Source organism: Impatiens glandulifera, chromosome 1, assembly GCF_907164915.1.
Source record: "Impatiens glandulifera chromosome 1, dImpGla2.1, whole genome shotgun sequence".
NCBI classification, from domain to species: Eukaryota; Viridiplantae; Streptophyta; class Magnoliopsida; order Ericales; family Balsaminaceae; genus Impatiens; species Impatiens glandulifera.
Genome location: NC_061862.1, coordinates 39,086,681 through 39,141,490, shown reverse-complemented (window position 1 = coordinate 39,141,490; position 54,810 = coordinate 39,086,681). Strand labels below are relative to the sequence as shown.

The window sequence follows — 54,810 nt, the reverse complement described above, 5'->3', positions numbered from 1 at the left end:
ATTTAGGGGAACAACACAAAAACAAAATATCTAAATATGAAGAAGACGAATGAGTAACAACATCTTCGCCTTAGTCTGTATTATCGTTGTCTAAAAATGAAACATAACAGATGTGCCATAGTTTGAAAATAGAGTTGAAAAAGTCATTTCAAAACAAAAGTAAATTTTTTGCACGCAATAGAACTTAGAAAAAATATATAATGTATATAGACTATAGAGTAATTTGTATATATTTTTAACACAAATTAACGGCTTATAACAATTTAAATGGTTTTAGGCATAGTTTTGAAACTCGTCTCGGCCCGCTAGTCAGACCGGTAAGCCTGATGAATCAGTCGTCAAACCGGGTTGAGTTGATGAAAAAATCGGAAATACAATAAACCTAGTTTAACCCGGCCAACCGCCGGTTGAACCGAATATCCGGCAAATCGGATTAACCCAATGGTTTTATCCTATTTTTTAAACTAAAATCACTTATTTTCTTTCTCACACTCTTAATTCCCCTCTCATGTTTTTTGGGTCCCATTGGATTTACCTATTTCTAGCTCAATGCGGGTAGATTACCAATTTCTAGTTTTAGACACTGAGAATGACAAACTCTTTCATTCACCTCAAGTTCCACATTTTACCTGAAGTAGTTGATTCTGCTTTTACCAGACTAAAAAACGATTTAATGTGGCATTATAAATCATAACTTAAACCTAATTTCTTTTCCAGATAAAAACATAGTTATCCAAAAATCAGAGGTTATAGTTTGATTTGAAGCTTTGTCCCTCACATAATTCAGTTCAGTCTTTTTTATTTCAATTTCTTTTAAGTTATTGTCATGATCACTTTCTTGTCAAAATTTGGCTTATTTTGAGTATCATACTTCATATAGTTGATGACAGTAATTTGATATTATTTTGAGGTTCATACTTCATATAGTGATTATTAGGTCTCTAAATTATATTTTTATGTGTAGTTTGATCATGAATTTTGTTGGAGAAACACCAACTACTTCAAGTGTACAATCTTAAATTTCTGTAAGAGAAAAAATCGATCTTACATGGGCTCATTATAGAGAAGACTCAGTAATTAACAAGAATGAAAAAAGACTCATCTATCTCTATTGCGGAAAATTAATAAAGGGTGGAGATATTAATCGGTTTAAACAACATATCGCGGGTGTCAAAGAGGAGATTCCAGCTTGTACTAAAGTTAGTGCACAAGTGAGATATGAAATGCAAAATTTTCTAGAAGTTAAAAAGAAAAGATTCATGCACGAAACAAGTGAGCACCAAAAACAAAATTGGAGAGATGAAGAGAATGAAATGTATATGCAAGTTGGAGTAGAAAAAATTGACAATATAACCTCTGAATCCAAAGATGATAGCCACCATGTTTATGCCAATAACTATTCCGGGAGCACAACTAACTTTCAAAAGTGTTGCAAAAGAAAATGTTGATTTAGCTATTTTGAATTGAATGATTGATGCATCAATTCCTTTTAATGCTATAAATTTTGCATATTATCAGTCGATGTTTGACGCAGCTGGCTCTTTTGGAGCTGGTTACAAAGCTCCTAAAGTTTATTACTTGCGCGGTTATTTGTTAAACAAAAATGTTAAGCAAGTTAAGAATTTTGTGGATAATTTTTGCGTCACTTGGAAAGAAACGGTCACTTGGAAAGAAACGGATGCACTATTATGGCAGATGGTTGGATAGATCGAGGACTCTTATCCATTTTAATCTCTACTTTGACTATCAGTATAAACAATTTAATGAATTTTTTTTATTTTTGTATTATTATATGAAATTCATTGACTGAATCAGTAACCTAGTCCTTTCACTGGGTTTCAAAACTATGGTTTTAGGTGCACTGCACATCCAAATAAAAATAAATATTAAAAAAATAATTTAAAACAAGATCAAGTAAGTAAAGATATTTTAATTTGTTAGTATGCAAACAAGAATTAGTTACTAGTACTATTAGAAAATCGGCTTGTGATTTTAGTTAGAAAACAAGATACTTTTAAACAAGCCTATTTTTATTTGAGACAAATTATTTTTATAAAATTAAATTATAATAAAATTTTAATTTGAAATTAATACGATTATATCCAACATTGATAAATAAGATCTCTATTTAATTTATGTAATGAAAGGCTACCCATGTAATGTGTGGAAGACTCCTAAAATGATTACCTAATTAAACTTTGTAAATAAATCAACAAAATGATAAAGAAGAAAACAAATATCAGTGAAAAATAAAATTGAAGAGAAAAATGTACAATATCAAGAAAAAAATGTCTCGAATCTACGTTAACAAAAATAAAGACAATTTCCAAAACCACAAAAGCAATATTTCATATATCATCGAGGAAGAAGAACATTCTATGAAAGCGTGCTCAGTTGTTCACGGCGAACAGTAACCACACCTTCAACAAAAAGCAGACAACAAAGTCACCCCTCTTTGTCGAGAATCCATTGCTTTTTGGTCTCAATATCCCAACAAACACCAACTCCATATCCAAATTCGTCAACATATGCCTACAACCACGTTTTGCACAGATGAACATAGGACATGCATCCTCATAGTGAAACAAACCTGTTTATTTTTTAAATGATCTGAAATTACTTTCACTAATCCACAATTTTGTGAATTCGTATATCAGCATTGAAAACAAGGTAATAAAAACATTACATCCCTATAAGTTAAAACAACATCAAAATGATCAACTAGCACTCAAAACTCTACAACAAAGTTGAGCTTACACTGCGCAGTGGTTACCTTGTTGGTCGAGCTTACACTGCGCAGTGGTTACCTTGTTGGTCGATCATGAAATTAGAAAACCTTGGTGTACTCTTCTCATGATCACATGACTTTAATAGCATGATACAACCTAAATAAAAATTATAAGGGTGATGAAAATAATGCATACATTATAGATGATCCAAAAGATACAACAATGTTGATAAATTCATGTCATCAGTATTTCAACTATATAAGTATATAACCAATCTAAAACAAGTTCATCAGAAATCAACAATTACCAGCATTATCTGCAAAATAAAGTCTAATTTGTCTTACTATTGCGGTGCTGCCCATTTGGAATATCCAGCATTGTTGTTCCCAACCGAAGGCAATGGAATCCTTGGTCTGGTGTATTCAGCAAAGATAACCCATTCATCCAAGAACTAATCATTCGACAAATATTGGATTATTATTATCAATTCAAAGCATTTTCATCTAAATCGCAATCTGAATAAAATATATGTATTAGTAAACGCTAATCTTGTTGGGAAATCGCAATGGGAATAGGGGGCTTAGAAAAAAATGAAAGTAACTAGAACTGTTTATTACATTTCTAATTTAGCAATGTATGTTTGAGAGTGTCAAACATTCTAATAGTCATTTAATTTGGATGAAGCATATATGACCAAACACATTAAAAAAAGTGACTGTCCCAATTAGGAGCAACCAATGGGCTGACAGGGCTTGGGCAGCACCGGCCCGTTATCCTTCCACTGCAAAGAGAGGGAGGTAATCGCTGCTCTGTGAAACCAGCCTGGCGCTGTGCCCTCCGCTCTAAAGAAACAAAGACCTGAGCCTTCGCCCAGATCTGCGGTCCTAACTCATCGATTGGAACGGGCGGGCCAGCAATTAGCAACCCAGAACCCCACCCAATTGATTGAACCCATTATCCAGACACATTATTGCCCCAACTTAGGTTACAGGCCCATGTTACTGAGCCCGGCGATTTAAAGTTTCATTCTAATCAATTATATTCAAAACATCACCTTTATAATCTAGCAATGTGGGAATAATGTCCTCCCTCCTTACCTTCTTCTACCTTTGCTAATTTACCATACATATCTATTATAAAGTATGAAATTCAAAGAGGTAAGGCATCCACTCCCCCATCTTCGTCCTTTATGTCCAGCATCCTTTGCCTTCTGGTCTCAATATATCAGCAAACACCAAATTCATATCAACATTCGCTAATCTTCAGAAAAATGAATAAAGTGAAAAGATATGTATTCTTAAACGCCAATCTTAGATGAAACTTGGTCATATATGCTTTTGACAATCAGAAAACATATATAGGCTATCAATTGAATCAACCAAAATTATCAAATCCAAATCCAAAATGAGAGACTGTAATAATAGATGGATAGCTACTAATGCATTGCTTCTTTGTTAATTAATTTGTTGGGATTGAAGGCAGATAAAAATGGTATCTCTGTACAGATTATTATTATTATTACACAAACAAACAAAAGGAAGCATTAATTAATGTTATAGACTGATAAATCTTTGCAAGACTATAGATGGAAATTATGATAGAGATATAACCATCTGGATTTATTCCATGAATGGAGAGTTGGAACTTATGAAGCACAGGTTTAAAATGGATCGATGTTAACCTGTCACAGTTTTGCCATAATCCAATAAAAGTAAGATGTACACAAAAAGAGGAAGAAAAAACAAAATACCATGAGTCGTAGTCTCCAAATACTCGAGAACACGGTACTCTAAACCCTAAGCAACCTCCTCAGTAACTAAGAATCTTCATTCAAGTTCACAGAATAATAACGAAACTTCCTTTATCTGTCGCATGATCGATCGATGGTGGAAACACCGTTGCTTCCCTCACCGTCATCGATGGGTTAGTTCCTAGAGGAGACAGGCTTGAAAGTCTTACTTAAGATAGATAGACTTTCATTCATTTTGAGCGGTTACATATGATTGCTCACATCTTACAAAATCTTTAATTTCATCAAATACATTTCAATATCTTTTTATTTTTTAAATTATTTAATCACTACCTTAAATCATAATATATAATATAGCAATTTCATAATAATAATAATAATAATAATAATTTAGACCTCATTTTTTTACCAAATTTTTACTAAATCAAATTTTCAATCAATCACTCATTTCATTAACCAAAATACAAAAATACCTTCTAATTTAAATTATTATTTTATATTTTATTTATATATATATCAATATTATTTAAGTCTTTTACTAAAAATAATTATTAACTACTCAAAATCATCCCCCATCATTTACTTTGTTTTTTTAAAAACTCATAACCATAAGACCTTAGTATTGTAACTAAAACATGATAGTTAAAAAAAAAAACAAACAAAACATAGGTGGGGGAGAAGATTAAGAAAGACAAATGATTGTGGTAGTGTTTCTCTGGTAAGTTTTATGAACATTGTTTGTCTCCACAGAAAAAAAATTCAGTGTTGGTGGTGAGTATTATAAATAGGGGCGTAACTGGTTCGGTTTGGTCGATTTTCATTGATAATTTCATCCCAACTGTTGGTGTCGGTTTTTTAAAATCTTCATTCGTCGGTTGGCGGTTAAAGGTTAATTCGATTATAAAATCGGTTCGATCGATTTATCAGTTTAATGGTTTGAAAAATTACAAATATAATGAATGAAAAAATTAGTTGAAATTTATAATATATAATATAATAAACTAAACTGAAGAAGAATAAAAAACTAATTAAGTTTTATAATAAAATTCTAATAAATTAAGTATTAAAATAATTATTCAACTTAAACGAAAATATTTTAGAATATTAATAATCATAGTTATGAATTAAAAGAGAATTAGTATGACACTTTACAATCATAACTCCGCTTAGTTTCAAAACGCGACTTTTTGGTCTAGTAAGCCAACTCTTATCACTTGACTACGATTTGTTATTAATTATATTCAACACTTTATGTATACAAGAGACAAATGTAATTTTCAACGATTATCATATGCATAAATCGCATTAGTGTACAATGGAAAAACATATATCTTTTCATATAAAAAAATTGTACTACAACTTCCTTCTCATCATCAAAATGGCAAAGGGTGGATTCGGGACCGAACTCATGTATGTTTTTAGAAACAATATAACACATTATTTGTCAATAGTTGTATTCAACACTTGCATATATGATGTTCGTTGCATTCTTTTTAATAAAAAGTTGACACTAAAGTATAATTCGACGGATGTATTGATTGAAAATAATCAATTTAATATGACTGAATTTAACATTTTTTAAAACCAACTCAATCCTACATTATGGTGTTACAAAAAGGATTATGCTCATGAGGGTTTCTCTATCTAACTCTAGACATTAAAGATAAATCATCAATTTTAAGAAAAAATGCAAATACAAACTCATGAACACCATAATTATTTTATTCTTCAAAGTTTTATTACTAACATCACTCTCACAATTCAAACCACAATTTCATCAATCCCTCAAATTCGCAGCCCTTCAAAGAATCATTATTAACATCATTCTTGATTCAAACCACAATTTACTTCAAGGACCATAATATCTTATCATTCAAAGATTTATTATTCACATCACCTCACAATTCAAACCACAATTTCATAAATTCCTCATATTCGCATCCCTTCAAAGATTCATTACTAACACCACTCTTGATTCAAACCATAATTTTCCTCAAATTCGCACCCAATTCTATCAATCATCATTGTTCATCCCTCTAATAGGGTAGACCCTAGGGTAAGCTCAACAAGACCTCGGGCTAGGCAGGCCCGACCAGAGGGTAATACAACCAATGCAATTGCATAGGGCCCCCCATTTTTTAGGGGTCCTAAATTTTAATTTTTTAATATATAATATTATTAATTATATATTATAAAATATATATTTTACTGTATAATATTATATTTATTAAGCTAACTTTTTCTCTCTTTATATAATATTATATTTATTTCTTTGACGGGCAGCAACAAATGCATGTGTACAAGGAAGACCGGAGACTTCAAATACCCTACAAGTGCAGTTCTTGTCCTTCAAATTGACTTTAAAATGTGCCTCATTATCATGCACATATAACTCGAATCGGTTAAGGGATGATACGGTATAGAATCTGGCCTTCTCAAAACCATCACATAATAACTTTTTATACGTTGGAGATAAAAATTCTTGGTGGTTGGACGCTTTTTCTCTTTTATTTCATTAAACCATACTTGTAATGTTGTTCTTAAAGACTCAGTCATTGCTGAAATTGGATACTTTCTGGATTCTCTGCACTGACTATTAAAACTCTCTGTATAATTGCTTGTGAGTTGATTGAATCGCTTACTAGGGAAATATGCTCTACTCCATCTTTGAAACCCAATTTCTTCCAAATAGGCAGCAATCCTATGATCTTTAACCCTGATCTTGTCAAAAAACCGATTAAAGTGGGGGATAGTGTACGCACGAGAAGCCATATCAAACTCCACATGACAATTATCAGTTTTGAATTTGGTCATAATATTCATCTTTATGTGATATGTGCACGCACCGTGGTGTGCTTCTGGAAAAACAGCACACAAGGCATTGGCGATGCTTGGGTGTCTATCGGATACGAAGACGAGATCATCAACTAATCCAATTGCTTCTCTAAGTTTTTGCATAAAATAAGTCCAGGAGTTATTATTCTCTGAATCAACAACGCCGAATGCAACAGGATACAGTTGCTCATTGGCATCCAATGCAACGACCACCAATAGTTGACCTCCCACATTGTGCTTGAAAAAACTGACATCAACACACAATACGGGACGACAAAAGGCTTTGAAACCCCTAATTGAGAAGCCTAGAGACATGAACATATACTTGAAGTGGCTGAGCTCGTCTGTCTGGATATCTGTTATGGTACCCGGATTATTCTTCTCCAACATGTATAAGTATGAAGATAATTTTCCATAGGAATCCTCTATCGTTCCTCGCACCGCCATTAAAGCCATTTCCCTTGCCCTCCAAGCCTTATTATAAGTCAAAAACATTCCATAAGCTGACTGCATGTCTTCAATTATTTTCTTAGGCAAGTGGTTATGGTGATGGTCCATGTACTTACCCTTCATGCACTGCCCAATAACCCATGCCAATGTTTGCATTTTTTCGAGACTTTTTCACTTTGAATTCAAAATGATAAGTCATCGCATATTTATATAGCGTCAGTTGAAGTTCTTTTTTAGTATCAAATAACGCACCGACTTCCAATACGGTTTCACTAGTCAATGCCAATGCAAATGAAGGGTCTGTCGGTGATACGTTTGTCGGTGATACGTATGTCGGGTCTGTCGATTGTGTACCCATTGATGGTCTTGCACTAGATGGTGTACCCATTGACGCTCTTGCACTAGATGGTGTACCCATTGACCCGCTTGCACTATATGGTGTACCCATTGACGCTCTTGCACTAGATGGTGTAGGTATTGATGATCGGTGCGGCGTGCGTGCAATTGCTGGTGCAGGACTAGTAGTAGCTTGAAAGTCACTAACCCGTTCATAATTAAAGTCAATAACCCGTTCATAATTAATCAGTTCATGATGAGCCCGTTCATCTTCTTCTCCTCCTCCTTCATTTTCACTTTCAAATAAAATCTGTTGAGAAATAACTCGAGAAACAACACCAGGTATAGTTTTTTTAGTAAGTAATGGTAGTGTACTATCTTGACTTGGGTACTTCTCTACTAATGAGACACAAAGTGGTGATGAATGTGACGAACTTCGACCCGAAATCAACCGTGATAAATAGATGCCCACATATTTATCTCCCTCAATAACAACAGGGGGAAGTTTTGCAGAAGGATCATACATGACTTCAATCACTAAATTGTAGACTTTTCCATGTTAATCGTCTCATAGATTATATCAACTAATTCAGCAATTGTAGTACATTGGAGTATATCCATAGTTTTGCATGATTTTGCAGAGAAAGACCTGGTACCATCGGCTGCAATTTTCCACTCTCCAATGTACACAACAAATACGTCAGCAAAAATACTTCAGCTGCAATTGAAAAAATGATACTATCAATCGAGAGACACCATAACAATGAAATGCAAGTAATAACTAAAAATGGTCTGAGGTGCGTTACACAGATGCGTAATGCAACTGCGTGACGCAACTGCATGACGCAACTGCATGACGCACCCGGATTCCGCCGCAACGGTGGCATTCACCTACTCAATCCCTAATCCCTAAACCTTAACAAACAATGCGTCGAAAGAGAGAAATAAAGGAAGGAGGAAGAATACTAGTAGCAACGGACATCTCCTTCGTTGGGATTCCCCCGTCTTCGTCGGGGGTGGTCTTTTTAGAGAGAAAGAGGAGAATGGGAAGTGAAGAAAGAGAACAAGAAAGAAAGAAATGAAAAGAAATGGGAAGAACTATAATTTTTTTAATTATATAGTAAGGGCATTTTGGACTTTTCACAATGCCCTCGGGTGCGTCACGCAACTGGAGGATGCGTGACGCAATAAGGGCATTTTCGTTAGAAAAAAAGGGGGATACCATCGATATTTAAATTATCCGCCATCACTTTCCGCATTTCACCCTGTTTTTAGGGTCATTTGCTCAAATTTCCCAACTTTTTCCTCTTTTCTTCATTGCCATTGCCAGAGAGTAATGCAACCAATGTAATTGTATAGGACCCCATTTTTTAGGGTCCTAAATTTTAATTTTTTAATATATAATATTATTAATTATATATTATAAAATATATATTTTATTATATAATATTATATTTATTTCATTATAATACGCTTAAATTTTTATATATATAATTTATATTCTAACTTTTTCTTATTTTCTTTCTCAATATTACTTATTTATCTCTATATTCTATATAATATATTAATTTTTTTTCTCTCCATATTATATCTAATATAATAATATATTAAAATAATTTATCTCTCCATAACTCTTTTATCTTTTATATTACTAAACCTAACTATATTGTAACGATTTTCCATCTTCAATATTTATTTTATTTTATCATAAATTCAACCATAACCTAATTTTAAAATATTTATCATTTTTTTTATTAAAGAAACATCATACATAATAATATATCACAAATATTATTAAAGTAGATTTCAAAATCACCAAAAACATATCAAATATTTATAAAACCACAATTATTATTTTTTTAATGAATGATATAGTTAATTATATATTTTATTTATATATTTAATATATTTTTGATAAAATATACAACTATTATATGAGAAATGATTAGGTGAGGGAATTTGAGTGTCCCAAAATTTATTTTAAATTTTGAGTGCCCAAAAATTTAAATTTGCATTAGGCCTCCCAACAGGACGGCCCTGAGGCTAGGGCAACCCACTCCCAATGCAGCTCATTTATTAAAAATAGTAAGATATTTTATTAAATTTGTTAAAATTTTAAAGATAAAGTGTTTAACTTAGTGGTTGAAGATAAGAATATAAAACTTTTATTTGGTCACGGGCTTAAATCTCACCAAAAGCTATTTTTTTATCAAAATTTTAAAATAGACCAAGAGTAACAACAAAAATATCGATATTTTTTCTACAGGAGGCTGGGGCAACTCAAAATTCGGGAAAACTCTCGCATATATCATTATATTTTATTCTTAAAGGATTCATCACCCTCAAATTCGCACCCACACATTAATTCCCTTCATTCACACTCAAATATACCACCATCATTGTCATTTTAATTTTTATAATATTTATTTTAAAATTTGTAAAATTATAATTTTCATAATATTGAAAAAAAATCATTAATAATTTTATTGATATATTAAAAATAAAATTTTGGTTTGAAATGAACTATTTTAATATATATATATATATATATATTTATAATTGTTACGCTTAATCCTATATTCTCGTATTGTCAATAAAAATATCAAAATACTTTTATCACACAACATAATTATTTGAAATACTTTCATCATCATTTCCTCTTCTTTATAACATTTAACTACATTATTTTCTAGACACTGAAAGGTTAAGCTATGAAAAATAAGTGAATAAACTATATTAGTACGATAGAGTAGGAATTTGAGAGAGAAAATAATAAAGAAAGAAAAAATAATAAAAGGTGAGTAGAGGAAAAAAATAAAAAATTTGTTAATTTTTGAGTGAATAAGATTATTATTATTAATTCATTATCAAATTCCATCTCTTAAATTCCATATTTCAAATAATTTATCTATTATTATTATTATTATTATTATTATTATTATTATTATCCAAAATAATAATTATCAACCCACGAAAGAAAATAAATACACTGTTGTTTATTTACCTTCAGACTCTATTCATCTATTCACATCTAAATTAATTTTTTACTATCACCTAATATATTGAAAAATTAAATATAATTTTCTTATACAATTTAAATATATTTATAATACGCTAATTATATATTCTTATAAATGTATTCATCAAAATTTATTATATTATTATTCTTTATTAAATATTTTTGAATAACACCATTATAGTGCATCTAATGGTGTTGAACAAAATACTATTTTTATTTTTCATTTAACTGTTAAATATTCTATTATAGGAAAATCATATAATAATTTGTATTATAATTTTTTTTCAGCTTATTTACGAAATTATCATTGCATATAGTTTTTCAATTAATTAATTAATTTATTTTTCATTTATTTTGTTATGACCGTTAGAATTTCTCAATCCCCAAAACCAACTATTATTTATTATATTATCAATAAAATTATAGTAATTAGCATGTAATCCGTGCATTACTCGATATAAAAAATTAAGTTAAAAATGTGACTTTATAATTTAACTCAATATTTTTTTTATCTAATTATTAAAAAATATGACAAAACTTACATTTCTCCACTCTTTTATCTAAAATTGTTTTGACTTTATAATTTAACTCAATATTTTTTTTAATCTAATTATTAAAAAAATATGACAAAACTTACATTTATCCACTCGTTTTATTTAAAATTATTTTGTTATTTTTTTTAAACCTACCCCAAATCATATAATTTGAAAACATTCATTAGGTGAAAATAAAAACAATTTCAATAAAACAAATCTTCAAACATTAAACATTGAATTTTGGATCAAATTATCATACTAGGTCTAATATTCCTTATTATTATATACTTATTTGAAAAAAATAAAATATTAAAAAAATCATCTAACCATGTCATTTAAGTTTTTATATTTTTTATATCTATAATGATTATAATTATTTAATAACCAAATTTGAGAGTGCATTCTTAAACATTCAATTACACCTTTAGATATAAACCCTTAGGTTTTTTATCACTAATGTTTGTGTTACTCAAGCCGATATTTCCTTAATGGAGGAACCCTTAGGTTTTCTCATCAATATTTGCGTTACTCAAGCCGACAAATCCTTAGGTTTTCTCAAGTCAACATTCTCGATTCCGCTTCATCTACTAATGTTTGCGCACTAACATATAATAATGCTACACCGCTTATAATTGTTGAAATAATTATATAATTTTTTGTATGTATATATATTTTGTAAATAGATTTTGAATAATTATATAAATTATCTATCGGGGTATAATATTACTTATTATATACTTATTCTCAATAATCTTCTTCTCTTCCTTTTCCTTATTCTCAACAATCTTTTCCTTCTCCTTCTCCTTCTCCTTCTCCTTCTCCTTCTCCTTCTCCTTCTCCTTCTCCTTCTCTTTAGTCTTCTTCTTCTCCACATTATTCTCCTTCTACTCCTCAATCTTCTCTTTTTCTTCCCCAGTCTTCTCCTTCTCCTCCTCAGTCTCCTTCTCCACCTCATCATTCTTCTCCTCCACCTCATCATTCTTCTCCTCTGGGCCATCAAAATTCAATTTGTGAGGGAGACAAAATGGAATTTAATCTTGAGGCGTGGGACACAAATCCTCTTCCTCTTCATTCTCCTCGTCCTGCACAATCAAAAAATTAGATTAATATACATTGTGGAGCATGGTGCGTTGGGCACAAATCTATCTCTTCTTCTTCATCCTCCTCCTCCTCCTCCTCGTCCTACATAATCAAAAATGAGATTAATATACATTTTGCGAGGTGTGGTGCGTGGGGCGTGGTAGGGTGCATGGGGCATGGTGTGGTGCGTGGTGGGGTGGGTGGGGCGTGGTGGGGTGCATGGGACATGGTGTGGTGCGTAAATATACATTGGCTGCCATCTCCGCCTTCCTCATCTTGGCCAACTTCTTCTTCTTGGCCAACTCAGTGGCCAACTCAGCCGCCTTCCTTCTCTTGGCCAACTCCATCAGCCTCTCCTTCCTCTCCTCCTTCTTTCTCTTCATCTCTTCATCCTCCTTCCTCTTCTTCATCTCATTCTTCTTCATATCCTCTTCTTCATCTCTGCATCTTCTTCATCTCCTCAACCTGCTTCCTCTTCTTCATCTCCTGCCTCTTTTTCTCCTTCTCCTTCTCAGTATCAAGTGCAGTACCTTTCCTTTTCTTCTCCTCCACCATTTTTTTGTTCCTTTATTTCCCACTAATAATGTGATTATAAGATGTTGATTCTCCTTGATGAGTTTGATTTCAGTTTTAATATCATTTACGTCCTTTGTCAGCTCATCAAGTTTGGTATCAGTCTGGACTTGAGAGACGCGATTGGGTGCACTAGATGTAGAATTGTCTTGATTAGTTTGAGGAGTCGTCGTAAAAGGGACTTGCTGAGAGCTGTCTTGGCTAGTTTCATCGTTAACTTCAGGGTTGGGGAGCTGGGGACTAATAAGTCTCCTCTTCTTGGCCGGCGGTTTGGGTGTCCTTTCATCTTTTTCATCTTCTTCACAACCTTCAATCTTTCTCTTCCTCCCATCCAATTCAAAGAATTCATTATAAATGTTGCCTCTAATATCTTCAAATTCATCCCCAAAGTACTTCCTCTTCTCCTTCTCAGACTCATCAATTTTGCTGAGAACATTGCACTTCTAGAGGGCAGTGAATACCTCCTATAGGGAATAATTTTTGTAGGATGTATAGAGCACTATTCTTGGGCTTGTAGGATCTTGCCGTGTCCTTTCATCAAATTTGGGGACACATGTATTGATAAGCTCATAGGTCAACACTTGGAAGGCTAGTGCGAACCCATGTAAAGCATAAACGACATCACATACGCTTTTCTTGTTTTAGGTTTTCTTCTTGGCGAGATTTAACCCCCAGAGATGTTTCATATCTTTGTCAATACCTTGCAATTGTCGCTCTGAAGGACACCTTTCCCCATGGAAATTGGAGGAACATCTCCATGTCCTCCACCATGCGAAAGATTCTGAAACTTACCTTCCTCCTATTATCTGCTGCGAACAGATACTGGTAAATGAGGAATATGAGCCCCATCTTCCATGAATCCTCCTTATTAGAGCATTCGACGAAAATGGATTCAACCTCTTTCAGTCTAACGTCCATTTTACCCTTAAAATATTTGCGGACAAGGGGTGAACATTCTTCTACCTCCATATTTTCCACCAAAGAAAATCTGTCAAAGTTGAGGCCTGTCACCAAAACATAATCTTTCATTCCCCAGCAGACCTCCTCACCATTGACCAAGAACCTTATCTCCTTCGAATTTGAGCTGATTTTCCTGATAAGCATCTAATGGAGTATGGTTCCTGAAAAAAAATAATGTCGGGGCTTTGAATAGATATTGTAATTGGGTCTGCAAAGCCCTATCCAAAAGATCATGGTGAGTAAACCTCTCCTTTATCTTTGCTAAGCTGGTGCCGGTGGATTTCCATGAAAAACGACCAGTAAAATCATTAATAATGGTTTTGGTTGGTGCCATCTACAAAAACAGTAAAAACATATACACAATGTTAGACGCAAACCAGGAAAATTGCATTTGCGTACGTACCATGCAATGCATTTGCGTACCACGCAATTGAGTTGAGTACCACACAATTTAATTGCGTACCACATAATTGAGTTGGCGTACCACGCAATTAAGTTGGCGTACCACACAATTGAGTTGGCGTACCACGAAATTCAATTGCGTACCCACGAGAAAATGTTCACAAACCATTCAGATTAAGGAAAGACTATACATTTCTCAAAGCATTTCAAACCAAAATAATAGAACTCACTAAAGCCTAAACCCTAAACAAAAATCTTAAAACCCTAAAATCTTTCATACTCAGCATGCAAGAGAGGGATGAGTAGTCGAACTAACCTCAGAAATACTGGGCGAACGTCAGGGAGACGGGCTCAGTGTTCGGGGCTTGGCGATCGTTGGGGAGTCGGGCTGGAAGCGTTTGGCGATCGTCGGGTAATCGGGCTCGAGGGGTAAGCGTCCAACGATCATCGGAGAGTCGGGATGGAAGCGTCTTGGCGGTCGTCGGGGATGATTGTAGTTGGGGGAGTCGGGGCGTGGGAGTCTGGGGGAAGAGGAACTGTCGCGGGGAAGAGAGGGGAAAGAAAACGGGACCGAGAAATGGGGGGAAAAGAAAAAAGGAATAAAAAAAATAAAAAATTAAGTAAGGGTAAAATTGTCCAAATTTTAAACAAAAGGTTATATTTAAAAATTCAAATTATCCGGATTAGTTTTGAGAATGAACCTTTTTAGGATCATTTTATCAAATTTCCCTTAAATAAGCTAAGATCATGTAAACATACATGAGATTACATGAGAATAAGTTAGATAAGTGGGCTGAGAATAAACAATCTAGACTCTAAATTTAAATTTAACCTGTTATATGTTATATTAAAATCATATAATAATTTTGTATTAGAGTAGTGTCTTCGTTTATTTATTAAATTATTACTGCATATAGTTTTTACAAGTGATTTTTTTTTTTATATTTATTTTCAAAATTAAATATTTATTAAAAAAATTCAGTGACTAATAAAAACATTATTTTGGTTTTCAAATATTATTTATAATATATATAATAATTTATATTAATTATATTTGATAAAATTAATACAATATTTCGAAATTATAATTTATTTTAAATAAGATTAATAATTATAATATATATATATATTTGATTTATAATTGTTAAATTAATCATAATTTTAAATCATTTTTTTTAAATAATAATTTTGTATAATTATAGATTTTTAGATAATAGTTTTATTTTAAAATTTGTTAATAAGATTAATAATTTTAATATATATATATATATGATATGGACTGAAATCATATGATTTGTCTCTTTCTCGCACTTTCTTAAAGTTGTTCTTTTCTACAATGTAAAAAGGTAGATGTCAACTCCGATAATCTTCCTTCCTATTTCCTCATCAACCCAACAAGAAATTATGATTTTTTTATTAAACGGGAACTATAGTTTACATAATAAATAATAAATTCACTTCTCCCCAAGCGATGGTAAAGTTGGCATATCTTATAGCAGAGTTCCTATTGATTGCAGCTGCTGCCATTGTAAACTGCGATTATGTCCGTCCTCAGCCCAGAAAGCTCCTGAACTTCCCCTTGAGCGGACATCCTTCTCCATACCCCCAACAGGTCTTCTTTTTTCTTCGATCTCTCTGGTTGTTGGGGGCACTCTCATATTTCTTTACAAAAATCTGCAGGTGCATATCTCGTTGGCAGGTGAAGCACACATCCGAGTGAGTTGGATAACAAAGAGTGAACATCATCAAGCTTCATCTATAGTTCAATACGGAACTTCCACAAATAATTACACCAGTGTAGCCCAAGGAGAAACCACTTCATACACTTATCTACTCTACAAATCAGGAAAGATTCATCATACTGTAATCGGCCCATTGAAACATGACACTATCTATTATTATAGATGTGGAGGATTAGGTTCCGAATTCAACTTTAAAACCCCTCCATCTAAATACCCATTAACTTTTGCTGTGGCCGGTGATTTAGGTCAGTCCGGTTGGACTAAAACAACACTTGAACACATCAAACATTGTGAGTACGATGTTTACCTTCTCCCTGGAGACTTGTCCTACGCCGATCATATTCAGTCTAGATGGGACACGTTTGGCAAGCTAGTTCAGCCTTTGGCTAGTTCGAGGCCTTGGATGGTAACAGAAGGTAACCATGAAAAGGAAAGTATTAAGTTAGTTGAAGATGGCTTTGTGTCGTATAATTCTAGATGGAAGATGCCGTTTGAGGAGAGTGGATCGAGTTCGAATCATTATTATTCGTTTGATGTTGCCGGAGTTCATGTTATCATGCTTAGCTGTTACACCATGTACGATACGTATTCTGATCAATACAGATGGCTGAAGACTGATCTCTTGAAAGTGGATAGAATGAAGAAAAGGCCTTGGCTGGTTGTAGTGTTTCATGTTCCATGGTATAACAGTAATTATGCTCATCATGGTGAAGGGGATAATATGATGACCACAATAGAACCGTTGTTATATGGTGCCAGTGTAGACATTGTTATTGCCGGCCACGTGCATGCTTATGAGCGCTCAGTATGTTTCGAGACCAGAATCAATCAATCAATCAAGGTGGTTTAATTCAGAATCGAATTTGAGATGTTTTATTTCTTTGGGTTATTTGGCAGGTACGTGTGTATAATGGAAGATTGAATCCTTGTGGTGCTGTCCATATTACAATTGGTGATGGTGGGAATAGAGAAGGTTTAGCATACAAGTATGTTGCTGCTGCTGGTGTTGGTTAAGTGTTTTTCTTTTTTCTTTCTTTCTATTATTAATGGCTTGAATTGCAGGTATGTAAAGCCACGGCCTGAATGGTCTGTTTTCAGAGAAGCAAGCTTCGGCCATGGCGAGCTGAGGATAGTCAACTCAACTCACGCATTTTGGAGTTGGCATAGAAATCAAGATGATGAATCCAAGATGTCAGATCAGACATGGATTACCTCTTTGTCTGGATTAGGAGGAGGATGTCTTAAGAACAACAAGAAGGAAGAACATGAAACAGAATGAATTTAATGACATATATATAATATATTAATAATGTTGTTGGATTTGATGAGATGATACATACACTAATCTACACTAATCTAGTCCAAATGAAATAATTAATTAATTTTACCGGTGGTCATTCTTCTTTGATCCTTGCAGTGTCTTTGATCTGTAATAGTTCGTCCAGCCCATGAACTATTAGACAATTATCTAAATTAACACATTCAATCAAAATAAATTAGAAGAGGGAGAAAATACAGGTGAAATTATGAACTAGTATTGAAGTAAAATTAGGAAGTTACAAAGTGTTTCCTAATGATTTTAATAGACACTAAGAAACTTACAATTGAATTGGAATAATAAGAGAAGGCTGTGTCGAAACTATCTCTCTAATGATCCTCATAATCCTCCTCTATCAACTTAGAGCCAATCCTATATTTATCCACCACTATGGATCGAGCAGTTATTCAACGGTTTCTAAAATCCAGTTAGTTAGAATCCGTCCGAGACTAGCTCGTCACATCGGTCGTGAGTCACAATCCGATCATTAAATTTGTGTTTTTTAAAGTTATAAACTTGGGGTAAAAAATGAGTGTCTACAATAACCATTTCTGAGAACATTTTAGAAAGTCAGTGGGTTAGAGAGTTAATCATTTTTCTTAAGTAACTACGAGCTCAATAATCTATTAGGTAACGTGAATGTATTATATTCTTTTTTTTTTCTCATGTCATGTTTTATTATTGTGTTTAATTTGTTCTTATTATTTTTAATATATATGAATCATTTAAAAAATGTTATTTTTTATTTATTTTTTGTTTAGTTTTTAATGAGGATTTTATCAAAATTGTTATTTGTATACTTTGTTTATATTTTATTCGTATTTAAAGTATTATAAATTGTAATATATGAGCGTTTATCTCACTCTAGAATGATAAAATATATATATATATATATATAACATTCCATAATTTCTTGATTTTAAATAAATTTATTAAGATACAAAATGTTTAACATAGTTCTGAAACTCATTATGAGTTAAGTAGTGAGTTTCATATAATAAAAAAATAATAATATAAAAATAATAAAAATCCATTAAATTGGATTATGCAAGGGACAAGGCTTTAAATTAAACTACAACCTCTTGTTTTTTTTTATAACTATGTTTTTATCTATATGTTTAAGTTATGGATTACAATGATACCTTAAATCGTATTTTTAGTCTGGTAAAAGCAGAATCAGCTGATTCAGGTAAGACGTGGAGTTTGATATAAATGAAAGAATTTGTCATTCTCAGTGTTTAGAACTAGAAATCAGTAATCTATCAACATGAAACTAAAAATAGGTAAATCCAATGGGAACTAAAAAATGGAGAGAGAGGAAATAAGAGAGTGATAAGTGAGAAATATATATATTTTTTTTTATAAAATATGATAAACCCGTTGGGTTAACCTGGGCTGCAAGATTTCTGATCCAACCCCAGGTTAATTAATTAAATTTTTGCATTTTCGATTTTTTATATCAACCCAACTCAGTTTAACGATCAGTTCACCGAGTTTGTCGATCTGACCGTTGGGTCGGGCCGAGTTTCAAAACTATGGTTTTTAATTAGTTGGAAAACTAATAATAAAAAAACCTATAAGAAAGGTTAAATGATTTTATTTTATTTCTCTTTCACTTAAAATGACAAATAATCACTTAAAATGACAAATAAATATAAGCATGAATAAACATAAAATAAGGCATTCTTACGTTAATGATTCATTATTGAAATCTATTTAGGAAAAAAATTGATAAAAATAAAATATAGACAAATCAACAAATTTGTTTATTTATTCTTAAATACAAAATATATATTTATTTTATTTTATAATTATATCCACATCTCACCTCAACACCCAAATAATTAGCATATTTTTAATTTTATATATAGATAACATAAAAAGAAGCTAAATTCTTGTATGATAGTGAGATATATTTAATACATATAAGACAATATAGGTTCACGACACAAAGGACAAGAATTGCTGATCTTCATCCAATTCTTAATACAATCACAATGAAATTGTTGTGAACAATGTAGCATTAAATTAATCTCATCTCCAACATTATAATTCTCCAAACAAATCGTGCACATATATTTCTCCTCCCTATCTGATGCCATTGATTTATTCTCATCCATGATCTTATCAATATCGTATTCTAGACGGATGTAGAATGAGAAGTAACACATGATCGAACACTCCCGTAAGATATTGTTAATCTTTTCACTTACTTTTTTCCTTTCATTTAACTGCACATCTGACTCTCGAAGCCATTTTTGAACATACGTCGCAATCTCATGCCTTTGAATGTTCTCCAAATATGTCCAAACTTCTGGGCCAATATCTTTCTCATCGATGATCATCGATTCACTTCCTGTTGAACGATTCCATTCTTCCTTAACAGTTATCATATGAAGAGAGATGCTATATGTGGGTAGTTCGTTAATTTTGAAGGTGTCGTCAAACTTGATGGTGACATAAACATGTTGAAAAGAACACTCAAATAACTCCATCATCAAATTTGATGTTACAAATTTGAAATTGTTAAAAGTGTATAAAAAAGGAGTGATGTTTATTTATATGCTAATAATTGACTAATTATATTATAAAAGTTTTTATGGAAAGGATTAGAAATAGGAATTAGTTTCCTATTTAATATAATATTCTTTTATTAATAAATTAGATTTTAGATATATATATATATATATATATATATTCTTAAAAATTATCTTATTATTCTTAAATTAGATTTTGGATATATTTATATATTTGTATATCCTAATTTTATGAAGAGTATCAACAAATTCTATAGAAAAATATTTTAATATTCAAATTAATGTTTTATATATATAATTAATAACTTTGTTTTTGTAAATACATATTAATTTTATAAGAGGTGATTTTTGGATGGATATGAAATTAGTTAAACTTTATTTTTAGTATTATATAAGATCAATTTGATTAGTTTTTTTTTAGGTGATCCATGTATAGTTAAAATATATATATTTCTAAATGATTATATATTAATGTTTTAATATATATTATATATGTAGTTAAAATTAAAAGATATGATTAACTTGACTGTCAAAATATAAAATAATTAATTACAGAATAAATTTAAATTTTAATGATAATAAATAAAATATATTTTATTTTCAAATAAGTATTAAACAATTTATCACACTTAAGTATCTCATTAACAACTTATAATATCTATTCGCATTTATAATATTTCATTCAAAATATATATATAAATTCAACCAATTATTAAAAATAATAATATCTCTCCTGATTATTCATATATATATATATATATATATATTATATTTAATTTTATAGATATAAATTAAGAAAGAGTGAATAAAAATGAATGAAAAGACATTTATTTTATTTTCTTGTAAATAGTTCTTAAGTTTGATGTATATATTGAAAAGATTCGCCTATAAATTAAAATAATATATAACTGGTTATATTTTAATTAATGTCAAATAATTTCGTCTATAAAAGGAAGCAATATATATTTCACAGTTTTTATCTATTTCATACAAAAACTTTAACTTTAAAAGGATTAATATATTCAATTTATCTGGAGAAGCATTTCACACATTCAGATAAATAGAAAATCTGGTTTATTTGGAAAGATGAATAAGAACAATCTTCATAACTTCTATTACAACTCCTAAACTTTATTACTTGTTCGAAATTATTCCATATACTTTATATTCAACATATTATTTTCTTAAACTAATTTAAAACTTACCCTTATATTTGAAAATTTTAGGTCATTTATCTCTATTTGTTATTAGTTATATATCACCAATATTTGAATTATATTTTGGTCATCTCTCTTTGTTTTGTTTTCAAAATAAATCTCTATTTAGAATTTAATATATTCAATTTATCAAAAACTTGATTTAAAACAAGTTTAAATTTTCTATGACGGTTTGAAATAGTGGATAAGTGTCCATGAATTCCTCTTAATTGTTTTAGAAAATTGAGTTTCTTAGGATCTACACCTTCTTTAAATATATATATGTTCAAAACTAAATTTATATTCAATTATTAAGATCATATAAAAATTCCAAATTAATGTTTATAATTTTAAATTATTGAAATTTTTATTTATTACTCTAATTCTTTCTCTATTTTTTATTATAGCATTGTCCTTGTCCCCTAAATGAATAAAGCATTTTAGTCCTAATTTATAGCATTCTCTTCTTGGATATTAAACTTATTTGTGTGTATCTGCAATCACCAATGCTTTGAATTTTTCTTCTTCTGTTGGTTACTAATGGAGACAGTTTTATAGTTTGAGAATTATTATTAATTGAGTTTTACTTTTACACAACATTAAGATAATGTTCCAATTTTTTTTACTGCTTTCCTAAAACTATACAATTAAAAGATTTATGTTTTTTTTTTTATCAAGTTTGTTTTAGAAAATTTAAGATATGATCTTTATTTTTCAACGATTTAGTTTATTTTAGTTAGTTAGTTAAATTGATGGTGGTTTATGCTCAATGTTTGAAATTGAGGCATAATTTAATCTTTACATGTTTGTCTTATTTCTTTGCTAGATTTAAATTGTGATATATATAATTAGTCATTTTCATTTCTAATTGCTATTAAAAAAACTAGGAAGATTCCCGTGCGATGCAAATGGATAAAAATATATTGTTACAATGTCCCGCATTCATCAAATTTGGTGTTGAATTTAAAATATAAAGTGTTATTAGCCTAGTTGGTTAAAGAGTTGTACTTGTTTTATTAGGTTGTGAGTTCAAACATATCTATAGCAATTTTAATATTATTTTTAACCGTTTTAAGTTTATGGACGGGTCAACCAAGAATCCGACCCACATATCATATTATGTTGTTTCATACCAATATCGTGTTAATTCGTATTTATCCAACTCATTGTCCTTCTCTAAGAAAAACCCTAATCATTTTTTATTGTAGAAAAATCTCAATCATAAATATGCTAATTTGACTTATCAATAGTCCGTGCTATTTTATATATGTTATATATAAATCACCATTAGATCTAATTACAAATAAAATTACAAATACAATAAAAAAAAAACATGGCATTTTTTCTTTCTTCTTTACAAAAAAAATTGTTAATCATAATTTTCATATCCTTATTTGATTGTGAATTAGTTGCGTAATGCAGGGAAATAGTAATTCCTTACCCGTTTAGCACTGCCCGAAGGATGCTGTTTTAGCTAACGACACCTATCGTGCTCAAAACTTTCTTTTGACATGTAAGGACCATGGAAAATTGTATTAGGGACTAAAAATATAACTAATTCAACAAATCGGCCAGCTCAGCCAAATCAATATTTTTGTTGGTCATATCAAAGTTTTATTGAGAAACATTTTAGAAGACTTTTATAATGAGTCTGAGAAAAGTCAATCCGTCCCAAAATAATGTGCACGGTTCATTCTTTGTGTCAACCACCCAAAACAAGTTGACATTTTTTTATGCGATACTTATGGTCAAATGGTGAACCAACAGAACGACACAATGTTTTTCAACGCCTACACTTCCTACCGTGCCAATCTCACGATGTTCAAGACGGAAAGTGTGACGGTTTAGGTTGTTGTAAAGTCACGATTCCTCAAAATACACTATCTTTGAACAATATAATTTTTAGTTACTATAATCATTTTTTCGGCTTTAATCCTTGCAGTTATGCTTTTATTGCGAATACAAGTGTCTACAATTTCTTTAGCAATCATCTCAAGGGAAGGTCGTATGAGGAGGACTGACTGGTCGTGCTCGAATGGGATATAAGTAAGAAAATGTCCGATGAGATAACCAAAGATGCTCAAACATTTGATTGCAATTGTCAAAACATTGAATGTTTGGACTTTCAAAATGGAGAAGGTTATAAATGCAAATGTCTTGACGAATACTAGAGTTGGACAATGGGTTAGGTAAATATGAACCAATACGATCAAACACGATATTGGTACAAAAGACTACGGTACGATATTATCTCACTCGGGTTGTGAGTTGGACACGACACAAGTTCGAGACAATACAATCACGAAATGATTACAAATTAACACGATAATGACACGATCACGAGTGAGCACGACACAAACACAACACGAGTACAAGTCTGCAAACGAATTTGAATCGAAATGAGTACAACTTGTCACATGACATGTCAACTCTAAATTTATTTATGTTATACTCACATTTCCTATTTCGATTATAATGAAAAAAATTAAATAAAATATATTATATAAATATTAAAAAAAATATTATATGAATAAAAATAAGAGTCATAATTTTCTAACATGAATTTCGAGGCTATTCTCAAACGAGTTTCCCAAGAAGACATGAGGTGAGAACTGGTCTTATTGTTTTTAGGATGTATGTGATTGTGTAAAGTTACATTTGAGATTTACTCGTAAACTAATAAGGGCACTTCCTTCAAACAACATCAAGTAGTTTTACTATGTGTCGGTGATTGATTTACGATAAAATAATGACCTCATTTATGAATTCTTTGAATTGACCCTTCTTCTCGTCGGGGATGAACTGTTCAACTTGGCCTTTTTGCATGTTTTTCTGATAGAAAAATTAAGTAAGTTAATTTTGAAACCGTCCAGAAAATTAAACAACTATTAACTTCTATGTGTAGGAACATATCGAATTGTATAAACCGGCTGGAGATTCATAAACCGGTTGAAAAACACTTCAAAGTAATCCAGTTCCGAATGATCAAGTCAAGATACAGAGGAACCGGCCTCAACATTCTCAGCAGACCGGCTAGCAAAGAAAAGCCTACATCCCATCCGGATTATACTATGAAAGAGTCAACCGGAAACTACGAACTACAAAGATGACGTAATGCGACGAAATAGACGTGTCTTGGGAAAATAAAAGAAGATAAGATCCGGATCAGAAGCATGCGATAAAAACAATGATGAAACAGCTGATCCGAAGATCCGACTCAAACAGCCGGAAGGTGCATGTCTGACACGTGTCCAAATCTGCAAACCGGCTACGTCATTCTTACCTGAGAAGTATCTGCATGCTTGCCAAGTGTTAGGAAGGCGAAATGTGCAAGCAACCTCTCTGCACCAGCGTGACTCTAAACTGACCAATTCCACGGTGAGAGAAGAAAGTGACCGTTGAGATCCTCTTCACTATAAAAGGAAGACGAAGCGACCTCATTAATGAGAGTCACGAACATCTTAAGAGAGAGAAAGAAATCTCACGCGCGATCCAAACTGTTGTGTCATTTACCGAAAGCTTTATTTGTATTGTATTATTGTATTACATCATAGAGTGAGTTGGTGTAACCGGCGAGTAGCGAGTTAGGCTCGACCGGTAGTGTAATTGTTGTAACTTTGAAAGTTAGTGGAGATCCTTCTCATAACCTGAGAAGAAGGGGTGACGTAGGAGGGTTTGCTCCGAACATTCATAAACAGACATTTCTGCCCTTGAACCCGGTTCAAGAGTCTGTGACAGTTTGCGTAGTGTTGAGAAAGGTTTTAGTCTCTAACCGGACTATCACCAAAGTGTGTTGTGTGTTGTAAGCGGCTAACCTTCCAGAAACCGGAAGCACCCCGGTCCTCCAAGGGCGTCCCCGACTCAATCAGCGAAAGAAGAAAGCAGTTGAAGCATCAACCACACTTCCAATCTCCGGTCCGATCGTTGCACAATCATCTCGTCCACCCAGACCAGTAAGCGGCGGTTTCGGGTTCAACAAACGAACTCCCGGTATATCAAGTGTATTTACCGGATGACAAATTGACGCTGAAAGAAGAGAGAGGGAGTGGAAGGCGAGAGAGGAGGAAGAAAGGAAGCGAAAGGAGAAAGAAAACGAAAAGGGGGATTATCCAATCCTTAACTTATTTCTTTCTTATGAACAATTTACTTGTGTTTGAATTTTGTTTCAGAACTAAGTTACTTTTCTAATATTTCAAAGTAATGATTTTATTGGATATACTTTGAAAAATCAACATATGTTTTGAAATTTTTCTTAAACAGAAAAACATCAAAAAGGGAGAAATTGTTAAACATAATTTTTCAAACCGGCCACACATTACAAGTTTTGAATATTTATTCTAAATAATCAAAAAGGGAGAAATTGATAGAAAAATTAAGTAAGTTAATTTTGAAACCGGCCATACATTACGATTTTTGAATATTTATTCTAAATAATCAAAAAGGGAGAAATTGATAGAAAAATTAAGTAAGTTAATTTTGAAACCGGCCAGAAAACTAAACAACTATTAACTTCTATGTGCAGGAACAAATCGAATTGTATAAACCGGCTGGAGCTTCATAAACCCGCTGAAGAACACTTCAAAGTAATCCAGTTCCGAATGATCAAGTCAAGATCAAGAGGAACCAGCCTCAACATTCTCAGTAGACCGGCTAGCAAAGAAAAGCCTACATCCCAGCCAGATTATACTATGAAAGAGTCAACCGGAAACTACGAACTACAAAGATGACGTAATGTGACGAAATAGACGTGTCTTGGGAAAATAAAAGAAGATAAGATCCGGATCAGAAGCATGCGATAAAAACAATGATGAAACAACTGATCCAAAGATCTGACTCAGACAGCCGGAAGGTGGGAAGCATGACCCACATCGACAAACCACCAATGCTAAATAGTGAAGCGTTTAGCAGCTGGAAGAAACAGATGTATCTACATCTGATCACGCTAGACGATGAGATGAGCAGAGTCCTGAAGGAAGGGCCAATCAAGATCAACAAGGAGTTAGATGCATGGACAACTGAAGATCGAAGACGGAGTAACCTGGACAACCATTGCATGAGGCACATTTATAAGGCTATAGACGATAATACCTTGAACAAGATATCAGCCTGTGATAATGCAAAGGAAGCCTGGGAGACGATCATTCAGATCCATGAAGGAAACGAAAGAACAAAGGAGAACAAAATCTTGGTGGCTACACAAAAATATGAAAACATCAGGATGAAACCGGGGGAAAACATGAAAGAATTTAGCAACCGGTTCACCAGTGTGGTCAACGAGCTTCAAACACTCGGAAAGAAATACGACAACCGAGAAGTAATCATTAAAGCCTTAAGATCACTGCCAAGCACATGGGATATCAAAACCATGGTGATGAGGGAATCAAGCAACCTCAGGCAGATGAAGTTGCATGACGTGTTTGAGGATCTAAAAGCCTACGAGTTCGAGATTAAGTCTCGGATCGAAGATGAAGCATCCACGTCAACTGCAACCAGAGCTTTGGTTACATCGGTGGAACCGGCGGTCCAAGTATCAACCGTTCCGGCTCCAGTCAAGAACGCTGATCAGATCAGTGAAGATGTGATGGCGATGCTAGCTCAGAAATTTGGGAGATTCATGAAGAAGAACCAACCACCATCTAACAATAACTTTAGTTATAATTATGTAGACAAATCAAATAAAAGATGTTATAACTGTGATAGTTTTGGACATTTCAGATCAGAATGTAGGAAACCAAGGAGAGACGACAAAAAACCGGAAGGTAACTATCAAGACAACAACTACCAAGGCAACCGGTACCAAGGTAACAACTACCAAGGGAACAACTATCGGAGAAATGACAACCAACGGAACGACTACCGGAGAAACGATAACCAGCAAGCTGATGAAGGGAAGGAAATACAGAAAGCACTCATTGCATCCGACGGTGGAAGCGAATGGGCGTATTCCGACAACGAGAATGATGAGGAAAGAGTAACATGCTTCATGGTAAACGACGAGGAGGTATTTGATTTCTCTTCTGATGAGTTCTCTAAGGAAGATTTGATTTCTGCACTCAACGAAATGGTCGCTGAGTTCAGAAACATATATGCGTACATACCGACTCCGGTAGAACATAAAACTGTAGAGTCAAGTGGTATCGATGATGAATCATGCGAAACCGTAGTGTATGAACCGGATGAACTATCTTTAGAAAATGATGAGACAGTTCAACCCGTAACTAAAGTCGATGAACGAGCACTGTATGTTACGGCTGCGTGAGAAAGATCTCGTCAAGCCGTAAAACAGATGTGTAATTATAAAAGACACCCCAAGTGTAGATTTGGTATCGGATATAAACAAAACAAATCAAACGAATCAAATTAACCTAACGGGATGAAACTCACAAAAGACAATCTTCCATTCATAAGATTTGTCAAGAGTTCATCAACCGAAAATGAGGAAGAACGTGATCTAAAACCGGAAAAAGGACTAAAATATGTGAGTCCGACTGAATCAGAAAACTGGCTTCATCCCGAGAGAAGGAAAGCCAACCGGAAAGAAAATAAACAAAATAAAACAAGTAAATCTCGGTCTCAAAGACATTCATCACCACGACATAAGGCATTCTTGAGCAAGGATCAAGAAGTGAAGCCGAACACTATAAGAACAGATACCGGGAAAGTGATCCGACTTATTCAAGTCTGGATCCCAAAGGGACTAATCAACCATGGACCCAACTGAATGTGGGTACCAAAAATGTGTAAATATTTTTCTTTTACAGGTTAAGAGAAGCAACCGGCTAAGGAACTCAGAATGGTATCTGGATAGCGGATGCTCAAGACATATGACCGACAACGATAAGCTACTAGCAAACATCACATATGAAACCGGAGTAGTCATAACATTCGGTGACAACTCGAAAGGTAAAACCGTGGGCAATGGTAAGATTGTCCATGGTAACCTGTCCATAAATAATATATTACTGGTAGAAAACTTGCACTTTAACTTGTTAAGCATTAGTCAAATGTGTGATGTAGGATACAAAATTGAGTTTCATAAGAATGCATGCTTAGTTAAGAATCATCAAAATGACATTCTATTAACCGGTAACCGAATGTGAAATATTTACAAAGTTGATTGGAAAACTGATTTTGAAAAACCTGTATGCATGATAGCTGAAAATGATCCAAACTGGCTTTGGCATAAACGGCTAAACCATTTGAATTTCAAAACAATCAACTTCATATGCTCTAAAAAACTAGTTTACAGTTTTCCAAATGTTAAATTTTCAAAAGATAAAGTGTGTGCTGCATGTCAAATGGGTAAACAAATAAAGTCATCTTTCAAAAGTAAAGGAAATTATCAATCTGAACGGTGCTTAGAACTCCTGCATATGGATCTGTTTGGTCCGGTTAGAGTAATTAGTCTAGGAGGCATGCAATATACTATGGTAGTTATTGATGACTATTCTAAATTTACTTGGGTAATATTTATAGCTTCTAAAACTCAAGCAACTCCAAACCTGATCAAACTGATTTTGAGAATACAAAATGAAAAATCTATTCGAGTAAAAAAATCAGAAGTGATAGAGGAACCGAGTTTATAAACAGTAGACTAACTACTTTTCTTGATGATTCCGGTATTAGACACGAGTTTTCTAGTGCCAGAACTCATCAACAAAACGGCGTGGCTGAGAGAAGAAACCAAACTCTCAAGGAAGCTGCAAGGTTAATGATAGCCGATTCGGGCATTGCTCAAAAGTTTTGGGCTGAGGCTATCAATACCGCATGCTACACCCAAAATCGATCTTTAGTAACTAAACGTTTTTCCAAAACTCCTTTTGAAATTTACTATGATCGAATTCCAAACATACGGCATTTTCGAATTTTTGGTAGTAAATGTTTTGTTCACAACAACGACAAAAATTATTTGACCGCTTTTGATGCTAAATCCGATGAGAGAATAATGTTGGGATATTCGGCTGTAAATAAGGCATATAGAATATACAATACTAGGACTTTAACAGTTGAAGAAACATCCCACATTGTTTTTGATGAATCGGTTGAACGAAACACTGCTTTACCCTTCGACCTTCACAACAGAATGGAAAATTTCAATATCTATTCTGATGATGAAGATGAGGTTCCGGTTTTTAGACGATTTGTCAATGACCAAGTGGTTGATGCCGAACCTTAGCCTGCTCAAGCTACTTTACCGTAGAAAGTTGACTCTTCAGTTTCGACTGAAGAAATCGGTCAGTCTGACTCTGTTCAGCCTACCGATCAGTCTAACCTTGATCAGCAATCGAAAGCTTGGTAGACACGTCTCGGATAAACCTCAGAAGGAAAAAACCATCCTCTTGAACTTGTAATAGGTAACATATCCTCACCCGTCCGAACTAGGCAAAAGAATTTGGAACATTATGAAAACTCAGCTTTCATATCACAAATTGAGCCGAAAAAGGTGGATGAAGCATTGTCAGATCCCGATTGGATCCTAGCAATGCAAGAGGAATTAAACGAGTTTGGGAGAAATAAAGTCTGGTACCTAGTCCCTAGACCGAAAAATAAACCGGTTATAGGAACACATTGGGTATTCAGAAATAAACTCAATAAAGACGGTTTAGTTACGAGGAACAAGGCCCGGTTAGTGGCTCAAGGCTACAAACATGAAGAAGGCGTTGATTTTGAAGAATCATTTGCCCCAGTAGCTAGACTTGAGGCAATTAGAATATTTTTAGCGTTTGCAGCTTTCAAAAATTTCAAAGTTTTTCAAATGGATGTTATAAGCGCTTTTCTAAACGGTAAAGTACATGAAGAGGTGTATGTTAATCAACCTCCAGGTTTCAAAAATTCAGAACACGAAAATTATGTTTACCAGCTAAACAAGGCCCTTTACGACTTGAAACAGGCTCCAAGAGCCTGGTATGACACGTTAACAAAATTCTTATTTGATCACAAGTTTACAATAGGTTCAGTCGATAAAACACTTTTCAAATTTGAGAAAAAGAAACACATATAACTTGTTCAAATATATGTTGATGATATTATTTTTGGATCAACCGATCCAAAACTATGTGATAAATTCTCAAAAATGATGACTGACAAATTTCAAATGAGTATGATGGGAGAACTGATTTTCTTCCTAGGACTTCAGGTTAAGCAGATTGAAGCCGGAACGTTCATAAGTCAGCCAAAGTACACAGCCGAACTACTGAAGAAGTTTGGAATGGATACATGCGCTGAGGCGGCTACACCAATGAGTTCTTCCGTAAAGTTAGACAGAGATGAGTATGGTCAAGCCGTTGACATCACAACATATCGGGGAATGATTGGATCCCTACTCTACTTAACAGCCAGCCGACCGAACATCTTGTTTGCGGTTGAAGTATGCGGAAGATTCCAAGCCAATCCAAAACAATCACATTACACTACGGCTAAAATAATATTGAAATATCTAAAGGGAACTCAAGACGTGGGACTTTGGTATCCAAAAGACTCAAGTGTCAACCTCATAAGCTACTTAGACGCGGATTACGCAGGATGTAAAATCGATAGAAAGAGTACAAGTGGAACTTGCCAATTCCTGGGTGACCGGCTCGTTACATGGAGCAGCAAGAAACAGACCTCAGTTGCAACGTCAACCGCAGATGCAGAGTATATAGCAGCCGGAAGCTGATGTGCACAACTCCTCTGGATCCAACAGCAACTAAGGGATTTTGGTGTAATAGTTGAGGAATCACCAATATTTTGTGACAACACCAGTGCGATAGCGATTACATACAATCCGGTGCTGCACTCAAGAACGAAACACATTGATATAAGACACCATTTCATCCAGGAGCATGTTCAGGAGAAACACATCCGGCTGGAATATGTCTCAACTGAGCAACAAGTAGCAGACATCTTCACCAAACCGCTACAGGAAGCTAAGTTCTCTCATTTCAGAAATATTCTAGGAATTACTAATGTTAAGAAACTTATACCATGATCATACATGCATACTGCATACATACATTATCATGAAAAACCGGGATATGTGTTCAGGGAGAAGCTCTCGCTTCTCAAACCATATTCAAATAGACCATTAAAAATTCAAGGATGCTAACTGGGAGGAAGTCTCCGGTTATGCCTGATTATTTCATGATGTCAAACCACATGTATATTTACTATGCGGTTGAAATGACCAGGTAGAAATGGATATACCTAATCCAAAGCTGAACAAATGTTGATACGATTCAACATTTCTTCACATTGGAATAAAATATCCAATTAAAACCGGTCATGGAAAACCAATCAGTACAAATGCACTCTGGTTTAGATGAACTGAACTCTTCCGGTTAATCTGAGACAACTAACCATGTTTTCGTGCAAAACCTTGAGAAATAAAGCCTGTAATTGATAAAATAGTTTACCGCAATCGAGATGACGACATGTGTCCATCATCAAGAGAGGGAGACTAACATCTTGTCAATAGATTTTTGTCATCATGGATATCTTAGTAATAATTAACTTTGAATTGGAAATAAACATTGTACACTTCAACAAGTTAAAGCCTATTAACTAATTGATGACATCACTAAGCATGCTTAACCTATTGATCTAGTCGAACCCCTGGCTATATAAACAAACCTCTAATCCTCACAAATCACATTCACTATTCACAAAAACTCTCTTGAGCTAAAAACTATATCAAGATCATGAACTCTGACCCACTTGTAAAGAAAATTCTCTTAGCTGATTTCAACTCCATTTACCAATACAAAGACCATGAAGTAAAAGAAATGTTCTTAGCCGTTGAAAGAAGCGGGCTAAGAGGATTCATGGAGAACAGATTCATCCTCGACTACTTGGTAGTCGATGAGTTCTTCGAAACTGCAAAAGAGGTTCATCGAGATATAATCGTTGCACGAGTTTATGGTCAGTCATTCCTATTCAGCAAGACGGATTTCGCTGAATACTGCGGTTTACCCACTGAAGGGTAACCGATCTTACTTACTCCCCGGTGACCATTGAGGAAATGTGTCATCGGTTCTCTAACTCTGACATCCCGGTTAGACCCTGGGTGCTAAAAGCCAACTCTCTCACAAGTACCAGCTTCTATGTGAGATTCTGGGAAAGTCGGTTCTGGGTAGAGAGAAGAGCTACTACTACACCCAGAGGCTCTTCAAGATGATGATTGCTGTCACGGTTGGGACACCGGTAAACTGGTCCTGGATCATCTTCAGCAACCTGAAGAAGATGATTCTCTCAAACAAAACCGGTTATGCTCCTCAGCTAAGCGGTTTCTGTGCTAGTCTGGATATCCACTCCGGACCCTTTGTCACTCTCCATCCGAAGCATGTGCTCACGAAGGAGAGAATCCAAGAACTGATCGACCGGTGGGAAGCAGCTAAAGCCAAGAGGAATCAAGCTGCCGACTCATCAAATGTTTAAACCTTCTTCACTTCTTTTCTCATTTACCAAACCGACAATTTTGTTGTACTACCGGTTTGGTACTCTTCTTTAATGAAAATCACTTCTTTCCTCTTTGATCAGAAAGGAAATAACCAACATTAAATGCGCCGTATCAAACCAAATCAAATCAGTCTTGAAAAACTGAAATATTCGATTTCCAAGAAGCATGCTTGATCCGATTAGACCAGACATGCTTTTATCCTCTTGAAAACTGATAAAGCATTTATGACCAGACATAAATGGTCTGATTTTTCAAATATCCTCATTAAATGCACCCAACCGCCCAGGCTATAAAAAAGAGGCCTCATCATTCTTCATCAAAACACACTTCATATATCTCTCTCTCTCCAAGCTTCAAGAACTTCATTCGAGTCTTAATCTCATTCTCTTCCAAAATGAATGCCGAGCTAAGCAACACAATCATTGTCAACTTTCATGAAATGTTGAACGCCAGGTTCCTAGAAACCATCTTCGCACCGATCGTAGAATCGGGACTTCAAGGTTTTCTTGAAGGATCGGACACCATCCTTGAAGAGGAGGTGTTTGAATTCTTCAACAACGGGCACATCCTTGAAGATGGTAGCATGAAGACAATCATTGACGGGAGATTTCTTCGGATTACCGAAGAACATTTTGCCCATTTCTTCAACCTTCCAACCGAAGGTTTTTCGGACTTCCCAACACCGTTCTTTCTGGCTAAGGAAGACTACGGCTTTGTCTTCTCCTCATCCATCGATCCGGTCACCGACCACGGAGAGAAGGATAACCTTGCTCCTCAATACCAAGTCTTTCATGACTTGGTTCAGTGGTCTATCATGGGCCGAATGCCAAACAAGAACTATAACCGGGAGGCATTCGACATCATGATAGCCATCGTTCGCAAATCGCCCATAAACTGGGCTACTAAACTCTTCAACAACTTGAAGAAGCTTGTCACTGCTCCAAGGGAAGGATCGGTTTTGCCCCCCAAATCACCCGATACTTAGAGATCCATCGTCGCAACCTCGGGCCCGGTGTTCCCGTCGGACCGGCCAACATCATGACTCTATCCATGCTAGACAGATGGATATCGAGGATTGAGGAACGGACACCCAGAACACTGTGGACAAGTGGGTTGACAAAATGATCGAGGGGGATTGGCTCGATCTTCTCTAATTCTATGTATTTTCCGATTTTCTGGTCATTTTGTAATAAGACCGGAAAACTACTTCATCTCCTTATGTTTCGAATTTATTTATAAAAGTTCACATTATTAAGTCTCCGGTTTTTCTCATTATTTTTCTTTCCGGTTATGATCCGAACAAACAAAAGACTCCACGTTAAATAAAGCTTCCGGTTAACAAGTTTCCAGTAAATCAAAATCACAAAAAAAATCTGAAACAGTTCGAAAAACTTACCGCCCACAGTTTTACCGCGTAGAAAAAAAAATTACCGCCCAGTGTATTCTCCGCATTTACCGCCTAAAGTTACTGCAGTAACTTTTGGAGGGAAATTTGGCGCAAAAACTCAAAACCAGGTGACGGTTCATCTTCTAACCGTTCAAAACCGCCTCCTATATAAGTTCAAAACAGTTCATTATTTGCACAAGCTTTCTCTCTCTAAAATCTTAAACTCTCTCCGATTTCCGATCATCGTTGTTCTTCATCTTCTTCACTCACAAAATCATCATGGATCTAGTTAAAACACCTTTTCAATACATGTTGCAAGTCGATTTCAGCGACATCGACGAACACGCTGCGGAAGAGAACAAAGTCGTGCTGCAATCATTAAGAGATTCTGGATTAGAAACTTATCTCTCTGGTCCGTTCATCGTGCATCCGACGGAGGTTATGGAGTTCCTGGCGACGGCGACTCTAACGAAGAGGACGGTCTCTGCCACCGTGAACGACAAGACGGTGAATATCACGGAGGAGATATTCTCCGAAGCGCTCGGTTTGCCGAATACCGGGCTGGACTTCAAAACGAGCTTGACAGATGTAGAATCCAACACGGTCCAATTGGTCATATCAGTCGATGACAAGGACCTAGTAACTCACTCCATCCGGAAGAACAAACTCAAACCGGAGTTTAGATAGCTGCTGAACATAATCTCAAGATCACTTCAGGGTAAAGGAGGAAATTTCGATAACTTGACAAAGCTGAAGCTAAAGATGCTGATGGCGATTGTCCGTAGTGACAAAATCGATTGGGGAACCGTTCTGTTCGAACATTTCTGCGAGATGGTGGTACAAAAGGATGGCCGGGTTCAGGCCTATTCCATGCAAATAGTGAAGATTCTTCAGTTCCTTCATGTTGAACTTGGTGAAGGTGAGCCGCTTCCATCCGGTAATGTACCTAACTCTGAGCAGATGAGCAAAAAAACTGCCAACGCGGCTAGGCCGAAATCTTCCAGAACAAAATCATCAAAAGGAACCAGCTCGTCTGCACCGGCTGGTGAAAGCTCAAAACAAGAAGATCCTAAGGGGAAGGCGGTTCAAGCCGAGGTCTCTCAGAAGAAAAAGGGAAGAAAGAAGAAGTCAGCGAAGAAGAGCTCCCAGAAACCACAGATTCCGAGAAAACGCTATCCTCGGATCATTCACCCAAGAGAAACTCAGACGTCTTTCAGCCGATCCCAATCAACACAGTTCATCCTAATCCAGTTGAATCTCCATCATCAAGGCAAACCGATCCCTCGGGGAGCCAAGAAACTCAATCAAAGTTGAAGGAGAATTCGACTAAAAAGGTTAGTGTTCATTCTGAAAACTCCAAGTCCCCGAACAAAAACCTAGATGAAATAATGGTCGAAGTAGGTTTAAGAACCTCAGAGATCATAGTGGACGTGGTCCAAACTTTAAATCATGAAACCGAAGACGACGTGACAAGTCTTCTCAAGCCAGCTGATCAGGTTGAGGAACCTGGTCAGAGTGAAATCCATCCTGTCGAAGAAATGGCCAACATTGAGAACATCACTCCTCTGGCTCAGGAGGGAAATATCGAAGAAAAAGATCCATCGGGTTCGGCTGGGGACAAATCCGTCCCAACCGAAACAACGATCCAATCGGCTCAAGACGGGCCAACCAACTCAACAATCACACCTGAAGGTTCATCTCAGGTCAACAAGGGAAATGGAATTATGCGTGAGGACTCTCCGGTGCAAAGAGACCATGAAACTCAAACTGTTCTACAACCTGAAATCATACCGGAAGCCGAGGTTCCTATCTCAGAAGAAGAAGAGGAGGAAATGCTCCAAAAGTTCATTCAGGATATGAACAGGGAAGCTGAAGACCTGGCTACGTCTTATCATCTATGGGTCAGGTTGCGCTGCGAAACGAAGCTATCAGACATGATCCCTGATTTCAGCGGAAATGAGTATTGGGAGAAACTCGTTGCTCTGGAAGAGGAGGCTCTCAAGGTAACCGGCACCGACGTTATTCAGGCCGCATATGCTAAAACCATGGTAATGGAAGAATACGCAAAGCTGCAAGCAGTAACTGATGCCATGAAGAAGGCTGAAGGAGCTAAACTAACTCCGATGGAATTAAGAATGCTTAAGCGGTTAATGAAAGTGCGAAATGAGCTTACTCAAAAGGTTGACCAGCTAGAGGCAGAATGGAAAGAGGAGTGCAAAAATGTCCTAACACACACCGATCAATTTCGGAGCAAACCTATTTTTAACACCAGAGAGTCCTCTAAGACAGCAGAAAACCGGAGAAGTGCTCTTCTACAAACTGATCAGGCTCCGAGACTTGAGCAAATGAAGGAAGTGGTTGCTGACACCATTATTTCTTGTCTCCATAAGTACAACATTGCTACATATGAGAAAATTGCAACCGTTGAAACAAATTTGACCGAAACCGTCCGGGCATCCATCCACTCCGAGATTGCCGAAACCATTCAAACATCGATCAAGTCGATGATCGCCGAAACAGTTCAAACATCGATCAAGTCGATGATCGCCGAATCCGTTCAAACCGCAACCGCTCCTTTGCTCGATATGATGCAGGCTATGGCAGCTCAGATTGAGGAGTTGTCCAAACTGCAAGCTAATAAGGCTTAAGAGCAGATTCGTGCTGATGCAGAAACAACCAGGAAACTTCAAGATGAAGATGAGGAAAGGGGACGGTTAAGAAAGGAAATTGAAGACAGAGATCATGAGCTGGTTAAGAAATACGATGATAAAGAAAAGGCCGCTCAACTAGAATCCTCATTGGCTCAAGTCTCTCACTCAATGAAAACAAGGAACAAGAACAAACGTAAGGCGGTTCAGACTCTATTGAAGTAGGTGGAATGAAGCGGTCTAGAAGAGTTCCAACCGGTCGGACAATATGAACAACCTCTGGATGAAGAAGAAGAGGAAGACGGTGCACGACTCAATCAGCGAAAGAAGAAAGCAGTTGAAGCATCAACAACACTTCCAAGCTCCGGTCGGATCGTTGCACAATCATCTCGTCCACCCAGACCAGTAAGCGGCGGTTTCGGGTTCAACAAAGAACTACCGGTATATCAAGTGTATTTGCCAGATAGCGAATTGACGCTGAAAGAAGAGATAGGGAATGGAAGGCAAGAGAAGAGGAATAAAGGAAGCGAAATGAGAAAGAAAACGAAAAGGGGGATCATCCAATCCTTAACTTATTTCTTTCCTATGAACAATTTACTTATGTTTGGATTTTGTTTCAGAACTAAGTTACTTTTCTAATATTTCAAAGTAATGATTTTATTGGATATACTTTGAAAAATCAACACATGTTTTGAAATTTTTCTTAAACAGAAAAACATCAAAAAGGGAGAAATTGTTAAACATAATTTTTCAAACCGGCCACACATTACAAGTTTTGAATATTTATTCTAAATAATCAAAAAGAGAGAAATTGATAGAAAAATTAAGTTAATTTTGAAACCGGCCATACATTACGATTTTTGAATATTTATTCTAAATAATCAAAAAGGGAGAAATTGATAGAAAAATTAAGTAAGTTAATTTTGAAACCGGCCAGAAAACTAAACAACTATTAACTTCTATGTGCAGGAACAAATCGAATTGTATAAACCGGCTGGAGCTTCATAAACCGGCTGAAGAACACTTCAAAGTAATCTAGTTCCGAATGATCAAGTCAAGATCAAGAGGAACCGACCTCAACATTCTCAGCAGACCGTCTAGCAAAGAAAAGCCTACATCCCAGCCAGATTATACTATGAAAGAGTCAACCGGAAACTACGAACTACAAAGATGACGTAATGTGACGAAATAGACGTGTCTTGTGAAAATAAAAGAAGATAAGATCCAGATCAGAAGCATGCGATAAAAACAATGATGAAACAGTTGATCCGAAGATCCGACTCAGACAGCCGGAAGGTGCATGTCTGACACGTGTCCAAATCTGCAAACCGGCTACGTCATTCTTACCTGAGAAGTATCTGCATGCTTGCCAAGTGTTAGGAATGCGAAACGTGCAAGCAACCTCTCTACACTAGCGTGACTCTGAACTGACCAATCCCACGGTGAGAGAAGAAAGTGACCGTTGGGATCCTCTTCACTATAAAAGGAAGACGAAGCGACATCTTAAGAGAGAGAAAGAAATCTCACGCGCGATCCAAAACCGTTGTATCATTTTCTGAAAGCTTTATTTGTATTGTATTAGTGTATTACATCACAGAGTGAGTTGGTGTAACCGGCGAGTAGCGAGTTAGGCTCGACCAGCAGTGTAATTGTTGTAACTTTGAAAGTTAGTGGAGATCCTTCTCATAACCTGAGAAGAAGGGGTGACGTAGGAGGGTTTGCTCCGAACATCCATAAAAAATCCTGTCTTGTCTCATTTCTTTTATTTCCGGCTTACTCACTCTAAAAACCTAAACACAAACCAAAACATAATCTTACTCCTTAATCAAAACCGGTCCACTCATATCTCTAAAACCGACTCCTCATAAACATCATCCAAGTCGCATACGTTGCTTCAAACTGAAACAGACAATCTCGCCCTTGAACCCGGTTCAAGAGTCTGTGACAGTTTGCGTAGTGTTGAGAAAGGTTTTAGTCTCAAACCGGACTATCACCAAAGTGTGTTGTGTGTTGTAAGCGGCTACCCTTCCAGAAACCGGAAGCACCCCGATCCTCCAAGGGCGTCCCCGATCCTAACATTTTCGACACCTTAACAACAACAATTTTATTTGGAGGCCTTTATAAATAGTGTCAAAACCGTCTTCTCCGAGGATATTAGTTTTGTTGTATAGTTCGGTTGCTACCTCTAACTCATGGCGGTAGATATCTTTGTAATTTCTGTAAAAGATGATCCTTGAATATATGAGTGATGTTTTCGCATAATGAAGCCCTCGTTTTGTAGAAAGAAACTTTGTCTGATTTTTATTAAAAACAAGTTTTTTTACCAAATGATACACCCAAATAAATAATGTGAATAAGAATATTAAGCCAATCCCAATACTTTCATTCCACTCAAGTATGTCTAATTAAATTTAATTTTCAAACAAATATTGTTTTCAAATGTTAATTATAACTTACCGAGAACAACTATAACCATCAATGGGAAAACCCTTGAACAACCAGTCCCACATTTCCTGCCATTGTCACGACATCTCAAGGACAAGAACACTGATGACTTCCCTTGATGTAATGGAATTATCGACAATGGTGCAATGCACTCTCGGATGACTAGACCTCGAGTACTAGAGTTGGACAATAAATTGGGTCAACACAATCTAAAAAGATATTGATACAGAATTGCACGATACGATAATATTTTACTTAAGTTATGGGTTGGACACGACACAAGAACAACATAATTACAAATTAACACGATCATGACACAATCATGAGTCGACACGACTCGAACACAACACGAGCACAAGTCTGCAAACGAATCCGAATTGTAATGAGTACAACTTGTCACATGATATGTCAACTCTAAATCTATTTATTTTGCACACATTTCTTTTTTTTCAAACTTCCATATTTAAAATAAAATTATTTCGCAAAGTATAAGATTTTGGTGCATCGAGATTGGTATCCATTAATGTATGAGGAGAACCGACTGGTCGTGCTCGAATGGGCTATAAGTAATAAAATATCCGACGAGATGGCCAAAGATGCTCAAACATTTGCTTGCAATTGTCAAAACATTAAATGTTTGGACTTTCAAAATGGAGAAGGTTATAAATGCAAATGTCTTGACGGATACTAGATTTGGACAATGGGTTGAGTCAATATGAACCAATACGATCAAACACGATATTGGAACAAAAGACTACGGTACGATATTATCTCACTCGGGTTGTGAGTTGGACACGACACAAGTTCGAGACAATATAATCACGAAATGATTACAAATTAACACGATAATGACACGATCACGAGTGAGCACGACACGAACACAACACGAGTACAAGTCTATAAATGAATTTGAATCAAAATGAGCACAACTTGTCACATGATATGTCAACTCTAAATTTATTTATGTTATACTCTCATTTCCTATTTCGATTAAAAAAATTAACTTAAATAGTATAAATAAAGTAAAATATATTTTATAAATATTAAAAAAAATATATTATATGAATAACAATAAGAGTCATAATTTTCTAACATGAATTTCTGAGACTATTCTCAAACGAGTTTCCCAAGAAGACATGAGGTGAGAACTGGTCTTATTGTTTTTAGGATGTATGTGATCGTGTAAAGTTACGTTTGAGATTTACTCGTAAACAAATAAGGGAACTTCCTCTTAATAACATCAAGTAGTTTAACTATGTGTCGGTGAATGACTTGCGATAAAATAATGACCATGTTTATGAATTCTTCGACTTGACCCTTCTTCTCGTCGGTGATGAATTGTTCAACGTGACCTTTTTGCATGTTTTTCGACACCTTAACAACAACAATTTTTTTTGGAAGCCTTTATAAATAATGTCAAAACCGTCTTCTCCGAGGATATTAGTTTTGTTGTATAGTTCGGTTGCCAACTCTAACTCATGGCGCTAAATATCTTTGTAATTTCTGTAAAAGATGACCCTTGACTCGATGAGAGATGATTTCGCATAATGAAGTCCCCGTTTTGTTGAAAGAAACTTTGTCTGATTTTTATTAAATTGTTTTTTACCAAATGATACAACCAAATAAATACTGTGAATAAGAATAATAAGCCCATCCCAATACTTACATGCAACTTAAATATTTCTAATTAAATTTAATTTTCAAACAAATATTTTTTCAAATGTTAATTATAACTTACCAAGAACAACTATAGCCACCAACGGGAAAACCCTTGAACAACAAGTCCCACCATTCTTCCATTGTCATGATATCGCAAGGACAAGAACACTGATTAGTCTCCTTTATGCAATGGAATTATCGATAATGATGCAATGCACTCTCGGATGACTAGATCTCGAGTACCAAAGTTGGACAATGAGTTGGGTCAACACAATCCAAAAAGATATTCATACGAAATTGCACGATACGATAATATTTCACTCAGATTATGGGTTGGACACGACAAGAACGACACAATTACAAATTAACACGATCATGACACAATCACGAGTCGACACGACTCGAACACAACACGAGCACAAGTCTGCAAACGGATCTGAATTGTAATGAGCACAACCTGTCACACGACATGTCAACTCTAAATCTATTTATTTTGCCACATTTCTTTTTTTTGAAACTTCATATTTAAAATAAAATTATGTCGCAAAGTATAATATTTGGGTGCATTGAGAATGGTATCCATTGATGCAATAGAATTATCGACAATGGTGTAGTGCACTCTCGGATAACTAGACCTCGAGTACTAGAATTGGGAAATGAGTTGGGTCAACACAATCCAACAAGATATTGATATAGAACATCACAATACGATAATATTTCATTCAAGTTGTTGATTGGACACGACACAAGAACTACACAATCACATGATCATGAAACAGTCACGGTTCGACACGACACGAACACAACACGAGCACAACTTTACAAACAAATCCAAATTGTAATGAGCACAACTAGTCACATGATATGTCAACTCTAAATCTATTTATTTTGCACACATTTTTTTTCAAACTTCCATATTTAGAATAAAATTATGTTGCAAAGTATATGATTTTGGTGCATTGAGATTGGTAACCATTGATGTATGAGGAGGACTGACTGGTCTGGCTCGAATGGGCTATAAGTAATAAAATGTCCAATGAAATGGCAAAATATGCTAAAATATTTGCTTGCAATTTTCAAAACATTAAATGTTTAGACTTTCAAAATGGAGAAGGTTATAAATGAAAATGTCTTGACGAATACTAGAGTTGGATAATGGGTTGGGTCAATATGAACCAATACGATCAAACACGATATTGGTACAAAAGACTACGGTACAATATTATCTCACTCGGGTTGTGAGTTGGATACGACACAAGTTCGAGACAATACAATTACGAAATGATTACAAACTAACATGATAATGACACGATCACAAGTGGGCACGACACGAACACAACACGAGTACAAGTCTGCAAACAAATTTGAATCGAAATAAGCACAACTTGTCACATGACATGTCAACTCTATATTTATTTATGTTATACTCACATTTCCTATTTCGATTAAAATAAAAAAAAAATTAACTTAAATAATATAAATAAATTAATATAAAATATATTATATAAATATTTTAAAAAATATTATATGAATAAAAATAAGAGTCATAATTTTATAACATGAATTTCCGAGACTATTCTCAAACAAGTTTCCCAAGAAGACATGAGGTGAGAACTGATCTTATTGTTTTTAGGATGTATGTGAACGTGTAAAGTTACGTTTGAGATTTAATCGTAAACTTAAAAGGGCACTTCCACCAAACAACATCAAGTAGTTTGTCGAGTGTGAGGTTGGAATTAATGGTTGGTTTGATGGTTGGTTTGACGATCATTTGAAAGTGAGAGGTCACAAGATGAATGTCGGATGGTGGTTAATGGTTGGTTTGACGTTTGATAAGAGGTTTGTGATCAATTTGGGGATTGGTTGTTGATTTGTTAAAGTGAGAGTAAAAGAGAGGCTTATTAAGATTGGTGAGTGGGTTGTTGAGGTATAGAGGCATATGAAAAAGTATGAGTCACAAGATTAGGTTTAGTGGGTGGTTTGCGAGGGGATAGAGAAGCATATGAAAAATTGTGAATCACAAGATGAGGGTCAATTGGAGGGTTAGTGGTTGAGTTTGACGAGCATTTGAAAATGTGATGGAGGTCGGGTGGTGGGTGTCTTGTCGAGTGTGATGTTGAAATTAATGTTTGGTTTGACGAGCATTTGAAAGTGTGATGTCACGAGATGAATGTTGGAAAGTGGTTGGTTTGATGTTGGATAAGACGTCTGTGATCAATTGGGGGATTGATTGTTGATTTGTTGAAGTGGAAGTAAAAAAAGGTTGACTAAGATTGGTGAGTGGTTTGTCGAGGGATGGAGTCATATGAAAAAGTGTGAGTCACAAGATTAAGGTCAATGAGTGGTTGCCGAGGGAATAAAGAGTCATATGAAAAAGTGTGAGTCACAAGATGAAGGTCAATTGAATGGTTAGTGGTTGAGTTTGACAATATATAATAGGTGGGTCATCAATTGAGATCGACTAAGATTGGTGGGTGATTTGCCGAAGGGATAAAATTTGCATATAAAAAAGTATGAGTCACAAGATGAGGGTCCATTGAAGGTTAAGTGGGTGCCGAATGGATAAAATATAAGTTAATATTAAGTTTAAAATTAAACTTAATTTTATCTAAAATATTTATAAATAAATAATATTTTATATATATTATCATCCGTGCATTTGCACGGATTCATAGTAAATATAAGCATGAATAAACACAAAATAAGGCATTCTTACGTTAATGATTCATTATTGAAATCTAGGGTGGAAAAAATTGATAAAAATAAAATATAGACAAATTAAAACAAATTTGTTTATTTATTCTTAAATACAAAATATATATTTATTTTATTTTATAATTATGACCACATCTCACCTCAACACCTAAATAATTAGCATATTTTTAATTTTATATATAGATAACATAAAAAGAAGCTAAATTCTTATATGATAATGAGATATATCTAATACATATAAGACAATATATGTTCACAACACACAGGACAAGAATTGCTGATCTTCATCCAATTCTTAATACAATCACAATGAAATTGATGTGAACAATATAGCATTAAATTAATCTCATCTCCAACATTATAATTCTCCAAAAAAATCGGGCACATATATTTCTCCTCCCTATCTGATGTCATTGATTTATTCTCATCCATGATCTTATCAATATCGTATTCTAGACGGATGTAGAATGAGAAGTAACACATGATCGAACACTCCCGTAAGATATTGTTAATCTTTTCACCTACTTTTTTCCTTTCATTTAACTGCACGTCTGACTCTCAAAACCATTCTTGAACATACGTTGCAATCTCATGTCTTTGAATGTTCTCCAAATATGTCCAAACTTCTGTGCCAATATCTCTCTCACCGATTCGCCTCTTGTTGAATGACTCCATTCTTCCTTAACAGTTATCATATGAAGAGAGATGTTATATGTGGGTAGTTCGTTAATTTTGAAGGTGTCGTCAAACTTAATGGTGACATGAACATGTTGAAAAGAACACTCAAATAGTTCCATCATCAAATTTGATGTTACAAATTTGAAATCGTTAAAAGTGTATAGAAAATAAGGAGTGATGTTTATTTATATGCTAATGATTAACTAATTATATTATAAAAGTTTTTATGGAAAGGATTAGAAATAGGAATTAGTTTCCTATTTAATATAATGTTCTTTTATTAATAAATTAGATTATATATATATATATATATTCTTAAAATGTATCTTATTATTCTAAAATTAAATTTTGGATATAATTATATATTTGTATATCCTAATTTTATGAAGAGTATCAACCAATTCTATTGAAAAATATTTTAATATTAAAATTAATGTTTTATATATATAATTAATAACTTTGTTTTTTTAAATACAGATTAATTTTATAAGAGGTGATTTTTGGATGGATATGAAATTAGTTAAACTTTATTTTTAGTATTATATAAGATCAATTTGATTAGTTTTTTTTTGTATAGGTGATCCATGTATAGTTAAAATATATATTTTTAAATGATTATATATTAATGTTTTAATATATATTATATATGTAGTTAAAATTAAAAGATATGATTAACTTGACTGTCAAAATATAAAATAATTAATTAAAGAATAAAATTTAAATTTTAATGATGATAAATAAAATATATTTTATTGTCAAATAAATATTAAATAATTTATCACACTTAAGTATCTCATTAACAACTTATAATATCTGATTTGCGTTTATAATATTTCATTCAATATATATATATATATATTATATTTAATTTTATAGATATATAATAAAGAAAGAGTGAATAAAAAATGAATGAAAATACATATTTTATTTTATTTTCTTGTAAATAGTTCTGAAGTTTGATGTATATATTGAAAAGATTCGCCTACAAATTAAAATAATATATAACTGATTATATTTTAATTAATGTCAAATAATTTCGTCTATAAAAGGAAGCAATATATATTTCACAGTTTTCATCTATTTCATACAAAAACTAACTTTAAAATGATTAATATATTCAATTTATCTGGAGAAGCATTTCACACATTCTGATAAATAGGAAATCTGGTTTATTTGAAAAGATGAATAAGAACAATGTTCATAACTTCTATTACAACTCCTAAACTTTATTACTTGTTCGAAATTACTCCATATACTTTATATTCAACATATTATTTTCTTAAACTAGATTTAAAACCTACCCTTATATTTGAAAAATTTAGGTCATTTATCTCTATTTGTTATTAGTTATATATCACCAATATTTGAATTATATATTGGTCATCTCTCTTTCTTTTGTTTTCAAAATAAATCTCTATTTAGAATTTAATATATTTAATTTATCAAAAACTTGATTTAAAACAAATTAAAATTTTCTATGACTGTTTGAAATAGTGGATAAGTGTCCATGAATTCCTCTTAAATGTTTTAGAAAATTAAGTTTATTAGGATATTCACCTTCTTTAATATATATATATATATATATATATATATATATATATATATATATATATATATATATATATATATATGTTCAAAACTAAATTTATATTCAATTATTAAGATCATGTAAAAATTACAAATTAATGTTTATAATTTTAGATTATTGAAATTTTTATTTATTATTCTAATTCTTTCTCTATTTTTTATTATAGCATTGTCCTTGATATACCTTGTCCCCTAAATGAATCAAGTATTTTAGTACTAATTTATAGCATTCTTCTTCCTTTATATTAAACTTATTTGTGTGTATCTGCAATCACCAATGCTTTGAATTTTTCTGCTTCTGTTGGTTACTAATGGAGACAGTTTTATAGTTTGAGAATTATTATTAAGTGAGTTTTACTTTTACACAGCATTAAGATCATGTTCTAAATTTTTTTTACTGTTTTCCTAAAACTATACAATTAAAATATTTATTGTTTTTTTTCAATGTTTGAAATTGAAGCATAATTTAATCTTTACATTTTTGTCTTATTTCTTTGCTAGATTTAAATTGTGATATATATAATTAGTCATTTTCATTTCTAATTTCTATTAAAAAAACTAGGAAGATCTCCGTGCGATACAAACGGATAAAAATATATTTTTACAACGTCCTGCGTTCATCAAATTTGGTATTAAATTTAAAATATAAAGTGTTATTAGCCTAGTTGGTTAAAGAAATGTACATGTTTTATTAGGTTGTGAGTTCAAAACATATCTATAGCATTTTTAATTTTATTTTTAACCGTTTTAAGTTTATGGACGGGTCAATCCAGAATCCGACCCACATATCATATTATGTTGTTTCATACCAATATCGTGTTAATTCGTATTTATCCAACTCATTGTCCTTCTCTAAGAAAAACCCTAATCATTTTTTATTGTAGAAAAATCTCAATCATAAATATGCTAATTTAACTTATCAATAGTCCGTGCTATTTTATATATGTTATATATAAATCACCATTAGATCAAATTACAAATACAATAAAAAAACATGACATTTTTTCTTTCTTCTTTACAAAAAAATTTGTTAATCATAATTTTCATATCCTTATTTGATTGTGAATTAGTTGCGTAATGCAGAGAAATAGTAATTCCTTACCTGTTTAGCACTGCCCAAAAGATGCTGTTTAGCTAACGACACCTATCGTGTTCAAAATATTCTTTTGACATGTAAGGACCATGGAAAATTGTATTCGGGACTAAAAATATAACTAATTCAACAAATCCGTCCAGCTCAGCCAAATCAATATTTTTGTTGGTCATATCAAAGTTTTATTGAGAAACATTTTAGAAGACTTTTTTTAATGAGTCTGGGAAAAGTCAATCTGTCCCAAAATAATGTGCACGGTTCATTCTTTGTGTCAACCACCCAAAACAACTTGACATTTTTTATGCGATACTTATGGTCAAATGGTGAATCAACAGAACGACACAATATTTTTCAACGCCTACACTTCCTACCGTGCCAATCTCACGATGTTCAAGACGAAAAGTGTGACGGTTTAGGTTGTTGTAAAGTCACGATTCCTCAAAATACACTGTCTTTGAACAATACAATTTTTAGTTACTATAATTAAAAGAATACGGTACGATATTAGTTTCAAAATGGAGAAGGTTATAAATGTAAATGTCTTGACGGATACTAGAGTTGAACAATAGATTGGGTCAATATGAACCAATACGATCAAACACGATATTGGTACAAAAGACTACGGTACAATATTATCTCACTCGGGTTGTGAGTTGGATACGACACAAGTTCGAGACAATACAATTACGAAATGATTACAAACTAACATGATAATGACACGATCACAAGTGGGCACGACACGAACACAACACGAGTACAAGTCTGCAAACGAATTTGAATCGAAATGAGCACAACTTGTCACATGACATGTCAACTCTAAATTTATTTATGTTATACTCACATTACCTATTTCGATTATAATAAAAAAAAACTTAAATAATATAAAAAAAATAAAATAAAATATATTATATAAATATTTAAAAAAATATTATATGAATAAAAATAAGAGTCATAATTTTCTAACATGAATTTCCGAGGCTATTCTCAAACGAGTTTCCCAAGAAGACATGAGGTGAGAACTGGTCTTATTGTTTTTAGGATGTATGTGATCGTGTAAAGTTACATTTGAGATTTACTCGTAAACTAATAAGGGCACTTCCTCCAAACAACATCAAGTAATTTTACTATGTGTCGGTGATTGACTTACGATAAAATAATGACCTCGTTTATGAATTCTTCGACTTGACCCTTCTTCTCGTCGGGGATGAATTGTTCAACGTGGCCTTTATGCATGTTTTTCGACACCTTAACAACAACAATTTTATTTGGAGGCCTTTATAAATAGTGTCAAAACACCGTCTTCTCCGAGGATATTAGTTTTGTTGTATAGTTCGGTTGCCACCTCTAACTCATGGCGGTAAATATCTTTGTAATTTCTGTAAAAGACGACCCTTGAATATATGAGAGATTTTTTCGCATAATGAAGCCCTCGTTTTGTAGAAATAAACTTTGTCTAATTTTTATTAAAAAAAAGTTTTTTTACCAAATGATACACCCAAATAAATAATGTGAATAAGAATATTAATCTCATCCCAATAATTTCATGCCACTCAAGTATGTCTAATTAAATTTGATTTTCCAACAATATTGTTTTCAAATGTTAATTATAACTTACCAAGAACAACTATAGCCATCAATGGGAAAACTCTTGAACAATCAGTCCCACCTTTCCTGTCATTGTCATGATATCTCAAGGACAAGAACACTAATGACTCCCCTTGATGCAATGGAATTATCGACAATGGTGCAATGCACTCTCGGATGACTATACCTCGAGTACTAAAGTTGGACAATAAATTGCGTCAACACAATCCAAAAAGATATTGATACGGAATTGCACGATACGATAATATTTCACTCAAGTTATGGGTTGGACACGACACAAGAACAACACAATTACAAATTAATACGATCATGACACAATCACGAGTCGACACGAGTCGACATGACTCGAACACAACACGAGCACAAGTCTGCAAACAAATCCGAATTGTAATGAGTACAACTTGTCACATGATAGATCAACTCTAAATCTATTTATTTTGCACACATTTCTTTTTTTTTCAAACTTCCATATTTAAAATAAAATTATGTCGCAAAGTATAATATTTTGGTGCATCGAGATTGGTATCCATTAATGTATGAGGAGAACCAACTGGTCGTGCTCGAATGGGCTATAAGTAATAAAATATCCGACGAGATGGCCAAAGATGCTCAAACATTTGCTTGCATTTGTCAAAACATTAAATGTTTGGACTTTCAAAATGGAGAAGGTTATAAATGCAAATGTCTTGACGGATACTAGATTTGGACAATGGGTTGAGTCAATATGAACCAATACGATCAAACACGATATTGGTACAAAAGACTACAGTGTGATATTATCTCACACGGGTTGTGAGTTGGACACGACACAAGTTCGAGCCAATACAATCACGAAATGATTATAAATTAACATGATAATGACACGATCACGAGTGGGCATGACACGAACACAACACGAGTACAAGTCTACAAACGAATTTGAATCAAAATGAGCACAACTTGTCACATGACATGTCAACTCTAAATTTATTTATGTTATACTCTCATTTCCTATTTCGATTAAAAAAATTAACTTAAATAGTATAAATAAAGTAAAATTTATTTTATAAATATTAAAAAAATATATTATATGAATAAAAATAAGAGTCATAATTTTATAACATGAATTTCCGAGGCTATTCTCAAACGAGTTTCCCAAGAAGACGTGAGGTGAGAACTAGTCTTATTGTTTTTAGGATGTATGTGATCGTGTAAAGTTACGTTTGAGATTTACTCGTAAATAAATAAGGGCACTTCCTCTTAACCACATCAAGTAGTTTAACTATGTGTCGGTGAATGACTTGCGATAAAATAATGACAATGTTTATGAATTCTTCGACTGACCCTTCTTCTCATCGGGGATGAATTGTTCAACGTGGCCTTTCTGCATGTTTTTCGACACCTTAACAACAACAATTTTATTTGGAAGCCTTTATAAATAGTGTCAAAACCATCTTCTCCGAGGATATTAGTTTTGTTGTATAGTTCAGTTGCCACCTCTAACTCATGGCGTTAAATATCTTTATAGTTTCTGTAAAAGATGACCGTTGACTCGATGAGAGATGATTTCAGGCTGCAGGAGAGCACTTCTACTCAGACAAGTGAGCTTCGCGCCAAACCAACAATCTGCACGCTTAGCCGCATTGTTCATCTTGACAGGAAAGGAGAATGAAGTCCCCGTTTTGTTGAAAGAAACTTTGTCTGATTTTTATTAAAAAAAATTTACCAAATGATACAACCAACTCAATCCTACGTTATGGTGTTACAAAAAGGATTATGCTCATGAGGGTTTCTCTATCTAACTCTAGACATTAAAGATAAATCATCAATTTTAAGAAAAAACGCAAATACAAACTCACAAACACCATAATTATTTTATTCTTCAAAGTTTTATTACTAACATCACTCTCACAATTCAAACCACAATTTCATCGATCCCTCAAATTCGCAGCCTTTCAAAGATTCATTATTAACATCATTCTTGATTCAAACCACAATTTACTTCAAGTACCATAATATCTTATCATTCAAAGATTTATTATTCACATCACCTCACAATTCAAACCACAATTTCATAAATCCCTCATATTCGCACCCCTTCAAAGATTCATTATTAACATCACTTTTGATTCAAACCATAATTTTCCTCAAATTCGCATCGAATTCTATCAATCATCATTGTTCATCCCTCTAATAGAGTCGACCCTATGGTAAGCCCGACAAGACCTCATGCTAGGTAGGCTCGCCAGAGGGTAATGCAATTTAGAGAAATGATTTGGGGAGGAATGCATAATATTATGTTTAGAGAAATGATCAGGGGAGGGATTTGAGAGAGGGAATAACAAAATTTCTCTCTTTTCTCTCTCTCCTCACCTATTATCATTTTTCCAACCAGTGCAGTGACACATCATTCCCTCCTCAAATTTCCTCCCTCCTCAATTTTTTTCCCTCTATCATAGCGAATGAGGGCAGCGAGTGGAGTGCTGATTAGACATGCTGACTCATTATTTATTTATTTTTCTTTTATATTTATTATTGTTAATTATATTTTCTCCCCCTCTCTTTTAAATAAGACGCATTCAATAAAAATATTAATTTTTTATTATTAAAAAACACTTAATAATTTATCCCTTTAATTTTTATTATTATAAATATTCTTTTTTTAAAATTATTGTAAATGTTACTATAAACACGCATTTTAATTATTTATCTCTCTCAATAATTTGTTTTCTTTTATTTATTGAAAAATATAAATTTTATTTTCAATAATAAAAATGACTCAAATTAAAATAAATAATAATTAATTGTGTTATATTTAATTAAAAATATTTACTCGAGTTAATTTACTATTTTATATTAATAAATTACCAAATCTAATTAAAAAGTATCAATAAAATAAACTTACCAAAAAACATGGTCCAAAATATATCATAACATCTACTTTTAGAAAATCAAACAGCATAATATAATCCATAAATTGTCTTTAATCATCATGCAATAGTAGTTTTCAAGAGTCTTCTATCGTCAACATATTGACATCGAAAACTTCATTTCTACAAGACAAATGAGAAACAATATATAATTTAAAATAAAATTAATATAATTTAATACTAAAAATAATTGTCTAAAACATAATAAATCAAACTTTTTTTCGAGCCTTTATAATCGATTTCTTCACAATTTGTTCAATAACAGATTGTTTTCTCTTTGTGGGTGGATGACCTCGCGCTCGTACTTTTAGTGGAGAGTGTATTGTTTTTACACTACATATTGTCACTCCTTTAAGCTTTTCACCATCGTTAGTAATTGGTATCAAATCACAATCATTTTGAGCACTTGAATGTTCAAAATCAATTGCAATTAGTTTGTCTTTTGCATCTTTCAAAATATCCACCAAAATAGAACAACCTTTGTCATTTTTCTCCCCAAGGTGTTGAATCTCATATATCAATGGATTGAGAATTTTGCGTCGATAACTGACATCATCACAACTATGATCATCATATAGATTAGTGATACTTTGATACTCACGCTTTATATTTTTACACCATCTCTTCATAATATAGTTCATAAGAACCTCAAACACCCCATTCATTATCAATACGGAGATCACGTGTCTACATAAAATTCCTCGAAACTCAAATAGTCGGCACAAACACTTAACTTGATAGTCTAATCCAGTGTAATGTACCACAAAACAAACTTTTCGTAGGGGTTCTCCTTTTGTCCCCAACATAGTCTCTACTACTTCAAATATCAAAGTTGTTTCTTCTTTTTTTACTAGTGAGGCATTGCAAGTAAAATAGATTCAAGTAAAATGAGAAACGTTATTTTATTGATACTTTTTAATTAGATTTGGTAATTTATTAATATAAAATAGTAAATTAACTCAAGTAAATATTTTTAATTAAATATAATACACTTAATTATTATTTATTTTAATTTGAGTCATTTTTATTATTGAAAATAAAATTTATATTTTTCAATAAATAAAAGAAAACAAATTATGAGAGAGAAAAATAATTAAAATGCGATGTTTATAGTGACATTTACAATAATTTAAAAAAAATATATTTATAATAATAAAAATTAAAGAGATAAATTATTAAGTGTTTTTTAATAATAAAAAATTAATATTTTTATTGAATGCGTCTTATTTAAGATAGAGGGGGAGAAAATATAATTAATAAGAAGAGATAGAATATTATTAATAAATATAAAAGAGAAATAAATAAATAATGAGTCAGCATGTCTAATAGCACCACATAGTTTGCTGCCCCCATTCCCATTCGCTACAAATGTTTAGCTCCCCTATCATTACTCTTTATTAAGTTAATTTTTTCTCTCTCTATATTTATTTCATTAAAATACACTTAACTTTTTCTCTCTATATATATAATTATATTTATCTCTATATTATATATAATATATTAATTTTTCTCTTTCTATATTATATATAATATAATAATTTATCTCTCCATAACTCTATTATCTTTTATATCACTAAACCTAACTATATTGTAACCGATTTTCCATCTTTAATATTTATTTTATTTTATTATAAATTCAACTATAACCTAATTTTAAAATATTTATCATTTTTTTTCTATTAAAGAAACATCATACACAATATATCACAAATATTATTAAAGTAGGTTTCAAAATCACCAAAAGCATATCAAATATTTATACTACCACAAATATTTTTTTCTTTTTTTTAATGAATAATCTAGTTAATTATATATTTAATTTGTATATTTAATATGTTTTTGATAAAATATACAACTATTATATTTATTTTAAATTTTGGGGGCCCCAAAATTTGAATTTGCATTAGGCCTCCCAACCCACTCCCAAGGCTCATTTATTAAAAATAGTAAGATATTTTACTAAATTTGTTAAAATTTTAAACATAAAGTGTTTAGCTTAGTGGTTAAAGATAAGAATATAAAACTTGTATTTGGTCATGGGCTTAAATCTTACCGAAAGCTATTTTTTTTATCAAAATTTTCTACCGGAGGCTGAGGCAACTCAAAATTCGGGAAAACTCTCGCATATATCATTATATTTTATTCTTAAATGATTCATCACCCTCAAATTCGCACTCACACATTAATTCCCTTCATTCACACTCAAATATACCACCATTATTGTCATTTTTAATTTTTATAATATTTATTTTAAAATTTGTAAAATTATAATTTTCATAATATTGAAAAAATATAAAATAAAATTTTGGTTTGAAATTAACCATTTTAATATATATATATATATATATTTATTTATTTATAATTATTACGCTAAATCCTATATTCTCATATTATCAATAAAAATATCAATAATTATTTTGAATACTTTTATGACACAACATAATTATTTAAAATATTTACATCATCATTTTTTCTTCTTTATAACATTTAACTGCATTTTCTAGACACTGAAGGGTTAAACTATGAAAAATAAAAAATTTGTTAATTTTGGAATGAATAAGATTATTATTATTATTTCATTTTCAAATTCCATCTCTTAAATTTCCTCTTAAATTCCATATTTCAAATAATTTATCTATTATTATAATTATTATCCAAAATAATAATTATCAACCCACGAAAGAAAATAAATACACAGTTGTTTATTTAACTTCAGACTCTATTCATCTATTCACATATAAATTAATTTTTTACTATCACCTAGTATATTAAAAAATTAAATATAATTTTCTAATACAATTTAAATATATTTATAATACGCTCATTATATATTCTTATAAAAGTATTCATCAAAATTTATTATATTATTATTCTTTATTAAATATTTTTGAATAACACCATTATAGTGCATCTAGTGGTGTTGAACAAAATACTATTTTTTATTTTTCATTTAACTGTTAAATATTCTATTATAGGAAAATCATATAATAATTTGTATTATAACTTTTTTTCAGCTTATTTATGAAATTATCATTGCATATAGTTTTTCAATTGATTTATTTATTTATCATTTAATATATATATATATATATATATATTTGTTAACATAAACCCTATATTTTGTTATGACGGTTAGAATTTCTCAATCCCAAAAACCAACTATTATTTATTATATTATTAATAA

The 54,810-nt window shown here is 33.1% G+C and overlaps 2 protein-coding genes across 2 annotated transcripts; one reads left to right on the top strand and one right to left on the bottom strand.

Annotated features, from left to right (window-relative positions):
- The first annotated feature begins 16,074 nt into the window (after positions 1-16,074).
- On the top strand, positions 16,075-17,740 carry LOC124920862 (purple acid phosphatase 18-like). Its single transcript, XM_047461430.1, has 4 exons — positions 16,075-16,282; positions 16,351-17,217; positions 17,310-17,398; positions 17,475-17,740. The coding sequence occupies exons 1-4, from the start codon at positions 16,142-16,144 to the stop codon at positions 17,689-17,691; spliced, it is 1,314 nt and encodes a 437-aa protein (XP_047317386.1). The 5' UTR covers positions 16,075-16,141; the 3' UTR covers positions 17,692-17,740.
- A 1,906-nt stretch (positions 17,741-19,646) lies between these two features.
- LOC124925254 (probable E3 ubiquitin-protein ligase plr-1) lies at positions 19,647-20,225 on the bottom strand. Its single transcript, XM_047465228.1, has one exon. It carries the CDS (start codon positions 20,223-20,225, stop codon positions 19,647-19,649), a length of 579 nt encoding a protein of 192 aa, XP_047321184.1.
- Between the last annotated feature and the right edge of the window lie 34,585 nt (positions 20,226-54,810).

What these genes read in the sequence shown, in the direction of transcription:
- LOC124925254 (XM_047465228.1), bottom strand. Translation starts at nt 20,225, where the DNA reads ATGGAGTTATTTGAGTGTTCTTTTCAACATGTTTATGTCACCATCAAG.
- LOC124920862 (XM_047461430.1), top strand. Translation starts at nt 16,142, where the DNA reads ATGGTAAAGTTGGCATATCTTATAGCAGAGTTCCTATTGATTGCAGCT. An exon ending in CTTCTCCATACCCCCAACAG is followed by an intron (nt 16,283 to 16,350) that starts GTCTTCTTTTTT and finishes AAAAATCTGCAG; the next exon opens with GTGCATATCTCGTTGGCAGG. An exon ending in AGAGAAGGTTTAGCATACAA is followed by an intron (nt 17,399 to 17,474) that starts GTATGTTGCTGC and finishes CTTGAATTGCAG; the next exon opens with GTATGTAAAGCCACGGCCTG.